The sequence below is a fragment of the Brugia malayi genome, assembly GCF_000002995.4.
Source record: "Brugia malayi strain FR3 genome assembly, contig: Bm_v4_Chr3_scaffold_001, whole genome shotgun sequence".
In the NCBI taxonomy this organism is placed as follows: Eukaryota; Metazoa; Nematoda; class Chromadorea; order Rhabditida; family Onchocercidae; genus Brugia; species Brugia malayi.
In genome coordinates this window covers 396,101-468,189 of record NW_025062477.1, presented here as the reverse complement: position 1 = coordinate 468,189, position 72,089 = coordinate 396,101, and the positions used below count along the sequence as shown (strand labels likewise).

General features: G+C 31.6%; 7 protein-coding genes across 9 annotated transcripts in view; 3 read left to right on the top strand and 4 right to left on the bottom strand.

The window, feature by feature from the left end:
* Positions 1 to 19,414: 19,414 nt before the first annotated feature.
* Positions 19,415 to 24,285, bottom strand: Bma-ubql-1 (Ubiquitin family protein; the record flags this gene model as incomplete). Its single annotated transcript, XM_043079583.1, has 15 exons — positions 19,415 to 19,485; positions 20,110 to 20,203; positions 20,490 to 20,616; positions 20,783 to 20,833; positions 20,933 to 21,054; positions 21,343 to 21,420; positions 21,501 to 21,637; positions 22,171 to 22,314; positions 22,443 to 22,572; positions 22,713 to 22,841; positions 22,975 to 23,154; positions 23,311 to 23,352; positions 23,449 to 23,498; positions 23,759 to 23,861; positions 24,175 to 24,285. 15 exons carry the CDS (start codon positions 24,283 to 24,285, stop codon positions 19,415 to 19,417), a joined length of 1,569 nt encoding a protein of 522 aa, XP_042935517.1.
* Positions 24,286 to 26,378: 2,093 nt separating this feature from the next.
* Bma-chd-1 lies at positions 26,379 to 41,810 on the bottom strand (the record flags this gene model as incomplete). 2 transcript variants are annotated; one of them, XM_043079581.1, is made up of 31 exons in its annotated part: positions 26,379 to 26,767; positions 27,013 to 27,284; positions 27,820 to 28,121; positions 28,322 to 28,454; positions 29,039 to 29,178; positions 29,684 to 29,785; positions 29,963 to 30,067; positions 30,300 to 30,470; positions 30,604 to 30,876; positions 31,037 to 31,202; positions 31,319 to 31,533; positions 31,946 to 32,182; positions 32,335 to 32,538; positions 32,660 to 32,755; positions 32,899 to 33,120; positions 33,575 to 33,727; positions 34,188 to 34,400; positions 34,654 to 34,789; positions 35,288 to 35,478; positions 35,693 to 35,782; positions 36,163 to 36,379; positions 36,838 to 36,971; positions 37,359 to 37,562; positions 37,923 to 38,004; positions 38,215 to 38,380; positions 38,746 to 38,941; positions 39,479 to 39,707; positions 39,812 to 39,921; positions 40,181 to 40,311; positions 40,471 to 40,611; positions 41,681 to 41,810. In XM_043079581.1, 31 exons carry the CDS (start codon positions 41,808 to 41,810, stop codon positions 26,379 to 26,381), a joined length of 5,550 nt encoding a protein of 1,849 aa, XP_042935515.1. The 2 variants fall into 2 exon arrangements, with proteins under 2 accessions (XP_042935515.1, XP_042935516.1); XM_043079582.1 differs by lacking the exon at positions 41,681 to 41,810 and having other exon boundaries at positions 40,471 to 40,543.
* A 3,592-nt stretch (positions 41,811 to 45,402) lies between these two features.
* On the bottom strand, positions 45,403 to 50,963 carry Bma-pdi-3 (transglutaminase, putative; the record flags this gene model as incomplete). The annotated part of the gene is made up of 11 exons (XM_001897197.1): positions 45,403 to 45,571; positions 46,768 to 46,976; positions 47,682 to 47,781; positions 48,126 to 48,223; positions 48,477 to 48,571; positions 48,684 to 48,787; positions 49,031 to 49,144; positions 49,224 to 49,347; positions 49,568 to 49,793; positions 50,461 to 50,548; positions 50,797 to 50,963. The coding sequence occupies 11 exons, from the start codon at positions 50,961 to 50,963 to the stop codon at positions 45,403 to 45,405; spliced, it is 1,494 nt and encodes a 497-aa protein (XP_001897232.1).
* Positions 50,964 to 54,166: 3,203 nt separating this feature from the next.
* On the top strand, positions 54,167 to 57,908 carry Bma-twk-47 (T-cell receptor beta chain ANA 11, putative; the record flags this gene model as incomplete). Its single annotated transcript, XM_001897199.2, has 11 exons — positions 54,167 to 54,208; positions 54,435 to 54,517; positions 54,783 to 54,935; positions 55,172 to 55,292; positions 55,380 to 55,532; positions 55,762 to 55,871; positions 56,068 to 56,207; positions 56,454 to 56,585; positions 56,980 to 57,110; positions 57,338 to 57,427; positions 57,735 to 57,908. 11 exons carry the CDS (start codon positions 54,167 to 54,169, stop codon positions 57,906 to 57,908), a joined length of 1,329 nt encoding a protein of 442 aa, XP_001897234.2.
* A 620-nt stretch (positions 57,909 to 58,528) lies between these two features.
* On the bottom strand, positions 58,529 to 62,875 carry Bma-let-391 (Zinc finger, C2H2 type family protein; the record flags this gene model as incomplete). Its single annotated transcript, XM_001897201.2, has 11 exons — positions 58,529 to 58,819; positions 59,197 to 59,316; positions 59,548 to 59,608; positions 59,798 to 59,980; positions 60,090 to 60,189; positions 60,656 to 60,878; positions 61,103 to 61,271; positions 61,410 to 61,556; positions 61,685 to 61,797; positions 62,078 to 62,164; positions 62,642 to 62,875. 11 exons carry the CDS (start codon positions 62,873 to 62,875, stop codon positions 58,529 to 58,531), a joined length of 1,728 nt encoding a protein of 575 aa, XP_001897236.2.
* Positions 62,876 to 65,092: 2,217 nt separating this feature from the next.
* On the top strand, positions 65,093 to 66,864 carry Bm5037 (the record flags this gene model as incomplete). 2 transcript variants are annotated; one of them, XM_001897202.1, is made up of 3 exons in its annotated part: positions 65,093 to 65,257; positions 65,712 to 66,200; positions 66,466 to 66,864. In XM_001897202.1, the coding sequence occupies 3 exons, from the start codon at positions 65,093 to 65,095 to the stop codon at positions 66,862 to 66,864; spliced, it is 1,053 nt and encodes a 350-aa protein (XP_001897237.1). The 2 variants fall into 2 exon arrangements, with proteins under 2 accessions (XP_001897237.1, XP_042935514.1); XM_043079580.1 differs by lacking the exon at positions 65,712 to 66,200.
* Positions 66,865 to 71,997: 5,133 nt separating this feature from the next.
* The window catches only part of Bma-egl-30 (visual iGq-alpha protein, putative), a gene marked incomplete at both ends in the record, with an annotated part of 13,720 nt that continues 13,628 nt past the window's right edge, over positions 71,998 to 72,089 (top strand). The window contains one exon of the mRNA XM_043079579.1: positions 71,998 to 72,089. This exon is cut by the window's right edge and continues 26 nt beyond it. Within this exon, the coding sequence (XP_042935513.1) occupies positions 71,998 to 72,089 (92 nt within the window).

Here is a 72,089-nt window from a genome sequence, read left to right as displayed (position 1 = left end):
TTTTTTATTATTGAAACTGATTCTTCCATTTATTAATTGTCACTAGCCAATATTTCTCTTTTCTTCACGTTTTTTATGTTTTCTTTTTCAATTAAAATTGCTTTTTTTTAAAAAACGATTTTTTTATAAAAATGAACCCAGCCTGTTTTTTCTATGCCATGACCACTGACCATATAACAAAACTAAAAGTCATAGCAATTAGATAGAGGATAATTAGATCTGATTGTTTAATTAACCATCGTTGTGGATAGAATATTCGACATTCGATAAAATCAGCAAATTAAAATTAACTCTTTTATGGATAGATAAAATAGCAATGAATAATGCACATTTAATTAGCCTTATTTGTTATCTCTGATTATGATGATAAAGGAATGGACTGAAATTTAATTGTAAATTTAACAGATGATACAAAATAACAGTTCTTTCAATGGAACTTTTTTTTTTGTTAGTATCTATGATAATATTATCCCATTTATTAATAAACAATCATTGAAGTATCGGAATTTTCAATGAGGTATCAAAATAATAATATTGTAATTAGTTTAGATATTGACTAATTGTTAAGATGTTATTGAATTTCCATCTAAGCTGATATTGTCATATTTTTCATTGCGTTATTAGTATGTTATTACTTTCTCGATTGACTTTTCATTAGCTCTGCAAAATAAATATGTAAGTTCATTTAACCCTCAACCAAAAAAAAAAAAAAATGAAAAAAAAAATGAAAGAAATAAATATAAACAAAAAAGAAAAGATTAAGATGGCAAAGAAAGGAATGTGAACGATTGGTAAAGGTTTCAAAAGAAAAATTTTTTTTTATGAGTTCAATGAGAAATTGCTAAAAAAAAAAAGTGTTATTCGTTTTGAAAAAAATTTGGAACGCAACAATTGGCATCTAACAAAATAGAAATAATTTGTGCGCATAAAAGATAAAAGATGGGAAGGAAAAAAAAATCGTAACTTTCGAATTATTCGTTCGTTATCAGAAAATGTAATAAAATTTTATATGGGCAATTGAAATTACATAACATTAGTTAGTTCTCCGAAATATCAAATTTAAAACATTTAAAATTACAGTATAAGGAATTGTTGGATGAAGAAATGAGAAAAGGATAGCAACCGAATTACTGTAACGGTCATTCCGGTTTTCCCATTATATTCCACGTTTCGTGGATTGATTAAATAAAAAATGCTTGCATATGTTCAGTTAGATATGTACTGATATTATTTGGGATATTATTGAACTTTTGAAATAATTCAGTAGGAATGACCGGATTATACCGTATGTATTCAGGGTACGGTAAATATCGAAATCAGTTAAATGAAAGTGAAATTAATGCAAAAAAATTGTGGAAGAGATAGTAAATGAATTACAATTTATCTGTAAATTATAAAAAATAAGTTTTGTTATGAATCATAGACACTGATATGGTATCATAATTAACAATTTTTTTCTAGTGAGTGTTTATGAGTAAAAAAAAAGAAGGTGAAAAAGGTAGAACTGATGTTGATAAGTAAATGTAATTGAACTTAGCCGAGAGAGGAAGCTATTACACAAATAAAAAGAATTCTACAAAGATAATCGAAAGATAAAATTTCGTTCTTCCATAATGAATTTTCAATTAAAAATAAATTTACATGAAATTGCTAAAATCGATCAGATGTTGTGCTAAACCATACTTACATTTTAACAATTTTATAGCTCGTTTTTATCAATTCTCTCTGAATGAATAATAGAAGAGACCCGAATAAAATACAATCATTTATTAATTAAGATCGATTGTTTTCAATGAATTGCATTATTATTACGCCTAAAATCTAGTTCGAAGTGGTTTTTCCCTAATTTTTTTTTTCCAAATTAGAAACTTTTTGTAAGAATATTTCTTTGTTTCCTTATTCAAAAGACAAAAAGCAAAGGAAAAAGTTGAAGTTGAAGATCTTATCAAAAATCTCATACATAAACAAATAGATCATCATTATTACCATAAATGAATTGTAGAAAGGAAAAGACGAGAATGGGACGATAAGGAGATTAGAATGGAAATATGCAAATACATGGATAATCATATCAAAAAATGATAAATATGAAATGAAAGAGATTAGTTGTAACAGTTTTATTTTAATGATAAATGAGCAGTGTTCAGTCTCGAACCATTAATATTGTCATTTGCGCATCATTTTTTTTTTTTATTAAACGATTTTTGCATGTGTACAATTATACTTACTTTATGTATAATTATTTGCCGCTTTGTTTTGGAAGTTTAGCAAAAAAAAAAAAAAAAGGATGTAGAAGAAGTATGCATATATAATAAGCTTACATTATTTGAAATACTCCTTTGTTGAGTTAACAAAAAAAAAAAAAAAAAAAGAAAATTTTTAGTCAGAAAATTTCATTTTTTATGATATAAAAAATTACAAATTTCCAAATAAAGTTTACACATAATTTTTAATTATTACTAATGAACAACTTGTTGCAGTGATTTCAATGACTTTGTGGAGACATTTAAGGCCTCTAAAGAAATAGTCCTGCATGTCGAAATAATAGGCGAAAAGCGGTATGACATTACATATGAGTTTTGCTTGTTGATGTTTGAAAATGATGTATGTGTGCATGTTTGTATGTGTTTATCTTCAAGTATATATGTGTGTATGTGTCTACGGTCATTAATAATACCAAACAGCCATAGGCCACACTCTTTATGAATCAGAAAGTTTTGATAGATATATTGCAAAGTTATGGATAATCAAACGATGAAACGTTGGATGCATCTATTGCAAGGTAGTTTATCAACCTGCTTATTTCACCTGTGTATGTCAATAATAAATTAAATGACTGAAGTCAGAATCTGATAAGTTATTAGCTAGCTGTATACATACATACATACATATATCACTACTTTACTATTATTGCTAATATTACTACTTCCACTACTACCACCACCTATTGAACAAAATGAGCAGATATCAAGATTAATGGTTTACAAGCTGCTCTCATAATTCACCGAATTGATGTCAGTGATATATTTATGTGTTAGCTATCATATGTTTGCCTGCTAACACACACAACTTTTACAGATTACGATGATAGCTGATAGGATAAGAATGAGAAAAATCACTGATAGAACACTGATAACTGTTAATAAAAGCAAGCTATTTTCCAATATTATCATAGACACCTCAGGTATAATCACTTTTTGCATAATAATTATTATATAATATCAGAATAATAACAATGATATAAATAATTAATAATAATAATAATAGTGATAATAATAATACGGAATAATATTTTTGCAATTGTTCCACCCTTAAACGGTCAATTTCATTATTGAGCGTTCATAGTGTACCCAGCTTATTTTGAAAAAAAAAGAAGATTTGATATGAGTAAATTTATAAAATCGAATTTCAACTAAATTGATTAATTTCGCCTGCTTTCGTAAATTTATGAAATGGTTCTCATATAATTTATACCCTACTATTATAAAAATTAATTTTACCTTACGAATGGTTTAGGAAAGAAAAATCAAGAACAGATGCGTATTTTTTAGAAGCCAAATAAAAAATAACCTGTTATCAAAATGATGAATATGATACGGTAACCTTATGATTCTTTCTCTCTCTTATTCCAACCTATTTCTCTTCCTATATAAATGAACATTTAAATGAAATAAACTTGAATGAATTTAAAAACTAATAGTTAAAAAAAAATTATAGCTTAGGATGGGTTTATAATTCTTTTCAAATTTTACAAGAGTTTTAAAATTTATTTTTCTTTTCATCACAAATATTACTACTTCTAGCTAAGAAATACTGTAGCAAGAGATGATAATTGCATTTAATGAGTAAATAAATCATAGCAATAATTTTGTTTAATTTAAGAGAAACAATAAACGAAAAAAAAAAAGGTACCGAAAACTTGAAAAGAGCGGCAAAAAAAAAAAGACATAGTAAGTTTAGATAGTGAACAAATAATCACTAAAAGGATAATAAATTTTTACGAGTGACGGAATAAATGAATTAAAAAATTTAGGATCCTTTGTTGATTTGTTTAATCTATTTCCAACTAATCATCTCATCTCATCTCATATCATCTCTTATCATATCATATCATATCTCATTCTATCCTGTCCATCCGTCCGTCTGTCCTCATCCATATCTGTCTCCCTGTTTCGTGTTATTGAAAATGATTGGAAAAGCAATAAAAACGTGAAATTTATGCTCATTGTTTGCAAGTTATTGGTTATAAATTTGTTTGAAATTTTTCTTTTTGTTTGGAAGAGAATATACAAGAGCAGGAGGAGAGAGAGAGAGAGTGAGAAAGAGAGAAAGAAAGAAAACAAAAGTGAGAAAGGAATTTGAAGATAATACAGCTGAAATGAATTTAAAATAAAAATGAAATTTTTCTCAACCAAAAAAAAAAAAGCGACAGAATTTTTTCCTTTGTTTATTATCTAAATCGTAACTCATTTTGTTCCAAAACGCTTTTTTATATGCTTTTCATATGAAATGTATTGAACGAAGAATGGAGGATATGCATGAATATTGATTTGTATTGCATATGATAAGTTAACTTTGGAAGAATAAGTTACAATCGATGATTTGGTACTTTTGAAGTAAACGGACAAACAAACAGGCATATTAAACAAATTAGATATACAAATCGATGAATATGAGAAGTTAAATTTTATACAAATAGACATATCTTATTTTATTATTTTCCCGAACTTTTTCCACCTTCTCAAAATTCATTGTCACCCTCATCACAATTTTTATTGGTCCACATTAAAATGTGTACATATCATTAATATATGTATATGTATGTATGTATGTATGTATGTATGTATGTGTATGTATGTATGTATGTGTATGTATAGATGGCAGTGTATGTTATATGGTGTGTGTAAAAATTTTTGCGAAATATAATCATTTTCAAATGGCTGGTTGCTGATTTAATGACTTTTACGATGTTTCCTAACAGCATCAATAGCAAAAGAGGAGAGGTTCGATTTTTAGGGGTAAAGAAATAAAATTTTAAAATGGGAAAGGAAAAAAAAGGGGTTTGAATTAGTAGTTTCATAAATAATTGTTGCAACATTATATTTTCAGAATTTAGTCAATTTTTGATTTTTATTATATATAAATATATATTAGAATTATGAAAAGTTTTTCAAAATTTACATTGATATGAATGGTCAAAAATGACTGGTCATTTGTCATGTTTTTTTTTTTTTATTTTCTTTCTGGAAAATCGTAAATCAAAATCTAGAAAGTAACGATCATCTTCGCCACCAAATATTACATTCTTCTATTATTTTGTAAATAATCGTATTCATTAAGGTTTTATAATGTATCAATCCTACATTAAAGTCCTACCTTTTCATTACTTTCATAATCACAATAATGAACAGGTAAAGAAGTTGAACTTACAATTTTCTTCCCAATAAATTATTTTTTTTTTTTGTTACTCTGCTTTATATTTTCAATTTCTATTAATGAAAATAAGAAAATAATTACAAATTCTCAAAATCATTAAAGCAATGTCACTCTTCACATTTTCTCTCTTCTTTCATACATATATATTTGCATCAATTCACTCTCACGTCGATGCTATTTTAATCTATAACTCTTATCAGTAGTATATCACTCACATAATATTTTTTTAATTTGTATTCTCATATTCTGTCCTTTTCATTTCTCATTTTTTTTTTGTCAACCCCTTTAAAAAAGAATAAAGTTTATGATGAAGAGAATGAAAAAGAAAATTTAATAATTATAAATGGATGAAATATATATATGAATGGATAGCTATGCCTAAATCTATGTCCATTAACATGCACATATGCTTCATTTCAGAAATTAATGCGCTTTTCCGGAACGCATGCAAACAAATAAAATCATTCCGGATGTCATTTGTAAATCTTTCAAACTATCAATGCTTTCCGAGTGAGCTGATCATGCAGAGAGTTATAGAAAGTATATTGTTGAGACAACAAATTAAAACTCAATTGATTCAATAGTATCATAATTGATTATTCTTCTTATACAGTGACGACTTAATTATACACATTTCACACTAACTAAATAGTAAATATAACTATTAGTATTGACGGATAGCTGTTTATTTTTAGACTTAAATCCAAATTAAAATATAACATTTGTAGCAATAATGTTGAAATAAACATATATCAAAAAATAACCGCGCATGTAATATTGTTGCTGAATATACACTAATCATTTAAATATGATTATCCATTGCTTGTATTGTAATAGTTAATGAAAAATGCAAAATAGGAATAACTAATGATATCCCAAAGGGAGACAAAACAATAATTTTTTAAGCGAGCAATTTGCTATGAAAAGAAATGCTTCATGCTAGAGCTAACTTTTATTGGAATATTCGGTAACTCTCGAAATAATAAATAATATTATCATCTCATCATCATCATTATCTATTTTTAACTAACGTATGCTTGAAATTTAATTAATTTTCGAAAATTACAATCTAGCAAGGAAAAAAATTAATTTTTACCCTATTTATCGAGAGTGTTACTTTAGAAATCATTACCCGTTGGGATTAATAATTGGATTTAAGAGTTAACGAATGATCTATTAAACACCACTACCACTTAATGCTTAACACTGCTGAATCAAAGCTATGATGGGTTGCTTGCTTAAATGAATAATGAAATACCCGAAGGAGATACGATTATGAGTGAGAGATTGCCCGTCGATTTGCTTAGTTTATAAGAAATGATCCCGAGCTTCACCAATTATTTCACCAACAGCTGTCACATACACACACACACACACACACACACACACACACACATACATACATACAAACACATACACAGAAGCATAATACATTTCTGTCCGCTTCCAATCATAATTCTTTCATCGGAGAAGTGTAAGCACTACTGGCTCTTTCAATAAGGATGTATGACGAGATTACGGTAATATGCGCCATTCATACATGTCATATTTGTGTTTGCACTACTGTAATCTGAACCAATAGAATTTTGAGAAATTTATTATTTCTTGAACGAGAAAAAAATTTCAATTATTAAGTGCTTTATTTGCTTTCTCTTTTTTCTTTTTTTTTTTTCTCTCTCTCTCTCTCTCTGTTCTCTTCAGACAAGTACTTATCATTTTTCCATTAATCACAAAGCATATAGAATAAGACTGAAAGGAGTAGTAAAATTGTTAAATTACATTAAAAAAATCTTCAGGGTATCATCTGAAATGAAAGAAAATAAAATTTGAAGGGATGAAAAATTTATTTCTCATTAAAATGTTCATGCACATATGCACACATATACATACTGACAATATATATGTGTGTGATTATTTAGAATTAAATTCTTAATTGATCAAATATTAACAGATTGCTATGTTTACTAGACTTCGTTTGTCTTCATTTTGTGGTGTTGCTGAAGTGAGAATTTGAAAAATGACTGATTAATTTCCAGGCTAACACCTAAAGAGATGGGAAAAGCGAAAGATAGGTAGAGAGCGATGAGTGATGAAAATTTATGAAAACAATATTTTTTGATAAGAATACTTGCTTAATATGCAAGCAATAACAGTTCTCTGTTGTTGTCACAATCCATGATGACAAAATCATTTGTTTCTGTTATTGAATTATTGTCACACTTAACATTTCTTTTGTCATCATCTTCATGTCACTTATATAATAGCTAAATTGCTATTGTCTAGAATTAAAATGAAGTGGAAATTTTGAAAAAGATAGAATAGAAGGAGAAGAAAATGGAATAAATTAAAATGGAAAAGAACACGAGATGATCCACCTATCATCAGAATGCATTATTATAAATAGGTCAAAACAATATAATGCAAACGGATGAAAGAAAGGACCGAAATAATGTAAAAACTGAAAGATTGGAAAAGAAAAGATACAATATTATAAAATTTTATGAACAAAACACTAAATGAAATTAATAAGTAAAAAAAAATTTAATCAGTCAAAGAGTATTAAAACATTTAATAGTGTTACTTTATTGAATTACAATGGAATTCTGATTATTTAAATTCATATATATATACATATATATGAATTTAAAATTGGTTTATATAATTTGAACAACAATCACTCACGCATGCATTAGAGAGATAAACGACGATAACAAAAGGGGGAAAGAAAAGCAAGAGGAGAGAGAGAGAGAGAGAGAGAAAAGGAAAGAGGAAGATAAATTTATTTTCAACGCACTTATTGAATTAAATGTCAACTTTAATATGAAAAACATTTCAAGATTTTGCTATTAAAGCAAAATTTGCAAATATGATTTTTCTGAAATTTGATAGAAACCTTTCATACCTGTAATACACTCATCCAAAACTTCAAATGCTTATTCAATTTTTGGAATCAATAATGGTGTATTCTTTTTGATTGCTATTTGCTTTTTTTGCCGGACTTTTTTCTTCATCATTCAAAGAACTTAGTTTTTCTTTTTTTTTTTTAATCGCATCTGCATGGCATTACTTCTATGATAACACTATATCTTATCATATCAGGTGGATGATTATTCATGCCTAACATTCATTGGGATTAAAAGCTTTTCATTTTTTCATTAATCACTTATTTTCTGTCATCTTTAGCACATTCTCGTTTACTTACGCCAAATACTTACGTGTACACAATGAATATGAAACGTGTTCCTATTATATACCTATTATACGCATTCCATCTTAAAACACGATATTATTGCATGAGAAAGTAGGCAGTTATTAGTGGCGCATTGTTAATGAATAGGACTTTTTCCGCTCATCTAGCTGCTAATATATCCTCTTGAAGAATAACGAATCAACAGCGCCTTGCTCGGTCATGATTCATTTTGAGGAAGCTCATCAGCGATTCAAACTTCCGCTTATACCAAATGAGTATGCGCATGCATGTGCAAGCATAGATGAGCTCACATTCACGCATACACACACATACACATGCACACATACACACACACACACATCTTTTCTAGTTAGATGATTGAAAGCTGTGATTTACATTTTCTAATTAAATACACAACCACATTCTACTCACACACAAATCATACTGTTCAAATATTACCCAGTAATTTTGACATTATGATGACAAAAGTCACTTCAGTTGAAAAGTACAGCAATATGGGTAAGGTATCATTTGAATGTCACCAAGAAAAGAATGCTACGATTAATGCAATACTTACAACCTATATTTCTATCATCAGAAACAGTTTAATTCTGAAAAAAAAAAAAAAAAAAAGAAAGCGAAAAAGTAAATAAAATCTAAAAATATTACAAATATCATAGATAAAGATGTGATAGAATTAAAACAAAACACATAAATAAATGCTTCAATTGGAAGAAGCAAGAATTGCTCAATACTAAAATTGAATAAATTCCTCAATACTAAAATTGAATTATTATTCCCAAGAAATACCCAAGAAATGAAACAAGAACACAAGCACAGCAAAAGTTATTCACATTATTTCATTCAGTTACCGAAGCAATCTAATTGATCATTTATCGGCTAAGACTTTATTTATTAATGAGGAATAGATCAAATTTTTGTACAAATAATAAATCTTTTCGTTACAAAGATCCAAAGGATAATTTGAAAATGGATTTCGATTAAGATTAATTAATAAATTGAATAAAATTAACAAATATAAATAAGGTAAATGGAAAGGGAATAAAAAAAACGCTTTATCAAAGATAACAAATTATAATATCCTTGACCACCAACTACTACTATTATCAACCATTTGCACCATTAGTTAGCTTAATGATGGTATAAACTATGTGAGCTCTTTGTGATTCAAGTAATAAATTGGATTCTAAGGTAGCTTTGGATATATGGATCGATAGCCATTCAGATTGAAATTTACGATCGTTTCTCTTTCTTTCTGTCTCTCTCTCTCTCTCCACGACTTTTTACTATTAATTTCGTTGAGAAGTACAGGAAGGGTCAGTCCAGGCAGATAAATGGACAGGCGAACTGACAAAACATACACAATATGCGTAAATTATGGCAACAACAATTGGGAAAGGTTCAGGATGGGTTAAGGGTCAATCAGCTCGTTTAGCTTCCATTGATGAAACAGGAAATAGTAAAAATAAAAGGAAGGAGGAGGGATTCATTCTGTCCTTTCTCTTCTTAAACCATTCACTTTAATAATATCATTCTTTTCCAATTGCAAAACTGTATAATACTCTTTTATTTTGCTCATTTAATCCTTGGATTACAGAACAATTAGTTGCTACTGTAACTGTCATTGTCATAAAATCTTATTTTTACAATCTTTTTTAATGGCTTAATTCACCATATGTTACTTCATTTTCATCCTTTCTTTACTTCTTAATGTATTCAAAAAAAATTTGCAACTTTAAAGTTCATTTTGTGTTATCTATAAAAACAATAATGGCTTATATCATGTAATGAACTATAATAAACTGTAATGAAATTATTGCAATTTGTTGATCCAACAATTTGATATTGGATTGAATTTGCAAAAATGAATCCAGAATCTTATGAATGAAACGAGAAAATGTTAAGGCTGAATTTTTCAGTGATGTTATCGAAGTATGTCTGATTAATCGAATATTAATTTGTTTATTTGTCCTTTTTTCTTTAGTTTTTTTCTGAATTTAATTGTTGAAAATTTACGAAAAAATTCTAAAATAATTTAAAATATATATGTATATGTATTACTCTTTGGTAATTACATATTCCTGGAGGCGAAAAAGGATGCTGTTTATTATTCATTTCGAGTTTAAGAGACTAAATGATTTTGTTAAAGGTTTTGTAGAATACTTGTTTGTATTAATTTAATTGCATTTTTTAAATGAAGTTCTTGGAAATTACTGCAACATTTAAAATTTTCAAATTTCAAACCTTTCAAAAAGTACTGCTTGAGCCTTTTTTTTTTCCTCTGCTAAAAATTCATTCAAATTTCTTGGTAGTTTAGGATAATTTAATTGCAAATGAAAATTTTTCTCTTAAAAAATATCAATTATTTCGATAGGAAAAAATTTAATTGTTTTCCATTTCAACAAACGATGAAAATAAGAGAAGGAAAAAATAAAAAAGAAAAAAGAAAAGGCAAATCTCAAATTGCAACAAAATAGTTGTTGCCAAATGAATGGTTAAAATATAACTTTGATCGGCGATTGTAAAAAGACGACAGAAAAAATTTTCATTTTTATATTCAATTTGTTGTTTTAAAACCTTAAAAAAAAGGCGAGGAAGAGAGAGAGAGAGAGAGAGAGGTAATTTAGAAAAGAAAATTGGCGCAAATATTTCATTGCTATGTTTTACTTCGCATCTTTTTCATCCATTGGAACATATATAACAAATTTAACTATTTCCAGCCATATTTATTTCATATTTTAACTAACTCATCCAATTTTCCTTATCTTTTTATCTTATAACAAACTGCTATTAAATGATATTACAACTAGAAATACTGTTGCTGTTTCCAATCTTCACTAATCACTTTTTATTACTTTCTTTTTTCTCTCCTTTTTATTCCTTGCCCTCTACTTTTATTCTTTGTCAACATTTCCATAAGATATATATGTGTATGTGTGTATGTGTGTGTATGTTCGTATGTATGTTCGTCTGTATGTATGTATGTTTCGTTTTTAGGCGTAAAATTTCAAAAAGAAAAATAAAATATATTTCTGTTTTAACTGCAACAACCGACACATTAAAACTGCGTTGGAATTTTGTTGGCTATAATTGACTTTAACTGATTTATTGCTTATTATTTGTCTCTCTATTCCTTCTTTTTCTTCACCAAATTTTTTTTCTTTTAAATTTTGACTTCAAAATTAGAATTTTTCATTTTATTGTTGCTATTGTTATTAGTTTGTCATACGATAATATAGGTCTAAATTGAAAGATTATTGTAAACTAATGACTAATCAAGATTGCTATAATTTTAATCCATCATTTGATGCATATCTCCGATGGAGAAACATATTAGAAACATAGTTTTACTTCACCCACTACTTAACTCTTTCAGTTAAACTTCATACCCTTCTCTTATATCATTGTAATGAAGTAATGAAGTGATCAGGCCAGGTGTTATTACCTATATTATCATTACGGCCATTGCGGACAGTGATAAAAACAGCAAATCAAATTGGAAAAACTCAAAATATTTAAAAAGAATAATACGAAAAAAATTAGGAATGCTCAAATTTTTTGAAATTTAATATTATAAGGCAATAAATTTTGTAATAAAGGGATATTTCATCTTAAAGCAAAAGCTGGAAGTTCACTGACTTGCTCATATACTAATAATGAAGTTATAATGATAATAATAATGATAAGGAAATAACAGGTAGGGGAGAACGACCGGAAGATAGAACTGATATAGGACACAGGATTGATCTCGAAATAGGAAAGCAAAAGGCGGACCTACTCCTGTCATCTTTAATTTTGAAATATAACCAATGACTGTGCTTGTCAAGCCATCATCTCCATGTAAAGTGTACATGTCACATGGAACAAATAACCCCTCTCTTAACGTATATTATATTTGTGTCATTGTTGTCCGTCATTTATGCGTCACTCACTTCCGCTGTCCGTCTATACGTCTCTTCCTTTAAGAGAATTTGCTGAATGATAGTCCAGAAATTTCAACTATGGTTCACGTTGAAAAGGATGACAGAAATTGCACCTTACAAGTAAGCAAAGGATATTTGATGCAAAATATATTGTGGAAAGAAGGCTTTCGATTTGAATGTTATAGTACCAATGGTGTCATCAAGGTAGCTGAGGTAGGTGTCAACTTCATGAAGAAGAAGATACCGTCATGTCATACAAATTGTTTGTAGTAATTAACCGACTAAATTCACTTGTCGCCTTTAGGCTGGAGTTTTGGCATCTATAATTTTCGATGATTTATTTCCAAACTTTTAAACCACGGACGGATACACATCGATAAATAAAAATTCGAAATTTTTTTGATTTGTTTCTTTTTCCTTTTAAAATGTTCACTCTGAGATTTACTTTGTATTAAAATAAATCATTAATTCTATCCTGAGCATTCTCAGAGTTACACTCATTGTTCAGTATAATACACTGTCTAATGATAATGCATGAACCGATTCCTTTTAAGTCATCGAATTCTCGAGGAAATGTCATATGCTGATCAATTAAACAGACCATTATTCATCTTTGCTTTAGCAGCCGGTATTATTTGGTTAAAATTCAGATAAATATTACTGTTATCTTTCAAATTTCCTCATTTTTCACAGTGCAGCTCAGGATTCAGGATTCAGGATTCAGCAATGTTCAGGTTGCATATTCCGGTAGTCCCTTGTATACATCCTTTTCAGCCATAATGTTGCAGTATAAAAGTCAAGATGATATTAGGGAACAAAGAAAATCATATTATTCTCTTCCTTTCTCCTTCACTCTTATCTATAAATGTATAATTAAAAATGGCAAGCTCATATAATTGGATTTATTTTATCTGTCCATCCGTCCATTCGTTTGTTTGTCTCACTTATTTGTCTGTTTATGGTATAACTGCTCAAAATAATAAGATAAAACGACTGATTGTGATAATTAGAATGACGAGAAAATGCGATAATTGAGATGAGAGATCTACGTAATAATACTTTGAAATTGAAACAAAAAGCGAAAGAGAGATGACAGTTATGTTAAATTAATATGAGTGCTTCACAGAATAATACCATACATATGCTCTAATAAATATAAACAGAATTAATAGTTATGTCGTATGCGAAATTCTGTAAATGAAAGTACTATAACACTGTAAAACTAATTATTTTTTTAATATAACTGTGACACGGCGACATTATAATAATGATATGCTGTTGAAACCCTAACAGTAATATGTCGAAATGCAATGATGTGATAAAAGTGAAATAATAACAGATATATTATCACAATGACATCACATAATCTTTAAGCTATCAATTAATGTGATAATAATATTTGCTACAGTATAAGATAATCTCTAAATGATTTGTGAAATGCATAGTAGAAGAACTGAAACATTTAGTATTTTAATTATTGAGACAAATTATATCTCTCAAACTGCTTCATATAATGACTATCTTTTATTCTTCATTTTGAAATATTTAAAAAGAAAGAAAAACTAAAATAAATGATATCATAAATGACACTCGAGCCGTAATTAAGCCGTTAAAAATTTTACAATCTTTGCTAACTGTTTCTTCTTTTCTCTTATTCCGTTTGCACAGTGACATACGGTGACTATTACCAGAAAATATTCGAATAATATTTCTATTTTTGATTTCTGTTCAAAATAATTTCACATTTTTGGTACAAGATTTTTTTTTTTTTTCCTTTAATCCAAAATTCCGCCTCTACAGCATAAAAATGATCTTTTAGTTTCGTATCTCATATTTTCTCCGATTGCAAAATGATGGAAGAAGCAATCATTGTCTCAAATTTCATAAATTGTTTCTCTTTTTCTTTCCCAAATCTGAATATTTTTTCATTTTTTTTTTTTTGAAAAGAAGGAAAAAAATGCTTAATGGAAAATAATATTCTCTAAGAATTTTATCTCATAATATCTACATCGATCGTTATTAAATCCATCATTGTTTAATTTTGAAATTACCTCAGCCTATTACTCCTCTTCCCTCTCATTTTTTTTTTCTCTCTCTCTTTCCTTCCATTCGTAATTTCATGTTTTTATATTGATTTGTTGAACTGAGAGCATCGAAAAATTGAAATTGAATGAAATTAAATAGATTTGAGCTGAATGAAACTCATAAAATTTCAAGTGTAATTAGAATTTACCGAATGTTTAATCGATTACATTCTACTGATAGCAAAATGACTGCTGGATTGTTTTACGAAAAATGATGATAAATATATTGCCGGAGAAAGAACGAGCTGTACTGTATTTCCGGACGACGATATGGTGATACGGCAAGCCGGAAATTTTCAGCATTCGATATGTGTTAAAAAATGATGGGTAATCAACATTTTAGATGAAGTTTTTTTTTCCATGTAAATCATTTTAATTGTTCAAATTTGTCGAATTAATTGTAAGAGATGGAATAATTAAATGAAAAATGAAATGATTTAATAAATGTGTGAAATTTATACTATAATTGCTCATTCAATAATTACAATACTTTTAAGAACAATTAATTATAAGAAATTGTAGTAAATAATTATCATTTCACAATTTTATTTCACATATTAAAATTTATTGGAAATCTCCCAAAAAAAAAAGAAAATATTTAAATGAAAAAAATAAAATGAATTGAAGGAAGGAAAAGAGTCATCAAAAAGATAAGTTAATTAAGCAATAATTAAAGGATCATATTTCAATAGCATATGCTGAGAAAGTTACACATAAATAAAAAGAATAATTAGCAAATTTTGCTGAATTATTGCAGAAGATGCCATCATTTCTAATTCGATAAGATTGATCTAAATTAATGAATGAATTAATTTGAATTATTTGATGTCGTATTACTGTCAGATGAAAATGTTGATTTCATAAGTAATTCGTTTTATAAATCATTCATGCTAAACATAGGTAATTCATGAAATGTATCATGATGTTGATGCAATCTTTATAGTAAATGATTTATTTCACTTATTACTAATAATCTTTTTCTGACAGATCAATTTTGTTTTTGCTGTAGGGAAAGAAAGATTTATCTGATAGTTTAATTATTCAGTTCATCATTGATTTCTGTCTAGTTTGGTCATTTTGTCATTTTCCTTTTGTATTTGTTAGCTTTGTTTCATCAAAATTTATAATGTCAAATAAAAAGAATTATAAATGAAAGATTAGGACAGTCACACGGCGATAAATGATATGTCAACCTTGCCATCACTTGATTATCATTACTGCTACTATCATTATTATCACTGTTATGAATTTTTTCTATTCATTACTTCAATCATAACTATTGATAACTTTGTGATATGCAAAACCATAGTTACTACCATAACTACCACAGCTGTTTTTGATTAAATATATGTATTACTATTATGCTTTTATCGCTTTCATTCATCATTTTGATTTCAAATTTCAAAATCCTCTAATCATAAAGAAATATCCTTTACTAGAAATTTTAATTTTACAAAAATGGAAAATACCATCATCATAAGAGCAGTAACAAATAGTATCAATAATGAGCACGAAACTCTAGATATACTTTGAGCGGTACACATCAAAATATTATTATTACCATTTACTACTAATCAATCAACTGACCGCCATCTTTCCAATGCTTAACAATTTAGTATTTAACGTAGCGGCAAATGCTCCACAAATAAGCCAATTGTTAAGATCGTAAATATTACGAACTGACATTTCCAAACGACAGAAAGAACTAAATTGAACCATCCATAAAGTCTTTCCATAGAGGTTGCTGAGAATAAGCGTCCATTCATCCTAATTCGAGATAAAATTTCTACGCCTTCAACTACTGAATTTATTAATTATTACTACTACTTTTTTGAGTCTTAAAAAAGTGCTTAAAATACTACGAGTTTTTTTTTTTCAAAAGCAATTTAGATATTTGAACACTAAATTGTTGTTGCGTTAAAGAAACTAGAAATCTTACCTTAAATATTTTACTCTGAAATTTTAGAACTTAAATTACATTCAGCTTTAAACTTTATTTCGGTTTTTTTTCTTTTTTTTTTTCATTTTAATATTAAAGAAAGTATAAAAACATTGCGTAACAAATCCTTTCATCAGTTTCTGAAGTTTCAGATTTTATTTTAGAAAATCCGGAAAATTGTGGACCATTTTCATGACATATGCATTATCTGGCTATTTTAGGACAATTTTTATGTCCATGTTTGTCACATAGCAGAATATATAATAATCCATAAAGACAGCAAGCAATTAGTTGATTTTGCTTTCGAGCCTTCTAATGATAATGTTGTATACATACAATCAACTCCTTTTATGTCTATCAGATTTCATTATGCCTTCCAAATTGGAACAAAAGCAATTTCAGCTTCTTAATTCAAAATAGCTAATTTTTTGATCGAATTTAGGAAATAAAACTGAATCGAAAGTTTCAAAACAACACATTTACATTCATCGTTGATTACCATAGGTTGAACAAATTTAAAAAGTAACAGAAATTAAATGCTGTCACCAAATAAATGAATTATTAAAGAAAAGTAGAGTATGCAAGTATGCATAACACATATTGTATCATCTAAAGTTTTGTTTGACAACAGTAAGCAAAAAAAATTGTAATGAAAAGATGAGACTGTTGTAAAATTTATACATATGGATGAATGAAATATGCAGATGGCATTATTTGCTTAACAAACAAGACAAATGGTAACGAACAAACAAGTAATTAAGCGAACAACAAAAACCAAATGAATAGTCAAAGTAATTAGTTGAAATAAATAAAATATGAAGATGCGGCAAACAAGTAAATGGATCAAGTATTTAAACAATAATTAATTTTTATTAATTAAAAATTAATTATTTAAGTAATCATATGATGGGAAAACCAAATAACAAATTTCACAGAAGTAACAAAGTAAAACAAATCGATTAAAACTTCTATGAATTTATTATTTTCCTTTATTAAACAGCATTTGCATTAAATAATATCAATAAATACTTTATTCCATCACTAAATTTATATTTAATTTGAAGAAAATAATCTGTAAAAGGAATACTTTATTGTCGTTTGTTTCTCGATCACTGAATAGAAAGAAACTATTTTTAAAGAGAGAAAAAAAAAAGCAAAAAAGATAAAAGGAAAAGAATACATTGGATGGATGATGGATTAGTTTCATAAATAACACTGAAGATCATAACCAATCCTACAAATATTTAATCCTTGGAATTAGCGACAGAAAGGAAAAATGATGCTTTTAAAATAAGAAATGATTTATGTTGTCGTCATTTGGTAAGATGGCAACAATAATGATTGTATAACAATGACAAAATCAAAAATAACTCCATGGATAAAATAATTATATTTACTTACTCACTATATGCTTGATAAAATACATTATCTGTTGTAAAATACTTTTCCATTTTATTGAGAATGTATTTAAGCTAATTTTCTAGGCAAATTTTGAAAACTTTTCTCAAGATGAAAGCTAATTATGTTTGTGCTATCCATATTTGATAATAGATATCAAAGCATAACACCGCGCAACTCTCAATTTAGATACTACATCATTCAAGTAACAACGATCTCCTTATCGTACTTGATATTAAATTTATTTCACCACTCGAACCGGGTAAGAAATTCCAACACTTTTTTGACAGATTACCTGGTTTACATAAATTTCAGACCGATATCTCGGCACTCTATTCAATTATTAGACCATCCCTTTACAACTTCATCTCTAAGCCTTCTCTCTTATGTCATATCGACATCACATAATTAAAATGATGCAGAATTAATGGACTAATTCCCAAGGCAAAACCTGAATTATAAGGTGGGTAATATCAGCGCCCCAAACATGTTCAGACATTACGCATTAGCTGCGAACCGAATCAGAAAAAAAAAATTTATTTCAGAACTACGGGAGTACCATGACCAATCTGTAAAAAACTTTTAGCGCAAAATCAACATTTCAGCTATTTATCACATTCGAGAGGCTAAATTTGCAACGAAGCAGATGAGAAAAATGAATAACGAAATTCGTGTCAATTATGCAAACTCACGTATTTGCCATTCAATGGATAAAATATAAAAATTGAATTTCGGCAGGAAAAACTGCTCACAAAAAAACGGGAGAAAGAAATTTGGAGAGGAATTTAGTAAAACCATATTTCAATGAGAAGCTAGAATCTCAAGATTAAAATCAAGGGTGTATGTTTTAATAGGCAAGCTTCGTTGTTTCTTGAGTGCAAAATTTTCTCTATAATGAAACCAATGCTAGTAAAAGTCCTGCAAAAACAAAAACAAGAAACCAGGTAAGATTTTCGCAAAGTTAATTCATCCGAATATCCGGACGATAATTATTGTTAATTGATGGAATGGAAGAGATATTTTATGAAAAGCATCACAATTTTTGTCTCAATAAAAGTCTAATAGAATTATTGAAACTTCAATAAATCCCAAATTCAGAGCCACAAAATGAGGTTGCTTTTGCATGTAAACAATAACTTATTGATAGTTTTAATGATGGAATCAAATTTTGCTCATTTCATGTGTATCTTACTGCATATGAAGTATCTGCCTCACATCAATTTACGTATAATCAAGAACGAGTTCGCGACTTATACAAATAGCAGAACGTTAATAAGACATAAGACAGATATAATTTTACTTCATTTGAAAGGTTCAAGCTTATGAAAGAAGTGAATTTCATTTGCAGTCGCATTTAAATTTACAATAAAATCTCGACAGAATAACCAATAAGAAGCGGCGAATGATTTTTACGTGGTGTACATCACTGCTGTCCCGCACCACTCAGAAGTCGATCGATAGCGGCATTTACATCACCAAACGTTGCCAGTAATGCTATAAAACAATTATTACAGCTTACTAGAAAACTACCCTTATGGTGTTTTGGCAGCAGATTTTTCATATACTTGAACAATAAAACATAAACACTATGAGAAAGATAAAAAATAAAAAAATAACTGACTGAAATACCGGAAGATATTAATAAGCTTATATGACTGAAAAAATGGCTACCTATAAATAATACGACCATTGCAAATAAGGAAATGATTTTTGCAACCATAGGTTTCCGTCTTCCTTTTCCTTCATTATATCATTTAATAACTACTTTAAAACTTGTTCATTATGGGTTACAACGAAATGCTTACTCTTCCATACAATCTCCGCTTCATAATTTAATACTGGTTATTATCTTAAGTAGCAAAAAAATTTCAACCTAAATACACCGTTTCACAAGCCTGAAGCAAGCCGAGATGCAACTATGTCATCCTTAGCCTGAACAACATATAAAAATTCTGATTAGGCTATGCAATCAGGAAGGTAAATCTGACGTTGGAGAGGATGATGCGGTTATAATTAGTAGAAAAGAGAATATTAAAGACAAAAAGCCGAGAACATTTTATAGTCAACTGATTCTAAAAGCTCTTCCTAGATCTGAGAACCGTTAAATGTTAAGATTACCTTGAATATTCGCTTCTTGATTACTGAATCCCATACTTGTCAATTGCTCTAACTGACTACGATAACGCTCTTCTGGTGGTTGTGTTGACCCACCCTGAAAACCTTGTCTTCAGAAAAAAGGAAAAAAATCCTAAGAAAGATACAACGAGTTTCACTCCACATCATGGGTATTTCAAAAATCTGAGATAATACTTTGATCTGGATGAGTAAAGAACGGCATCATAAAACGTGGATTGCAATTTTAATCATGTATCCAATAACCAAACTACTTATAGCATTGAATGACCATGGAAAAATGCAAAATTTCAGGTCTATGTTAGTGTTCTGGAACGATTACTACTGTTTTGACTTCCAAATGATCAAGAACAAAGCAAACTTACAAGAGTAGCGCCAGTCATTTGTCTAATTAAATTAAGCATCATCATTGCTTGTTCGGTAGTCGGAGCGGAGGAAGTCGTTGTTGCCGTTGTTCCCGTACCTTGTGCTGTGCCAGTTGTAGTTGAATCACTTAAAAAAAACAAAAGTTTTTAAATACCTTATCTTTACATTATTATTAGTATGTATTTTTTTTTAATCAATCGATCGATGATCATTTTACACTTCGCTCTTCCGGTTTTCAGGCAAAAAAAATTTGTAACTTTGATATCATAAAAGAAATGAAAAAACGGGAAACCTAGCATTTGTACTGGGTGTCGTCGTAGTCGCTGCTGCAGCGGTTGAAAAACTGAAAAGTCAATGTTGCAAAACGACAGGAAAAAATCTTATATTTTATAAGTTCCTACTACTTTTATGTGAATACTAGGAAACAAAAAAATCTACTTACAATCCAGGAGGTAGAAGCTGTGGAGCTTCACGACGTAAAGTATCCATGCCAGTGTGAATTTGATGGAATGCTTCGAGCACTCTCGGATTAGAAATTGTTCGCAACATTTCTGGATTTTGCATCTGAAAATTCAATAAACAAATGCCAAAACTGACCTTAAATTCCTATTAATTCAAGATGAATTTCTTGTTCTAAAATCAGGATAATATACCGTTCATAGCTTGTTAATGTAAATAAAATAAATTCCAGATCTAGAAGCGTTAATACAAAATTTCAAAAACTGAAATTAGCACAAATTTGGATGATAGTTACGATGTTTGCTGTTAAGGATAATTCGACAGAAAAAGTAGTTTTTTCGACCACCTATCTTAAATTTAGATTTCATTTTAAAAAAATATATAAAGTCTTACGGTATTTCGAAAATGTGGCATAGCATTCCGTATGTACTGCTCCATAGTCGATGAAACTGCGGGGCCTGATGCTAGCATCTGAAATTATGAGCAACATATTTTTCATGCTTTTCAAACATAAATACAAGAAATTAAATTAAAAAAGGAAAACTGTAAACCTGTGATAACAACGATGGATTCTGTCGAATCATATTCATAGTATTAGTAAACGCCTCGCTATTGAGCAGTCGTGTATAAGCATTCGAGTCAGATAACATTGGTGGATTTTCCGGCATACCAAGGGTATTTGCAAGTTCTACAACGAAAATATTAAGAAATATAAAATAATTATACGTAAACGGCAATAGGTTCTATATATAAATAAATAAGCACGAATATATATATATAAATAAGTAAACAATTATATATGTATATATAATTCTGTGCAAACCTCCAAATTAATTCACTCCACTTCTATCAATGAATTTAACTTTTAACTTGGTTCTGATTACATTCTTTTTTTAGGGAGCGACGGGTGAGGTGCATAAAGAGGGAAGCTACAGGCAGTGAGATACAAGATTCTATCTATTATCTTTATTCAGCGATCAAAACTGGAAATCAAACCATTAATGACCAGATTATTCACTTCCTGAGATGGGAACACAATAAAATATATGAGAAATAGAGAGGAAAGAAGAGGAGAAAAAAAAAAAAACTTATCCAATGCACTATAGCACCAGAACTAGGCTATTTTGTGCATATTTTGCTTCATGGGGAATTAAACCATATAACTACTGGTGCTAGGAAAAATGCGAAAATGAAGACATTAAAGTAGTGAAAGCAACTTACCAGCCAGTAAATTTGCGGAAGATTGAGAAGCACCATTACCAAGGCCTGTACTAGCAGGAGTGGAACCAGATGTGTTGGTAGCATTACCCCAAGGATTTGGCAATGCTTCGGCATTTTCAACACCTGCATGTTGGCTACGTGATGCTAAATAATAGCTATATGACTGGAAATGTTTTGGCAGCGAACTGTTGATTGGTCAACATATAATATGATTCCTAATTCAAAAAAAGAATATCTTAATAAAAGATAATATAAGGCATAGAAAATCTAACCTGTATTATTGGAATTATCTGCTAAAGTTGCGAAAGGATTGTTAGCAAAAGTACTTGTTGCACTGTTCAACAGTGGTTCCTGTACATCCTGGTATAAACGTTGTAACGCTGCTTGTCCACCCGGAATACCCTGAAGTGACCATTCATTCAATCAATCAACTCTTAGGACCTAACATTACATTTAAATTGAAGAAAACTATAAATTGTAAATTTTGTAAGTTTTAATATTAGCTGCAAATCAGACGGTAATAAAACAGCATTAATTAAAACCTGAAGATTCCGTATTGCTTGGTCTCGGCTACGCATTAACTCTTGGAACATACTCGGATTTCTCACCATCTCGATCGTTTGTCGAATAACTTCCGGATCATTCAACAAATGGCCAAGCTCAGGATTTGACTTAAACAAACACTTGGAATTAATTGACCGATCAAAAGCGACCAATACGTAATTCAGGTTACAAATTCAGCAGCTCAGTAATTCTTATTATTCCTCAAGTTTTGTGATAAAAACAGAAAGGAGAAAGTATTACCTCAATAACTTGCTGAATTTGTGGATTATCAGCAATCAGTGACCGTATTATGTCTGGATTGTTCAACAATGATTGAACTATTGGGCTGTTCGTCATCTCGCGTATTGCATCCGGGTTTTGCATCATGTGCTGCGCCATTCCTAATGCACCACCCATCGGATTTCCTCCCAATGTTGCACTCTGTTTCAACAAATAACTTTGAGAAAAACTAAAGAGCAAGGAGAAAGAATGTGTTAAGAATATAAAGTTTAGGCGAAAGAAATATTTAATGCAAACATTTGAGTTATTACAACTGTGAATATAATTTTTGAAAATCAAAAGCAATAAGAAACTTACTGGAGTTGATCCAGTTCCAGAAGCAGTGCTAGCTGCAGCGGGCTGTAATACGTTAATAGTAGCCAATAAAATAGAAATAAAGTTAATCTTAAAAAAAAAAAAATCGAACGAATAAAAATTAAATGAAATTTTTCTTACCCGCTGTGAATTACGTATAACAAGATGAATCGCCATACCATCTCTAATCGCTGAAATTAATTTGTTTAAAAGATTTAAAACAGTAACGAAATATGATCACTATAAAATATAAAATATCCAATTCAAACCAAGCTATTATTCCCTTTAATGTGTCCTTATCAATCTCATATAAACTATTCCTGAATATTACTGGGAAAGAGATTAGGGATACAATGCCAGTAATAAATTGTCGCAATCATTATTAACTCTACTTATAAAGAAGAGTTTCCCAGAAAAGTACTACAGAAAGCCAAAGTAAAATTAAACTTACAAAGTTTATTGAGTGTCTCATGATCTTTCAGAATCTTCCCGGAAAATATGAGACAAAGTTTTTCAGGTGGTTGATTAATTTTTTCTGACAATACTGCCTTAACCTGGAATTTCAATCATTATAATAATATGGATCTCTAATTTTCGATCTTAATTTTCACTGGAATAAAAAAAAAATGTGATGAAAAGTACTTTCCCAGTCATGTTCCACCAGTGCTGTGATGGCATGCACAACCAAACAAAGAATAAAACAAACAGAGAATTTGTGGCCTATGGCACCTCCATATTTCATATAAGAAACGAATTTTAAAAGCAATTGTATGTGAACAGCATAATCAATAATGACAAAAAAAAAAAACAACATTCTAGATGTAAAATAGCAGAAACAAAAAGGTTATACAATGAAACAAACGCAACCTTTAAAACGGTAGCTTTTTCCGACACCATAACATCATAGCCTTCCGTAGTAGTCTTCACTTTCAGATTTATTTTGTTTTGAACCTCATCATCACTACCAGAATCCGTCATTATTGGTCTAAATTTTGGAAACTATTGAAAAGGATATAAAAGTTCAGCAAGATAATTAATTATGACAACTTCATGTCTAAGTTCGATAATAGTATTTCAATCAAAAAATTATGAAAACATGTATCTTTTCATTATTTCCTATCTTAAACCAGACAAAATTAGAAATTAAGATTTCAATTGTCCCACAATGACTCATCCCATTGTAATCATTCCCGCAATCCCATCCCGATATATACTTCATACCGAGTCTATTTCCACCCCGAATAGCAATCTCCCGCACCACCAAAAACACACGACCACCCCAAACCCTCAAACACACCAGCAATCACCCCGCGAAGCAGCGACCGGACAAAGACCTACTACACCCGTCGCAACAACAACTAATATGGCCGTAACGCGAGAGTAGTGGCCCGTTAAATGTAAGCACTACAAGTGATATTGGTGGTGATTGGTCCTACGTGGGGTGGTCACTTAATTCGTTTAGTGGTCACGCATGTCAAGTTCGCAAGAACAACTGACTTTTAACTCTAACTTAATTAAATATACGGACTTACGACTAGTTATGAGTGGAAAGAAATTGAGATGCACGCACTATGGCATAAACTAAGCACAGAATTTCATTTTTCGAATTCCTTTCTAGTCCTTCTAATTCTTTACTCTCCCCTCCTTCCTCAGTTACTAGATTTGCTTATGTTTTCAAAGAAAGTAAATGTACGTTCCGATAATTTGACTTGTCTTCGAGAGTCAGACCACGTATTATCTTTAATATGAAGCGATTGTTTCCACGCATTATTTTTAATATCAATGATAATGCGTAATCCACACTTCTTTATACATGAAGTGTGCCGTATCCTGGAATAATTCGTCATAGCTTAAATTTGAATTGACCCATACTTGTGTAATTCCAGTTCGGGCTTTATATTGTTAATTCGAATCATCCTACCCATAATTGCAAGAAGTTATAGCCTTGATATCCAATTACTTTATAGTTCCCAGTTATCCCTCACTCCTGAACTCCAATTATTACAACGATATATTACCCCAACAACCTCTTAACCAGCTGAATTCAATCTCTACCGAAGCCATTCCTGCTATCATCAAAGGTCGTTGTCCTATTGGTCACTCCATTTGATGTCTATTGATATCAGGGATTCACGGTGATATGAATGATTGCAGAAATAATTAAAACCGTGCATATCTACCAGTTATTGCATATGATCATAGTTTGAAAATATATGGTCAAATACACTCTACCATATATTATTTAATACAAATTAGGTGAAATAGGTAGTCAGAAACAATACATAAAGGAGCGGGAAGTAATGTAAATAGACAACGATTCAGAAATATGCAAAAATAGTACATGAATAGTTTGTTACGGCACGAAATATGGAAGAGAAAGTTTTAAAACAAAAAAAAAAGCGAGATTATCGCCACGTAAACTTTACATCATTGAGTTTGTACTAGCATGACTAACATCAGTTACCGCTTCACAAATAGATTTGATATGTCACTCGAATTCCACCGCATGTACCACCCAAATCTTAACAGTTAACCGAACCTCCAAGTTTTTGACATATTTAACTGTTCTGGTAATTAAATATGGAAGCTTATAGATTTCCTTACGTGGAAAAGACGAAAAACAAAGCTTTTTCTAAAATCCCACTTCCATTATTTAGTTCATTCCTATTATTAACATATTAACAATCACTTATAAATATGCACAAAACAGGCAAGCAATAGTAAATAATTTCAAAAAAGAAAAACTTCGGGTGCTAAACTGCTAATCACAATTTTAACTCAATATTTTAGGTACCATGCTTTCTTTAAACAATTCTCATACAAAAAAAGAGATTTCGGAAAATCATTAAAACAAGATGCGGAAAATTTCTGCAAAAATTCCATACAATGCAGAGTAGGGAACAATTTTTTGCAACTTCTTTCTTAAATTAAAGCAGTGACGAACTAAAATTTGCCTTTTAGCCTTTTATTGAAATTCTAAAATAAATGTACAAATCATGTGCATAGTTGCTTGACCCGTAATATTTTGAAAGGAAAGAGGAAAAACATAGAAAATGAAGTGAGTTTTAACACTACCTTCTTGGATCTCTGGTACTATCTATTTTACTGGTAGTGGGATCACTGGTTCCAAAACGATTGAGATGTGGTGGTATCGGTGGTGGTCGCATAAACGATGTATGGGATGTACTGGGTTCAGTGGCGACGGATGACAGAGGTTTGATTTCAAGCAGTCCAGGTGGAGGACATAATGAAGAACTAAAAGATGAAGCAGGACCGTTCAGGAGTGATGGAGCAGAATGAGATGATAAGCCGGCTGGTGTTCCAGACCACTGTGACGAACTGCTATTAGCACTAGAGCTAGATGGACCGGACGCATGACGGAATTCTTGCCGATAATCACGATCACCGTGATCACGATACAGATCTGTGTAACTTCGTTCCCAGTATGAAGTTCGATCACCTAAAAATTGTTATTACTTTTTACTGAGATGAATATATTCCTGCACTGTAATAAACTAAGCTTCACTTAGCAACAATCACTGCAGTTTAATCTGGAGAAAATAAGCTTGGAAATATTGCGTTTCTTAGGAAGTAGAATCAAATCAATAACAGGAGTCAAGTCATTGATCTTACAAATCCAATATAGTACAAAAGCACAAAGCGTACTAGTAATGAAAATCTTCATGTCAAAATATCCAAACATACCTTTGTCACGGTTGTAAATGTGCTCTCGTCGATGTTCCCTATAAGGATAGTGCTCATGTCGCCCACCTCTTGCTCTGTCTCGATAATTTGTGTGATTATAATGAGTACGATGGAAACTGCTTCCACTGCTGCCACTGTAATCCCCGCGGTATCGATACGACGAATCTTTATAGCTATCATTCTCATTATGGCTCGAATATAATAAACTGGGTTGTTGCAATTGCGACACAGATGGCTTATAAGTGTCAAAATCGTCGTTTGATATACCAGCTCTACATTAATTTTAAAGTTTATTAATTCCAGTCAAAATTATAAAAAACTACTTGAATTCAACCGAAAATTTTCTTCTCAAATCTTTATCTTCAATGCAATTTATGTTTAGAAAGTACTATATGTTCCATATATGTGTTTCTGATATAAAGACTGAGCACTTCTAATTAGTTTCTCCCACCACAATATAAAATTTGCCTCTTTCCTGTTCTAAACTGTCATCAGAAGACTTAATGACTTCAACACTCAAAAGAAATATTACTAAGTACAGATGATAAAAATCAAAACATTCACCTAAGGAGAGCAAAGCAAAAAATTCAATTATCTTAACAAACATAATGCTGAATGTATTCTAGTTGAAAACATTGAATTTCTTACAAGAAATCTATATGTTCTTATTTCAATTAAAAAGCATATCAGTAAACCAACAAAGTTGTGGCCGAACGTTTAACATGGAAAAGATTTGGAATAAACCAACTGTCACGAATTATAGTTCATGAATTCACATCAAAAATTCTCAAAGTTTTATCGACTAACCGATTGTCATCCTTGACTCCATGTCTTACGGAATGTTGTAGTTTTTGAATTTCTGGTCTACTCGAATGATGCCTCGTTAGTGGACACCCATCATTGCTTAAACGAATATATTTTGAATTCTTATTAATTCTTCGATCGCTTTCAATTGTAATCATATTACTGTCTTCTTTTCGTTCACCTATAGCAGTACCAATATCCATAACTTCATTTGTGTCAGCTGTTGGTTTATCATCTTGTTGACTTTTCTTAGCATTGTGATGATGATGGTGATGACGATGATGGTGATGCTTACGATGAGAATCCTAGAAAAAAACTACATTCCTTTACAGTTTAAACAAAAAATTTTCACAAAATCCTGTCAGAAATTTCAAATATAGAAAACTTTTAGTGGAAAAAACGTCAATTGTCGAGTACTTGAATTCATAAACTTTGGGATAACTAAAACGCCAAAATTGCTTAATTTTTTTGAAAATTTCAGGCAAATAACCAAATCAAATCATACAGTTTCATTATTACTAGCACGATCTTTTGCAGCAATACGATAGCGTTGGAGTAGGTCGCTGGGTTCTTGGCGAGTAAAACACGACAAAAAAATCCATAAATAAGAGTGCCATTTTTCCACAAGTTGTGATTTACTGTAATTAAGTATCAATTAAATTCGCAGACTGTAATTAGGAATTTAAAATAATTAGACTGCAATGAGCAGAAGGATTTAAAAAAAGCAATTAGATTAAACACAGTAAGATATCAAACATAGTTACATCAAGTGATTTCTTTATAAGGGTAATTTAATTACATGAACCCAAAACGAAATGTGAAATCTGAACACGTGCATTGAAATTGTAAAATGCAATTTGACTGTAAGGGTCATCCAAAAAGTGCTGAATAACATAAAGGGGATGTTAAAAAATAGACTTTCAAATAGCTGTATTTTAGAAAAAAGCGGGAATCCCCAATGAGCACGTTTTTTTTTTCTATCTTCTTTTTAGTTTTGTTCATTGATATAAGTGCAATTTTACAAAAGGCTTTTAATTTTTTAGGCTTAGGTATCTTGTTATAAAAACTTAGCATGTCAACATTACTGTATATTTTTCAATTATTTACAGTGTACCATTCCTAAAAATTGTAAAGTGATGTTTAGAAAGAAAAGAAATATAGAAATATTGGACTTCTTATAATGAAAATATAAATGTGAAACAAAGAAATCAATTCAAATTACGTTAAGCCAATTTTTCCAAGATGTCCATTGATATGATCACCAATTTTGAGTAAATGTCGCAGTGAATCAGTCGAGCTTAAGTCATCGCACTGTACCAGCTTTCGCATGTACTTTTGAGCAGGTCGCATGATTTTGACACACTGAAAAAATGCATTTCCTTTACAGACCTCGTAAATAAACACAGTTGATAAAACCACTTTATCAATTTATAAATTACGTTTTTAAAATTCACAAACTCCTTAATTTGTTTGATTACTGACTTTACATTATATTCATATTCTGTTAAGTTCTATGTCAAAACTACCAAATCTTCTAGCTTCATGATACAAAGCGCTAACGAAGATGACAACTAATGTAATTAAAGCACGAATATTTCAAAAAAATCTATAATTAGTTGGTGCAGTTACGTCATCAGTCAAATATCAAACATCATTTGTGAAGTAGTTCGTCTTTAGAGGATTCTAGAAACTATTCTGTCATTCAGTGCAATGTGCTCGCTAAAATACTGGTACATATCTGCATTATCTTCCCACAACATACCATAACATTCAATCTTTATCGATCACTTTCTTTAATCTCTTCTACTCAAACATCAAATGCAAAAGCTTATTTGCGACATCATATTTATTCTACACAAAGAGTAACCTCTGCAAACTGTGATGACTTCTTGTTCTCAACGTCTTTTTTGTACTTCGACTTGTTGATGGTCAAATGATCCAAACTAATCCCAATTCGCTCCTTTTTAAGCTGGAAAATAAATCTGTCGGGAATTTAAAATGGAAATCATAATAATTTATATTGATAATAGATATAGACTACTATCACTAGCTTCCATTACTCTGATATCTCATCTCAACTATAGTTGTAATTATGGTAAATATGTTAAAATCGAAAGGGTGGCACAGAAATAAAAACCACGAATACTTTTGATTCTCTTTTTTCAGCATCATCTCTTTCATCTCCATGTTCTCCTTTACATTTCTTTTCTTTCTTTTCCTCCTTAGGTGTTTTTCTTTCCTTTGGTTTATCCTGAATTAGCATTTATATCATTAAATGAAGCAACGTATCATATTCAAAAAACAAATATAGAAAATTTAGGACTAATGCGAAACAACAAAATTACCATGAATTTCCATGATATCTGCATTAATGGCGTGAAACATGTTAGAATTTAAACATTATAAGCCATCAATTTGTTGGATGAACTTAATGATCTAATTAAGTTAAAGGAATTCACCAAAGAAGAAAATTTCGTATTCACCGGTATTCCTAAAGTTGATGAAACCGAAGGATGGTTTTTTTTTAAAGGTTTCATTCTCGTTGAAGTGTTTTCTGTAGCCTTCGTACTACGGGCAAGATATTTCAAAAGATATTCTGCTCGTGCTTGAATATGCTTACTTTGCGGTTTCTTGCTTTTATCCTTCAACCAGATCTGAAGCAAAGAACAACCAATTTTATTTCTCGTACATGATTTCATTTCTATTTCGGGCGTTAAAGCCTTCCACCAATAATTTTGAATTAAGATTTTTTTTTTGAACAACACAAACCATAAAAGGTACACGAACTTTTTCGGCTAAACCATAACTGGGATCCATTTTGATTTCTTCCCAACTGCCGAGACCATATTGATAGATGCCTTTCAGCAGTGCTAAATCATCCGCGATATCCCATTCAACATCCCAACCTTTTTGTTCCTTCGGATAACCCGGAATTTGTAGCAATCTGATATCACCAACACTTTTGACAAGATTATGCAGCGGTATAAGATCTGACTGCATCTTCAATAGTGGTCGAACATAGACGTCAATATTTCCAAATTTAAAAATGGCTCCACGATCCTGAGAAATTGCAATTACATTTTTTATGAACTGTTCAAAAGAAAAATTGATTTGAATTATCATCAATCTTGAATTCCAATATCTGTTTCTTCATCTTCTGAATTTGAGGTAGAAAAATCAGCAAAAACTAAAACTTGAAGTTTTGTACTGAAAATCAAACCTGTCTTCTTTTACCATCTTCCATAGGCTTCTTCATTGCTTCTTTGATCTTTTCCTCATATTCAGCTTGAGCTTTCTGACAACCAGCTAACAATTCATTACCAAGCTGTTCCAGCTCATTTTTACTAAATTCTTCTAATTCTGCATCTTGCGCTATTGCTTCTAATCTGCAATGCAATTGACCCTTGTGCAAAAGACTTCAAATGTCTATATAAAAGGATTCTAAAAATTTCGTTTCAAAAATTTTCATGATAAACTGAATCAGTTACAATAAAACTCTCACCTTGTCAGTGGTTCTGCAAATTTGCGGAAACTCCGTATGAATCTCCTTACTTCTGATTCAGTGAAATTAAATAACAATTTCCTTCTTGCACGTTTCCGCTTATCCTCATCGGAACCTTCTTCTTCGCTTAATGGTGAATCTCGACCACGTTTCCGCCTTTTTTTCTTCTTCTCATCCTCGTCACTATCCCCAGCTTCCGCAGCTACCTCAGGAATCTGCAGAATACTCAAATTTAACTCTGCAATTTAAACTTAATTTATAAATAAGATAGTAAATGGATGAATCCGTACTGACAATGTATTCGCTTGAAGCGACTGAGCTTATATGTATACATACCACCCAAACACTTCTCCAATTATCAGATCTTATCAGCAACATCATTGAATATTGAGTCGCTTCTGTTTCTCAAGTCACTTAGGTTAATCATCACTTAATGAAGAAGTGCTATCAAGTCTGACCAAATAGATGGTGCGACATAAGGACATCACTATATGTCTTATACACTGTAGTATTACATTACTTCGAATCAGTTCGTTTCATTCATCCACTAACAAGGCAGTCAGTGAATGAATCGATGCAAGCTATAAAAGAATATTAAAAATTAAAGACGAAAAGTTAATCATGCACCTTTGTTCTTTGTCTTGGTCCAAGGAAAAGTTCTTTTTCGGCTCGTTCACGCTCTTCATCAGCAAATTTCTTGCGATCAACTTCTGGAATAATTTCATCCCACGACTTCGATGTGGTCAAATCTTTCTGGTTTATTTCCGTTTGAGCTGTTGTTACGTTCAACGATGGTACATCTTTATTCTCATCAAATGAAAAATCTGCATAACGAAATGCATTCAACAATTCGCTACCAGAATTCTGCAAATTTCGATTAATTCGTAGTTTATAAGCGCAATTTTGTGGATCCCATTGTACCAAAGCAAATTAATCCCACCGATATTCTTAAGAAGGATGTTGTCGATGAGTATTAAAATGAAAAAAATGACAGAAGAGAATTCTCTCCTGAATACCTGTTGATCACATTCCCGAGTTTCCGCACCTTGCAAAATATTATCAATATCAACTTCTGGTTCTTGTTCTTCACCTTCTTTTTCTTTAAAAAGCTCTTCGGCACCAAATTTCAGAATCATTGCCAAGTCTTGTTTGTCAAATGGCATTGTACCATTTGTTACGGTAGTTTTCGAAAGCACCGTTCGACCAGTTGTATCCATCCTCTGCAATTTCTCTAATTCTTGAACTTCAATATTTGAAAATCTAGATTTCCCTGAAAATTTTTAATTTGTTGGTTATTTCATCATAATCACTATCATAGAAGTAAAATTTAAGCAAGTGCACCTGAATAATAAGGTGATCCAAGACTAGCTTCCTCTTTGCTCTTTCTACAATTTCCTCCTCTACCGATGCCTTTGTCACCAAGCGATATATGTTTACCTTAACAAGCCAGGCAAATTATTTTCGTAATCGCCATAAATTAGCGAAGCCTTAAACTTCAAGCACAAAACAATAGCTACCTGATGGTTTGAGGAAACATAAATTTTCTTTTAATAAAGATCTGAAATTGTAATCTATATTACCTGCTTTTTTTGGCCAATTCTGTGCGCACGACTCATTGCTTGTAAGTCATTTTGTGGATTCCAATCTGAATCGAAAATAATAACTGTATCCGCTGTGGCCAGATTTATTCCAAGGCCACCAGCTCGGGTTGAGAGTAAGAAACAAAAATCAGGAGAATTTGGAGCATTGAAATGATCTAACGCTGCCTTCCGAAGATCTGAACGCATTGATCCATCCAATCTCTGAAATTTAAATTTATGTGTAATATAATTACACTAATTAACGAATAATTAAATCCATAAAACATAGTATTGATGGATTTTGATATCTCAATGTCTTAAAATTTCAACGTAATACACTCAGACCACTATGACTAATGGATTAGCTGAATATCAGATGATAAGTAAAGAAATGTTAAATCAATTATTTATTATATGTACATCCACCCAGATTTTATATCAATTATTTATTATATGTACATTACGACATCTACCTAGAAATCAACTGTTTGTTCGACCACTTGGCATTCAACAAGATGTTTCAATAATTCCCCAACTTATTTTGAGCTTCTGACATGTTTACTTTATCGTCTTTCAAGAAAATATATTTCACATCATTTTACTCCAATACGCCTTCTGCACAAGTTTTGAAAAAAGCAAACAACTTAATTTAGAAAGAATTCGATTGAATATCTACCTGTGAAGGGAAACGTCGAAGCTGAAGATATTCCTGCATAATATCAAGCATCATCACCATCTGTGAAAAAATTAGCACCCGATGTCCAGTTTCTTGCAAACGACATAATAATTTGTCCAATAAAATCAATTTCCCAGAAGATTTCAATAGTTGCTGAAGTATTCTTACTTCAGTTTGAAAAAAAAAAGTGACAACTTGAAATTCGAAGAGAATGAAATCCAAATCCGATATAAAATTTAATTAAGCTATCCAAATAAACGAATAAACGAAATATTCGAATAAATGAAAATCAAAACAAACGAAATACTACATCAATATTTAAAACAAAAGGTTAAACCGACTTCGGAGATGAAAATTCAGTCGAACTAAACTGGTGGTTTCATAAAATTATTAACTACGTCGATAACAAAGTTAAGATCAGGTTTTTATCGATCTACATTCTGTCATACTCAGTCCGACGACTGATATGACAGAATGAGAAAAATTGTTCTACGGCAGAATATCAGAAGATTATTTTTATATTCTTCCCAAAGTTCTTAGAATTCACAATGATTTAGGGATTTTCTGTCAGTTTCAAACATGTTGAAATTTCGATTTCATCATAAAGACACACCTGTAGTCGGGCATCCGCACCTTCCTCAGCTTGATCGTATGACCGAACAAGTGAAGAATGATTGCAACATTTCTTCAGTTCCATAACCAAGTTCACAAATCCGTTAATAGATCCTTTCACACCTTTTGATAACTCTTTGTAGTTTTTCGTTAAAATCCATTTGTAATATTGTTTTTGCTGGGCAGTCATATCTACACGTAGAATTTGCTCAACCTGAAAGAACGTTAAACTGCTGAGATCCTAACCGAAATAGTAAATGGAAGGATCTAAGGAATATTGGTCTGTTCCGCAGATACATACAATGCCTATATTTAAAGCGTCGATTCTTTCGTCGTAGGAAACAAAGAACGGACTGTCGAACTAAGTAAATTTCAAAAATTGACTTCGAAATTTCTTAAAAATTCATGTAAACAACAATGATAAATGCAACCTTAGACAATAATACAATGACAATGATAAATGCAACCTTAGCTGGCAATGATTTTTCCACGTCCTTTTTTACACGTCTTAGCAAAAATGGCTGAAGTTTTCGATGTAAAGATGCAATTGTCTTATGATCCGAGTCATGATGCTCCGCTTCAAATTCTGACCAACTATCAAATCTATAAGAAAATAATTAAAAAGCAGTTAGTGTTTGAGACCTAAACAGAACAAATAACTTTTTTCTTTTCTGATGATCTAAGTATTCTTAAATGTCATCCTACTATTTCATCTTTTCATCTTTTGCACAGTGAAAAAAAATTGGACATTAAACCACAAATGTGACAGCGCTAGCCAATAGTAGAAACATTAAATTTACTGCGCTCCTTTATCGCAATAAATTTATTGTGATAAAGAAGAATGTACAATAAATAAATTTCACTTTTATAGAATGACCTTTCTAAATTTATGGCTTCGTCTTTCTTTTTTTATGAAGTACAAATCATGTGACAAGACATTTATTAAGGTAGATGATATCAACAGTTTATTACACGCTTTACATCTAAAACTTAATGTTATGTTTCAAGCTAACGTATCTCGGGAACATAAAGCATTAATATACTAAAGGATCCTCAAGCCTATTTTCAAAAAGCAGAAAATTCAACTCTCTGAATGCTTACTTTTCAGGCATAATGAAATGAAGCAAGGCCCAAAGTTCTTTTAATGAATTTTGAAGTGGCGTTCCGGTTACTAGTAACCGATGATTTGTTGTAAACTCGAACAACGAACGATACAGCAGTGACTCATCATTTTTTAAACGATGTGCTTCATCAACAGCTAACACAGCCCACTCAAATGAACCAAGGAAAGACTAAAATAATGTAAAAATTAATTTATTTAAGACATCGTCGAAAAAAAAATTTACAAAGATTACTTTATAAGCCTTCAGCCATCCTGGAGTTGAACGGATCTACGGATAATATACACAGTAATTCATATAACAAAATTCATACCAGTACACGAAGGATAATATTATTTTGGATCTCTTATTAACTTCCTGCAATTATCAATAATGCAAAACTTGCCTTATCTTTCAGAAGGATTTCGTAGGTAGTCAAGACGACATTCATTTTCAGACGTTTTGTGCTCTGTACATATATTTCGAACTGCCTTATCTGTAAAGCAATTCTTTTTAATTTCTACTTTATATGAGCAACCGAATCAAATTATCTTATTATACGCAATTATAAGGTGCACTTCTGCTGTTGGATTATGCAACTGGATTTTGTAAGTAATTAAATATACCACAATAACAAGTTAAAAAATTACTATACTGACCGTAAAAACTATAAAGTATCAACAAGCTAATTATTTCACTGAGCATTTCAGCTATTATGAAATTATCCATTACTTATATTTGCGGAAGGCAATACTTCTATTGCTTCCGTTTTAAGTAATAGTTCATAAATTTAAAAGATTATAGTTAAAGCGTATGCTAACTTATAGTTAAGAAAAAAATACGAATATATAAATACATAAGGAAAAAATTAATGACCAGATCACGGCTTGTAACATCACCAACATAGGTGACAACATTAAGATCTGGTGCCCAAGTCTCGAATTCATGTTGCCAAGAAGCCATCGTACTTAATGGCACTACGACCAGAAATGTCCCATACAACTGGTATTTATGATACAGTACCGAAAGAAAACTAATACTTTGAATCGTTTTACCCAATCCCATTTCATCCGCAAGTATACAACTATTTTCCCTGAAAAAAATTAAAAAATCATTTAAATATCAAGAACTTAAAACAAGTTTTAGAAACGACTGACCGTCTGTCTCCACCCAACACAGGTCCGTTTCTCAACAAAATATATTGTGTCGAGGCTACTTTTATTCAAATCACGACAAATTTAGTCAAATATATTTATCCGACCACATTCATATCTCTTTTTTTACTGATGAAACCCTTCAAAATTACTGTCAAACTGTATTTCTTCATTTATTCTAATGTAAGTCCGATTTGTGTTAGACTGATACTGTCCACCATATACGCATCTTTTTTTATTATTTTTGAATTTTACGTTCTGTCATATACGAATATAAACCAATCACTAACGGAAATAAATCCATGAAATGACATTAATGTTCTAAACCATAGCCCCCAACTTTTATTAGTAATCAAGCAATTTTGAATTTTAATCATATTAAAATTCCAAAACAAACTTTGTCCAAGCATGTAACATCCAATTCACTCCTTCCAATTGATAATCGCGTAACTCATGCTCTGGATCATCCTTTCGCTGAAGGAAACTAGGGATATTATTCAGCTTTTCAAATTTTGGTCGTCTTCTTAAAGCCTGCAAAAATGTCGATGACCAGATCAGTTTTAAAAAATAAAAGTTTGAGAAAAAGATAAATTAAATTGGAAACTGGAGAAAGAGATGTTGATGAGAAGAAAATAATACTAAGACTTATTCTATGTGTGCCGGTAGCCTATCTCTATAAAGAAGGATAAGAGAGCTTACCACAGAAAGAGACGCTATAAAGATATCACAAATTTATTATGTAGAGAAAGATATGTAAACTTAATGTATTTTAAACTAAAATACGCTTAAATGGTAATATAGTAAGTAAAAGGATATACACTGTGTATCAAACTTGGGAAATCCTAATTTAACATTTTCACATCGCAATATATTATTATACATGCTTTTCAAGCAGAATAAAAAATTTTGAAAACAAACCGGACAGTGTTTATTCGGTATTTTTCCATTATCACGTCGATCATAATATGCATCAATTTTATCCTGAAATTGTCGTTTGATCAAATGTTCCTCTTCCCATGTGCATTCGGAATATGGTAAGCCGCACCATTTCACAAAATATTCTGTTCCTTCGCTTTCACCTTGACTACGTGATATCTGATGAGCTATTACTCGTTCAATAACCTGAAAGAATTTATTCGAGAACCGTATGGATTTATTTGTGACTAGTTATGTGCTAAATGAAGAAGATTTAACTACACCAACTATACTCTTATACATTTAACTACATATTAATTCCTCTCCAACTTGAAACTCATTCCATTTTTATCGAGAATTTCAGCATTAAATGAATGATTGGAATGCTTTTACTTCCAACGATAAATTTAAAACCCACAGAATGATTGAAATCATTCTTACAAAGTTGTGAAATATGAAAACAATTATTAGCTGAAATCTAAAGAAAATTAAGTTGTCCCAATCTCAATCTCTTCTGTCCGTCTCTCTCTATCTATCATTTCTATCTCATATATTAGTGTGTATTACCTTATACTGTTCATTAAGTTCGTCATTCATCTGCTGTTCACAATCAAAAAATTCGATATATTCTTTATCTGCAGTAAGTTTCCTGGAACTATGCAACTATACAAACTGTATTGATTATGAAAAAAAAAATTATGAAAAAATTTCGAATTTCTATCTGAGTTATAAAAAAACTCTGAATTTCCATCTCATTTCTCTCTCAGCTCTTAATCCACCCTTCTGTTGAAACTAACATTCTTAATCTCTTCATTTTTTCAAATCAAATTCCAAATGCACTTCAACTGGTAAAACTAACCATTCTTCGATATCTCTTAAACGTTTCATATAATTATCGATTTTCTTCAATCCCTTTGCATTACACAGCTTTAAGCTATTTTCCGACTCCCATGTATTATGAAGATGTGACCAGCCTAACCATTTGATTAAATACTGGCGTTCCAATTCCAATTCAGTGCCATTTTCTGCAAACATAATCTTTTCTTTTTTATTAGTACTCAGGACAGAACAATTTTGTCAGCAATGCCTTGCCTCATATAGTCATGCACAGATTAGATATGGTGAAATCAGATTTACAACATTGCAAACTAGGAAAATGTTCTCGGATAACTTCAAAGATTTAGAACTAAAACACTTCACACAATTGAATTTTATTGTAATATTGTTTAAAATTTAATTTGCAGGCTATTATTCTGATCTATGAGTGATCTTGGAAAGACGAAATTAATGAAACAACATTAGCATAAGCTTGTAGAAAATCATTCATTGTTCATTTATTTCCTCATGCTATTACTACGGATGTAAAATGAAATTTTTTGACAATTAGTACCTGCCAATTTAACATTCGGGTCACCTTTATCCTCCACATTGTAGCACGTTGTCGATGCTCCGGTTGCACCTGGATATCCTGCTCGATGGCGCAATACCTTTTCGATCGTTTCACTACACGAAGTATTATGATCTGTTGAACCAGCACCTTCTACCTTATCACCTTCATCCCATTCTAACACATCATCAGAATTGATCTGAAAGTGAAGATAGAATACTACAAGAGAACTAAATATGACCAAATACGTTTGCATTGTCTGTGTAAACCTCTATGCATCATTAAATAATCTATTAGCATCTGAATGCGCATTAAATACTGCAAATAATAACTTAAGCTAATCATAGATTCATATCATTTAATTTCCCAAAATGGTCGCGACATTATGGTAGAAAGATGCGATAGAGATATTTATGTAAATCTATGATATGGTGAGTAATTTTGATCAAAAATCAGATAGAAGATATTAAATCGCTTACAAGAGAGAGAGCGCATAAAGACAACAATGTTTGTGCAGTTTAGGTAAATCTTTGTTTCTAATTACCAACCACTCTATCATAAATTAAATTTTTTTCATTCTGAATTTTAGAAGCATTTAGTTATTTTTACCTGCATGTCTCTCGCATTGATAAAACCTTATGGCACTCTAAATTTGCGTTATTGCTATTGTAAATACATTACTTAAATTATAAACTTAGTAACAGTCTTTATTGCAAGAAAAATAGTATGATAAGACCTCTTCATCCGAACTAATATCTCGATAATTGATGCGATTTTTATCACCAACAACTTTGCTCCTACGTGTGGGACGCATTCCACCCGAATCATCGGAACTTAAACCGCGTTTTCGGAGCCGCTTCCTTTCTTTCAGTTTCTTTGGTTTTTGACGCACATTTTCTGGCAGTGCAATTTCCGACGATGATTCACTGCCAGTTGTTTCATCTTCCTCGGACTGTGGAAAATCCCTGTAAGAGAAAAGAAGATTTAAGTTTTTAGCTTGAAAAAGATTACTTTAGAGGAAATGAAACTCCTGCATTATCAACACAATTATAATAAAAAAAAATGATGCCTTTTATCGGATTTTTTTGCTGTTTTTTCTGTTCCCTTCTCCGTATTTAGAGTGACTGTTTCCTTACGTTGCCTTGAAGATCGCCGTAATATATTCTCATCTTCCAGAAACTTAATAAAATATAACTGTCAATAATGTGAACAGCAGTAATATCAATAACATGAATGAGTCAGTTGACTTCTGGTTGGTCATCTTTAATTTATGATATCTTGGACTTATTATGAGCTACGTCATTTCATCCCATAATCTTACTTTTCACAAGTAAAACTGCTTCGAATTTAACAAGCAACCTTCTCAAATTAAGCACTAAATTGATATAATTTTGAGTTCACAGATTAATTCTTACAGAGAAAATTTTTTCAACCATACCTTTCTTGTTTCATCAGTAATTTTGACACCACGTTTCTTTTTTATCGTAGCAACCTCTCCATCACCACTTTCAGCACTGAACACTGAATCACTTTTTCGTTCATTAACACCACATTCACCATTTTCGCTCTCTATAAATATGCACATAGGTTATGTATTGATTTCCATAACGATTGGTTTCCGTCTTTCAATTACTCAATTAAAGAAAAAGAAAAGTTATGGAGTAAAATTATTTCTTCCAAGTAATATAGAGAGCTGAAAAAGAAATCTCTGCTAACACTTATTCTTACTTTTCGAACCGGAAGCATCACTTTCACCGTCTTTCGTATCCGAGTCACTTCTTGAACTTCCAAAAGATGACATTTCTTCATCTTTGCCTTCCTCAAATTTTTTCCCCGCTGTATTGATTCCATTATCTTTTGTCGGTGATTCTAAAAGAAGAAAGGCATTTTTTAATTTCAAGGAATTTTATTTTATAGAATGTGATGCAAAATACTTTCCCCATCTAACTTAAGTACTACACTATTAAACAGAAGAATTATCGACTTCTTCTGTTAAGATTTTCATTCTCATATCTTTCGAAGAAAGTATTTGTGTATCTGTCAACAGTTTCCCACCAACAACTTCCCTCATGTTTTCTCACGAAGTGGGATTTTCCCATTTTCAAATATGTTACAAAACAATTCGCGTTGAAAGCCCTATGTCCAGTGGAAATTTCATCTTCTTTCAAGATTCTGTTTTTTTTAAGAGGAAATCACGAAATCAAAGAATGCACAAATTGATGATTGAAGAGAAGAGTTTTAAGTGATACTTTATTTTGACGATTTTATTAAACTGCAGGAATAGCGTAAGAAAGAAAGAGAGGATAAGAGAAATTTTTTCTATTTTTGCAATTAGCTCCTTCTGGATAAGTGACCTGTTCACAACCATGTCCTATAAGCTCATTGGTTAAATATGAAAGGAACAAATATCTTTCTAGACAATTAAACTAATTTTTCTCTTTAAAGAAATTTAGTCACATCCTTTGAAATTTAGAAAAGATTTTTAAATTCTTCAGAATAATGCAATTTGTAATTTTTGAATTTGGAAGCATAAGAAATCAACAACTTGCTAATATTTTCCGTTTTTCCTTAAATCATAATCAAATCGAATGTTTCAATGGAAAAAAAAAAAAATTTACATGTTCCTTTTTTTGGAAAAATTTTCTTCAATCATTGCAACTTTCTAAAACTCACTTCTTCATATCTGGAGTGAGCAAGGATCAAAAAGTGAATTACTAGATGGACTCAGAAGAATAATCAATGCAGTTGTCAGGTGTCATTGTGAGAAAGTGGATATAAAAGGAATCTTTTTTTATTTCAACTTAAACTCTGTCACGAAAGCCTTTTTATATCAATTCAAATTTCAGCGTAAAAAATGTTTAAATAGATAAAATCTATTATATTCGAATTTTAACTTTCACCATAATTGAATGAAATAAGGGACAATGAAAAAACACACCTTGTCGAATGGTTAGATCAGTTGTAGCAGTTTCTTGATGATCTGACAAACTTTCATTTCCACTACTTTCTGCCGTAAACTCTGAATCTGAACTTGTGGAGGATGATGACATCCTTCCAGAAAGTGACATCAGTAATCGTATACAAATATAGTATATAATAATAATGAAATGAAGAACAGCAGTTTACAGGGCAAACCGTTACTTTTATCCTTCAAATCATCGATAAAAGGTATAGGAATTTCCAATCTGAAACTTATTATACTTCCTTCATCAAAATTTATATAACTATTTTTGTGATACTGAAAACATGCATTCATGTAAACTTGTCTACTATGAAGTTGATATAGTAAGTCTTTTCCCGACGATAACTATACAACAATTTTGGTAGACAGACCAAACTAGGTGATTAGTGGAAAGGAAAACATTTGTACAAATGATGTCCCACTTTTCTGATAAGAGAAAAAAGACGATAAATTCATATCTGCTTCACCTAGTATCGAATGTCATTAATGTGATGTAACAGATCAGTGTACCCAGATTTATACCCAGATTTATATCACTTTTAATTTAATTAATTTGACTATTATAATATTGCTCATATGTTCGGTAGAAGTTCATCATAAAGGTAATAAATAAATATGGAAAAAAAGCAAATTCTCTTTTGCATATAGTTATAATGAAAAACAGGGGCATTGTGCTGATGACAATGTGGACAATTACTGACTAAAGAATAGCTTTTTGAATAAAATGAGTGGAACCGAAAATTTTTGGAGGTCATCACTGATAAAAAATGAAAAAGAAAGACCTAGGAGAGTCTTATTATTCTGAAAAATTGTCATGAATACCCTATTTCGTACAAACAGTTCGAAATATCAAAACGTTCATAAAAAAAATTCAATGATTTTGGAACCTTTAGTCCGCCAAATAGTTATGAAGAAAGATAACATTTAACCAGTTCTTTATTTGTGATGTGTGTTTTGAAAAATAAATAAATAACATTCTATCCAAAAATTAACATTAATTTAAAAAAAAATGCATGCAACATCCAATCGATTTATGACGGCGATCAATTCAAATTTGAAAGTTGTTTTCAACAAAATCAATTTAATTAATGAATGCTTAATCATGCAACCGAGAAAGTGTGTTTCTTTTCGATTTTTTCTCCTTAGTCTGTTTGGATGTTTTTACATTCAGAAGGGCTAGTATCCATCCCGGACCAATTAGCAAAACAGAAATTCTGCCTAAAGCTGATAGAGACAGCCAATATCAGAAGATATTTTATTTTCTATTCTCTCTTCGGTATTCCCCTTCAGCTGATGAGGGTACAAATGTTATCATTGTTAGTGCAAAAAGTTAGTTTTGACTGAATTAGAAGCGGTTCATTTCTATTCTACAAAAATAATTCGCTCCTTATCCATCACATTATTCTTCGAACGATAGAGAGAGGAATAGTATCACAAACTTTATTTTAAATAAAGTATTGGGCTTTTTGTTCTTCTTGAAGGACTTTCAAAACTTTTAAGCTATTACCATCCCTTACATAAGCTTGCATTTACAAAACAATCATCATTACATAGAAATACCAAAAAATGGTATTGCTGTTTTCCAGGTTATAGTGCTGCAATGTCTGTTACTCGTTGTAGCACAAAATTCAGTAAGTCTAATTCGATTGCGGAGGTCGTTTCACGGCGGGTTTTCACGTTCGAGATTACGTTAGGAAAGGTGATTGGCATGTGGAAATGTGCCATTTGAGATTTAATTCTAATTTAGCAAACGAAAAGCACAGGAACAACACATAGAAAGGACTTGGAAGAGTTCCAAGATTGTTGACAAAGTTTGGAGAATTACTCGTGAAGAGTAGTGGTGCTTGAATTGGATGAAGCGAGTTGGGATGAAGCAGTGATAAGGAGTGCAGACTAATTTGTTTACAACTGATAAGCTAACAGGATTGATAAGCTAACAGAATCCGAGATGCGACTTCAATTTATTCCACTGATCCATTAAGGAGCGCTGAGAGTTCCCAGGCTGTTGGTAATATCAAAGCGTATTGTCTGTTAGAAAAAAACATAAAACTCTACATTAGAATAAAGCTAGGAATACGATCTGTACTTGTCACAACATAAGGCACTCAATTGAAGATATATATATCAGATGCAGGCGTTATTGATTTCCCCAAATCTCTTGAACGCAAAATGCCTGTATTATAACCCAGGGAAATAAAAGCATTCATATCGTATCTTTCCAGAAAATCTCGAAAAACATATCACATATGCCACCATAGAACCATATGAAATACACGCACACACACACACACACACACACACATACATACATAAATACAGACACGTACACATGCCGATCACACATAAATTTTCGATGTGCAGAATTAGCGATCAATAAACAGTTACTACGTCAATAAGAAGCAAGAATAACGTAGAACTTAGCGGGAGAAATATCCCACACCTGGAGAAGCTATCGGAGTGGAAGTAGTACTGAGGGAAGTTCCGACCCACGAAGACCATTCTCGATCGCCTCAAAAACCCTGGTAAACTTCGTCGCCGACTTCGGGATCACCATAACTTGCACCACTATCATCATCATCATCATCACCATCACTGCAGAAGGAAAAAGACGCAGCACGCGAGTCGCGACGCAACACAAAACCCAAACGTTATTGAAGTGGGAGAAGCAAGATATTCCAAACGGGACACTCTCAGCTACAAAATGAATAAGCGGAATTTCAAATTTGTCGAATTCCTTCTCCCTCTCTTCCACAAATTACCTTGGGAAGTTTCTCAATCCTTTGATTTTCTCCTGTACTATTTAATACACAAAAATGCAAGAATTTTGACTTTTCAAAAAATTTATTTAAAATTTAAAAACAGACGAAGTTGAGAAAGGATACGACAATAACAACAATAATATATAGGTTAAAAAGAAGCCTAAGCTAAAGAAACGAACATTGATAAAACAACCTAACTGATGAAGCAGCCTAAGGCACTGGAAAAAAATTACTTTATGTGAAATTATCAAAGTGAACCAAAAGAAAAGCAAAAATTCACATCACAGCTCCATGGAATGATTTATCTATCCAGCACAAGCAACCGAGGTTCGTCGGATTCCACATAAAATGTGAATTCATCACCTGTTACGGATGGTTTACCGATAACTGATGTTAATAAATATGAATGTTAGAAATCAAAAAAAAAAAAAAAGAAACAACAGCAACAGTGTATGATATTTCAGGGAGTGGAAACAGAAAGAAAATCAAGAAGCCAAAGAGCTAGCCTATGACTTAACCATTCAGTTTTTGGAAAATAAATGGCCGAAAGGCAATGCATTAGATAACGAGATAGTTTACGGCAAAATTGGAATAAAACAAGAAACTGTGTTATCAACAGATAAAATCTACCTAACCATAAAAAAGGATTATGAATTAGAAAATAGCCCCACCTCTCCTCCTTCCAATTTAATTTAAATCAGAATTTAAAATTTAAATGCAAGAAATTCAGAATTAAATGCAAATAAGGCTTTAAATTTAAATAAATAAATATATATATATATATACTCAATAAATTAAATAACAATTAACATTAACCGACAATGGATGAAATGAAACGGGTTGCTATAATAAGTCCGCAATAAGCGAACTTACATTCCAACATTCTTCATTTTACGACCGTAGATTCTTCAGTTTCAGTTTACCAGTAACTCAAACCGTTTATAATTCTTCCTTCTTCTTCTTCGGCTTTCCATCTCTTTTGTATCCTTTCAATTCTTCCGTTGCATGCTTAGCAATGTATTTGATAAAATCATCTACTTCCCGACCGCCAGAGTATGGTTCCGGTTTATCCTTCCTATTCTTCGGTACCCAATAAAGGGTTGGAAACCTGTAATTTAAAAACAAAAATCAAAGCAATATAATAGGAGGTTTCAACCACTCCGGTACAAAGCCTAATTCTAAAAGAACTGGTGGTGAAAGCCTTATCAAATACCATACATGTCACTTCATCAATATCATCATTACAGCCTATGACTTAATGAACTATTAAGGACAAAAGAATACACCTGAAAGAAATCGGAAAATGATGTACAGGAAACGGAAGTGAGTGAAAATCCAAGAACTTTCATGGAGAAGACTACAAATCTGAGCGAAACCTTCAGACAAAACGACAGAGAAAAAATACTTGCAAAGGATTTTATGCAAAGAATAACGATAAAAATGAGTGTCATCATTTATGTTTCACCATATCGATAAAAATGAGGTAGAATCATCATTTGTTTTACAAACTTATGCTTTATATTAATCCCAAATTTCAAGCTTGCAGAAAGTAACGAAGAAAGTTCAAGAGCCCAGAATCATTAATTTGTGGTGCGGAAAACAGATCACGAGGAGCAATAGTTGTCGTAATGGTATAAAGAAATAAGTTTTAAAGATATAATGATGAAATAAGAATAAAAAATAAGCTCGGCCAGGAATGACACTCAGTAATCAACTGTATAGTTGAATCTCATTCAGTGTGCGGCAAGTAGCTATAAGTATATACATGATGAAAAGAGAGTTATGGTATGACATAACGACATTCTTTGTTTGATAGAATGGTGGAGAACAGTCATTGAATCAGGTAAAAGAATCGAAGCATCTGATTCAAAAGAAAAAGTTTTCCACTGTAGGTAAGGATTGCTAATTCAACTGTGATAAGGAAAATTTTGTATGCAGGTTAATTCTCTCTCAAAGAATGCAAAATTATTATGACCGTTTACGGATTTCTACATCTGCGATGCAGAAGAGGAATATATTTAGACTGCATAATAAAATCTAACCTAATTACAATATAATGGAATACACTGGTAACGACTAAGCAGTGCTGAAATACAGCAAACTGAAAACAATTATAGGTATATCGAACTCTATTATTTGGTCAAGCTAGGCACTTAAATAAACCAAATCCTGATTATATTAGCATGTATTTACACAATCACCACCGAATGTTTACAATATACAATACTTCATACTTCCATAATTTTCTTTTTAAATTAATAAAAATAATGTAATTAAAGCAACATAAAAATAGTTAAAGCTTACCCTTGCACTTGGAAAGGTGGCGGTACATCATTAGCCGTTGCATCCATTTTTGCAATAACAACACCTGGTTCGCCGGATAATTTCTGGCCTAATTCATCATATTTAGGTGCTAGTGCCTTGCAATGTCCACACCATGGAGCATAGAATTCGATCAGGACATCCTTTTCCACATCAACAACCATCTCTTGGAATGTTTTAGCAACAACAACCTAAAATATTTGAAATAATCACAAGGGCATCCACGACAGAAACGATATTCGACTACCATTTATCAAGATACTGCTTTCCTAATTTCATCGCCTGAGAATAATAAGTGGAACAACTTTTCGGAATATAAAAAAAATAATAAACGCGGAAATTAACCTGACTCAAGTTCAAAGAATTTAGGTTTGGTTTAGTATTTTAACAGTCGATAACCGGCAAAAGAGCAAATAATAATAAAAAAAAAAAAAAAAAGAAAACAAAGGAATTTATGACTATGCATAGTTTTCTTTATCTCAGGAGTTTTTGAAACCTAACTGAATAAGAATGTAGGAAATAGAAATTTAATGTCAAATTAATCTAATGAAAATACGCCTAAACATTTTCAGTCAAAAGATGATATCAATGCTTACTGAGTTCAAGGAAATTTCATTTACAACCAAGTTCTAATATTCCTCATTGTGATGAAAAGTTCATATTGTAACCGAAACGAAACAAAATTACCACAATGAAAATGACCGACTATTTGTGCTAAAGAGGAGATAATTCCATTATGCTAAGGAAGTGAGCTAGAGTATCAGTGGTTAGATAATATAAAATGCACTTAACTTCCTTTTTAATGTTGAAAAATGGAGAGAACATTAACGTTTGTGATATTGCTTACAGCTAATTTTTAAAGGATTTGAAAGTTTAACCGGATTACGGGAACAGACCTTAACATCGCCCTGTTCTTCCGGTGGTTCCTCGCTTTTCATATGTGGTTCTAATCTATCATTTATAACGTCTTCGACAAATTTTCTCAAATTTTCCACGCTGAAATTATTCATTTTTGATCACCAATAAAATTGTGTAAAATGAATCAAGGTCTCAAAATTATTCCTACTATATTTTTTTATTGTTAACTATAAGTTGAGTACTTTCTTCAAGCACTTGTTATCACCTAATTACACTCAATTTATCACGGGTGATGATTACAAACCTTACATGTTCATGTAGATAACATGTCAGGAAAACTAATCACATGCCAATTTTTGAAGCTTTAATTGGTCGTCGCTGGCAGAGATAGCCATATTCAAGCTACTTTATTTTTGGCAGCTTCAATAAAAAATGAGAAAAAGCATGAAAAAATACACATTTGCAGTAATCAAAGCAATTACCTGAACTCTTCTTTCATGAAGAATTTGCCTTTCTTACTACGAGCTGCAACAAGCGGTTTAGTATCTTTACGACCAGCTAAGCCAAATTCATCAAGGTCCTGAAATCAAGACACACCTCAATAACGCAATCGCCTGAAAAGATTCCAGACTGACCACAACTGAATAACCGCTGGGCTGAATTGTACCTAACGAATCCATTAAATTGGACAGGGGTGTCTTTTAACCGAATAACTTGTCATCGACTTGAAAAATCAACAATGAAATACGAAGAAAAAGACTGGCATGAACAAAATTTCTCATATGAAAGGAAAAGAACTGATTAAATTGAAAATATAATAACCGTATACTTACAAATGAGAAATCGTCCTTATTACTTATAGCAAAATATGCTTTTCTTCTGTAATCCTTTGCAACTGTAAGAACACGATTTCTCCAATAATTGGACCCTAAAAAGAATAATGGTAACTACTATAATAAATCCAATTTTACGAGATGTCGTAACATTTTAGAAGCGCAAAAAAGTTCGCATCTGAAAAAAAAAAAAAAAAACTAAACGACCTTTTGGATCCAATTCATAGTCAATCTTGCTGTACACAACAAACATTGGGAGCAGATCAAACTGATAGCGATTTTCAGAGGTTCGTATACCAACAAGCCCATTCCTACAAATCTTATGTTCAGATAAAAATTGTTTGGAAAATCAAACAAAAATAAAAGCACAATGGCCTTTTTACGAGAATTCCTATGAAGTTCCATACAAATTTAGACAAATCATTTGTCCCATCTCAAGCATAATCGACTTTCCAAGCAATTAGACCAGCTACTCTTACATTTTCTTACACTTTAATTTTAAGCTACGATTAGAAGACGGAGGGAAAGGGTGGACTAAAAATAAATTACCGTACGTTTCGTGTAAAAGGAATTCTTTAATCTTGTCTGTGTCGTAATTCCCATCGTATTTGAATCCACTCGGTTCAAATTTATTGTGAAACTTCTTTGGTTGGTATGCAACAATATCACTGAAAGCCACCAGAACTAATCAATAATAACATGTAGCAAATAAGATTTAAACGATATAAGGAATAAAATAACGCCAACTCGTTGTATCCTTTTGATTCCAGAATTTGCTTATTTGAAGTCCATACAAACTTGAAACGATCTCTTTCTGTGTCTGCAACTTTTAAAAACGAATCCTTCAACTTGCTGTCTCCTTCGAAAAATCCTGAAAATACGTTAAAATAAAATCAAATTCCCAGGTAATACTAAACGTAAACCTCATTAAATGGTTTTTGATACTTCACAGTTTTATGATGACCAGCTGCCGTATGCAGGAAAAAAAAAAAAAAAACAAGATCACTTCATCTAATTATTTGACGGTTCTGCAGGGCTAACTCAGAGACTAAATTTTAGATCTTGACTCTAAAATATAGCAAAGAATTCACCGCAAATAGTAATATCGTCGGCTCCCAACATCTTCTCAAATTCTTGTGGTGTCCTAATCTCTGTAGCCGATGGACCAGCTTGCCCTCGCATATATTTAACAATACCTTCTGCAACTCGTGGGCCATCATAATCCTGAGCCAGTTCACCCTTACGGAAAATTTTTAAAGTCGGAAAACCACTAACACTGAATTCATCGCAAATTTTCTTTTCCTCTGTGCAATCGACCTAAAAAAAATATTTCTGCTTTAAAATAAAACCTGTAACTTGCAATTTTCGTAGAATAACATTTGCAATTATTTTAATCAAAAATAGAGATGAGAAGCTAAGTTTGAATCCAAAAAATCAAATTATATCTATCTCAGGTAAACTAATATAAGCCGTCAGGATTGCTTTCTTAAACAAACTATTGGTTGAACTACACATTTTACAATCCATTTTTTCTCATTTGATACGACAGTATTTGCATGAATAACTAAAAGTTTCATGTATATCCATCTCTACGCTGCCACACCATTACCACTATTTTACCATGATTAGATATCAATGCTTAGTTTTCCAAAAGCTTAGAAGCAGGCAACATTAAATCCCAACTTTGTAGTCCACCCCATACATTTTTATTTTCCTTCAAATTCCTTTAATAATTATTTCTGTTAAAATGTAATAGTAACTATTAACGCCTGGTCATCAATGCCGACCATCCATCACTGTGTTGTTTTTTACTAATTCAACGAACTAATCAAGATTCGGTTTTCCGCCTCATCACAGCCATGAATCTCAATTATCTATTTAGCTCGTCTGATTTAATTTCGGAAAACTAATACCCTACAACTTATTGGCTTAAGGATCCTTCATGAAATGTGACATCTATTTGAGTCAAAAGAGAAAAAATCACATCTGCTAAATGAATAGGTGGATCATTTTGTAAAAGTTTTGTTGCTGCCTTCTCAAATTCTGGGGCCAGTTTCTTGCAGTGCCCACACCTAAAAAACCATAAATGCAGTTTAAACTCGTATCAAAGTTACAGATAAGTTTTCATCTACAAAATGCAAGAGTAAATTGCCTAATAAAAAAGGAAACTTCATGGAGCAACCCGCCAAGAAAAAGAAATCGGATCCGAAACACAAGACTGCAATTTTGCAAACAAGTGGAAAAACCACACCAGAAATTAAATCATTCAGACATAAAAGGACAAAGCAAAGGATCGCATAATTAATTGCTATACTCTCACCATGGTGCATAAAATTTCACAAGTAATACATCATATGATTTGATTCCTTCCTTAAAATCAGCATCTGTGAATTTCATCACATCACCATCGCCATTTGCTACCGGCAATACCAGTAATAAGAATAAATTCAAAACCGAAGCATGATTAAACAGCCTCAACTGCGCCATCCTGAAAATTCACAAAATAGCTAGGAATACCCAAATTCTGCAATACCTATTCAAAGAATTCGGAGATAAATAAATATGGAAATAGTGCTACTGTATGATACATGAAGAAAGCTAACAAGATGCTACGTTGAATTGCTTTCGCGCACCAAATCTCATTTCGCTTTGCCTTTTTCAATTTTTTTCCTCTTCCTCCTATGTAAGCCAAATAAAAAAATTCTCATTTCATACCCATTACGAATTTAAGCAAAATGTTGCCAACAAACAGATCAAATAGCTTTTATTTTATCTAAAACCCGTTTACTATACGAAGTACCCATATCAACGTTCTACGTTCTGGATGATTTAGGAAATGTGACATTAATAAATTTAAATATTGAAACTTTAAGAATTGCTGAAACCTTAGGCTTAAATTTGTTTTATTTTTCTAACCTTTTTTGTTTTTTTGTTTTTTTTTTCTTTTTTTGCAGGAAACAAAACCTCATTATTTTTAAGTTTTAGTTCTTTAAATTATGCAGTCGCCTTTTTTTTATACTTCATTTCGCCTATCAATCATAGATTTAAAAATTAACCTGCAAAATCTAAAACTCAAAAAAAGCGAAACAAAAAAAAGTCAAATATTCATACGCATTTAAGCGAATGTAAAAAACTTAAGTATGATGCTAAATCGATTTGGAGTATCATCGGAACAAAAAACGTATCCAGACAAAAAGGCCAAAATGTGAATGAGAGTTTTTTTAGAACTGCCGCTTGACATATTGATTTCCCAATCGACAACGTCAGTAAAAAAAAAAAAAAAAACGTGTCAAGTGTGCACTACGCTGACAGAAGTACACAATTAGATTGACGTGAAAATCACATACATATACAAATACGTGGCCATGGATAGAGACCACAGAAAACCTGTCCTAAGATATAATAATTCCCACACTACATAATCAAGAGAAGATAAGTTATTACTGATATGGCATTTCACTGAACCAAAATGTTCCACTCACTCATCTCTTGGAACACTGTGTACTTTTCCAGATGATGTGACACCCGATATTTCAATCAATTACTACAACTACTTACACGAAACAGAAATATTCCACGGAATTATATAACAAGCAGTCCTTTCACCCACACACATACCTTAAATCGTCGTTTAAGAGTATATGTCTAACATTTGGGCCTTCTTTACCTATATTTAGGTCTAGCAATGGAAAACATAAAATTTGGAAATACTTAAAGTATATATACTCAATGTATGGGAACAAAAATGTACAACTTACACTGCACTACTTCGTATTTCAAAGAAAATACTAATAATTCTACCCATCACCACCTATACCTGTTTTCATAAGGTCGGGACCCGTGAAATTCCAAGACAACACAATTATGAGACATCTCACAACTCTGATAAGCTACCCCAGCAATTCCGGAAGTATGCCTATAATCTTACTTCATCCTTTACTTTTCTTCAATTCTTTCTTCCTCTTCTAGTTTTCCTCGAATTTGCCCGCTGAATCGTCACGAAAACATCACACAACACACTTGCTGTAAATGGCAAATTTCTCACGAATTAAATGCACAACTTCTGTTTAAAATCAATATGAAAAAAAGCAAACAATCATCTACGATTAATATTTCCAATTCTGAAAGCTTAAACTACACAAAAACCCCGAAAAGATACAATTTCACATTCAATGCTTTCCCGAGAAATCACAAAGGAAAAAAAAAAAACGAAGAACTGATATTCTAGAGAATAAACTTACGAGAATATAAATCTAACCACACAAGTACCCAGCCACCTCGTCGTCACCTCTCCTCACAAATGGTCGATCGGACCGCGTCGCACCACTCAGCGTTAGCGTCAAGCGTCCGTCTTGTGTTGCTCTCTCATTGGTTGCCTTCCTTATTGCTACGTCATTGTTCCACGTCCAACCAAATTGTTGTAAAACGATGTTCAAACATGCGCATCAATCCGACCATTTGCGCTCATTTTTGAATTTGGTAAATTGAAATATTAAAAATTGAAAATTAATTAAGCATTCTTTCTCGAAAACTTCATACTATTATTTGAATAAGAAATGGCATGATGAAATTACTTAGCAAATTAAAATAAAAATGTTTTAAACAGTTCACGAAATAATTACATCTTGCAAATAAAAGTGTCATTTTAAATTTAACTTTAAAATAACTGTTGAAGTTATGTTTTTATATGATAAATTTACCCAACAAATAAAAACTTAATTTGTGGTTTGAAAATGGCTAAAAAGAAAAAATTTCATAGCTAAATCACTATGAGTGCGATATTTTATTGGAAAATGATTTATTAAAGGCATTATTTGCTGATGAAGCAGTGATATGCTTCTCGATAATTCCTTCTCGAGAATTATTGGTAGCATTTCAAGATTAATTTTCTCTTAGAAACTAACATTTCAAGATGATTTGTGCGATAACACTTTAGATTTAAACTGTTGTCAATCTTTCTGCGCTGATAACGGTTCTGATAACAATTCAAAAAAGCTATTGGTAAAATACATGCGTAAAATTTTTGTTAAAATTGCTCAAAAATTTTGCAAATAAAAAGAGCAAAAAAAAAAAAAAAAAAGAGAGAGAGAGAGAGAAATTGAATGATTTAAGAAAGCGAAGCAATTTTCTGATTTGATAGAATGTACTTTCTCGTTTCGGTCTATTCAGGAATTAAATTTTAAAAATGACTTTTTCACAGAAGTCATTTGGTATTTCCCCTATGGAATAAAAATTTGAATTTATTTCGATTCTAATTTATCACTTCTTGTGAAATCTTCCTCTCTTCATTTTAATATCTGCAAAATATTCTATCAGTTTTTTTTTTTTTTCAGAAATTTCACAAGGAAGCAGTAGGGGAATATAATGGATTAATTTGTTTTGATTCAACAAATTTGAGCTTTTATTTCAATTCCAATTTGAGCAAAATTTCCTTCACAGTTATTCCCTCCCTCTCATTTCAGTGCTTTGCTTTCATTTTCAAATCTTTTATTTACTCTTTTACAATGTTTTTTTTTTTTTTTTTTTTTTTCCACTATTTGACTAAAGTTAAAGCTTCAAGCTTGCTGATACATATCTTTGGCGATTAATTAAATTATTTAGTAATTAAATTATTTGGTGCAATATAATTTGCAGATGAGTAACGGATTGCTTTCATTTCATTATAATCAAAGTAATCGTCTAAAATAAAGATGTCGAATTTCTTCTGCTTCTCCAGACAAAAACTTGTGCAGGTTGTTAATTTTCAGATTTAATTCTAAATTTTATAATTCTCCAAGGTTTTTTTTTTTCTCAAGACCAATGAATCAAATCATAACAACAGTTGAAAAGGAAAAAAAAAAAACATTTTGTTTTGACTTTTGACGATTTTTGACATCTTTTGTCATCTTAAAATTTATTTCAATCGTCAAATATGACTGTCATTTTCTCGTATTATTCATTTTCCCATTCAAATTTCAGTTTACAAAGATGGCTTTGCCACATTGTGGCTTATACTTCTTCATTTTTTTGTATCTAATGGCTGGAGCATGGACATTTGCGACGTTTGTTGAATTTGAAATTTGTCTTTTCAGCCAGTTAATTTACGATCTCAGTAGTGTTCTTACAGTTAATTTAAATTGTTGGTTTGATGATAAAATTTAATTTGTGTGAAATTTTTCTAAAATAAATTATTCGTTAATGTAATCGAAATTATTTTAAATAATTGCACATGAAGAAATTCACTAAAATTTTAAAAATGTTTGAAATTTTAAATTAAATTAAATTTAATTCTTGTTGAAGAATTAAAATCTAAATTTAATCCTAAAGTGTGGAAGATAATGCGGATCGTGAGCAACAACTTATCAAACTATCCAACATTCGTGATGTGTATCAGAAAATTGCTGAAATTTCAAGTGAAGAATGCTCAATTGCATCGAAAAGATCACATTTTAGACAGCATTTATTTCAAACACTCTCAAAGTAAATGTATTCAATTTATTCTCTCAAAATATTTCTAAAATAAAATAAAAAAAAAAAAAAACAATAAATAATAATTGAAAAGAATTATATTAACTTCTTTCCTTCCTAATAAAGATTTAATTCAAACAAATTCATTTTCTTTTTTCTTTTCTCCCTCTCTCTCTTTCCTTTTTTCATACTTGCTAGTTTAATAAAAATGTTTACCGAAAAAAAAAGAAAGACATATTTGTTAGCAGGTTATCATCCTTTATGGAAGCACGCGATTTCCTGCTTAATCCCGATATTAATCAACTTGAAGAATTGGTTTTACCAAAATGGACAGCAGTACCATCAATTTTATATGCTTTGTCAATTTTGGTATATGCTTAAAACTTCATTTCATATTTCATTTTTAATTGCATCCAATGTTTATCCACACAAATAGCTATATTTTATTTATTTTAGACAACAACGGGTTATTTATCAGCAGTACCGATGACAAAATTTGGACAGTTTATTGCTATAGTTTATGGATTAGTGGGTATTCCATTGATGGTACTAGCAGCGGTTGATATCGGACGTTTCTTATCTGATATCGTTTTACGACTTTATCGAAAAGTAATATATCATTCATGCAAATTTCGAATTATTATTAAAAATAAGCAATATTTACTGCTTTGAAATGAAGTTCCTTTTTGGAAAAGTTCCTCCCTTCAAATTCAAAAAAGAAAAGAATACTTTTCTCTTCTTTTTTTGTTTTTTTTTTTTCTTTTTATTGCTTGACATAATAATTGTCATTCATTTTTGTTCAGAAATAGGATTAAGAGTGCTCTTTGAAATATTGCAGTATTGCGTGATGAAGCATAAAATTGCAAAAGCATGCGGTTGTTCAGAGAAGAAGCAACTTATTATGGAACTAATGGAAACGAAGGGTATTCCTCATGTATCCAAAATTCGGTTATTGAAATTCATAATTTCAAATAAGAAAAAAATATTCGCTATTTGAGCATGAAGGAAAAATCAATGCTTATAGTATTTCTACTAAGAGAATAATTTCAAATAGTTGATTGTTTGGTAACAACATTGCTAGTTTTAAAAGTTTCCTGGAATTATCAGCTAATTATCAGCATAACACTTATCTTATCTGATACAGGAAACGAAAAAGAAAAGGTAAAGAAATGATGGTGACAATAAAGGAAGACAATGATGAAGTAAACCGTTTACCGTTATCCGTCAATGCATCTATCTTACTTGTCTTTTGCATGCTTGGCGGTGTTTGTTATACTGTCGCTGGTAAGACGATGTCATCAAATATCGCTTAAATTAATTGCTAGTATTTAAATGTAAAATTAAATAATACATGAAATAAGTTCTAAACCTAAAGGTTAATTTATGAATTTAATACAATTTCAAATACATTAGGATTTGGATAATAACATTAAGGGATACGTTTTCAGTGTTGTTAAAATTGACTGAACTAAAATTATTAGAGGTAAAGCTATAGTTTTAGAATTACTCATAATTTTTGCCCTTTTTCAGGTGGTCAAAAAAGTTTCTTAGAAGCATTTTTCGTTACATTCAATTTGGTAGCCAATTTAACAATGGCTGAAATGCCTAACGATCTGAATAATATTTTGACATTTTTCTACATCTTAATCTTTGTCACATTTGGTAAATAAAACTTTTTTTTTTTTCAATTTAATAAAAATTGATGCTAATATTTGTTAAGCAATTTATAATAATTGATACTCTTTCTATAATTATTCTAGACAGGAAAATATTTAACGTTGAGAATTTATAAACAAGAATTTTCATATATTTAAATCTCGATTGAAAATTTTAAATAATAATGATAATAAGATGTTCCAGATGTGATAGTAGTTATCGCAGCTTTATTTATCTGAAATAATTTGTGTTATTTTCCAGACGAAATTATTTTTTAAAATTGGAACTCAGTGAATTATCTGGACAAACTATTAAAAATCCAACATAACTGAGTAAACACTAGAATGACACAGAAATTCCGGATTGGACGAGAGGAAAATATGAATGCTGATTATTTTAGGTCTGGCGGTATTGTCCATGTGCGGTAATTTGGCAGCTTCAGAACTGAGAGCTGTTTTCATGAAAATTCATTATTTTGGCCGAAAAATTTCCTGGCGTAGACAACAAATGTCGAAAGAAAAACAACGTGGTGTAAGCAGTTTTTGACAACTATTATTGATTTAGGTCAAATAGATCCCATCTTTAAACTATAAATGTGAAGAGAAAAAAAAAAATTGCTCTTTTATTGACAACAAAAAATTAGCGCCAAATAATTGCATGAAATCAACAATTTAGTACCACAACTTAGCAGACAGTTTGTTGTCAACTTAGAACTTCAATTTGAAGTTATCATACTGAACATCACTTAGTTTTTTAAGATAGAACTTACCGAAATGTTGAAAATTATTATTGCAATCCGTGAATTACATCCCGAGAAAGACAATATAACTTCGGAAGATATTATGGGGGTTTGTTCTTTTCATTCTTTTTTTTTGGTTTTGTATTTATGGAATATTATCGACAAATGTTGGACAATAACTAGCAAACTTAACTGTCGAGTAGACTAAAGTACATCTCTTCCAGATCATAACTTTAATCAAGAGGATATCACCACCTATCGCAAAAGTGACATTAGATATTTGCGCATTATCTTTAGGACAAACAAATAGCACTGTTGTGAAGATAACGTCCCATCCACTGAAACATTGTCTCTCCTAAAAATACTGTTTGATAAACGAATAAGTGCACTCGTAATGCCAAAAATATTTGCTGCAGATTTTGAATGAAGTGCGATACAATCCATTGTGCTTTGATTTTTGCAATCAAAAAAAACGACGTGACACAATCGCATTCACACCACAAAGCTTCGAAGCATTGCGATTTGCTGATGAGCTTGATGTAGATGATACAGTGCATCGAACTTTCTCCCGAAATCATTTGTTTTCATGAACTTTTCGTAAATGGTATAACGATTCCGCATTCCTTTCTATGATACACCGATAAAGATACTTTCAAAAAGTCTTGCAGTCAAAGATTCCTTCCAGATAGAAATAACATGCATAATCTGAATTACACTTATTTTCACATCTCAATTTTGCAAAGAACTATCCGCAATTTTGAGTTTGTGATTTTTGCGTTTAGCACTATAAATCAGTTAACTACTGTATGAAAGATATTTATTTGTTGCTGCAGATTTCAAAGACACTTGGTAAGGTAAACAAAATGAATATATTAAGTTGAATATTTTACTGGAATAGGCTTACATAACCATTCCTCAAAAGTAGTACAGTTCACTGTTATTAAACCTACAATATAAAATCTTAAATATCAAAAATTCCTATACATAAAATATAATAAGAATCAAAAAAAAAAAAACTCACAATTCTAACGAACACCAAAACTTAATATTTAAGAAAAAATTCCAACAGAACTTCCTTTTCAATTCGTTACATTCAGTGAGCCATTACTTGTTTATTTAGAGTACAAAGTCAATTACAATGCAAATACTTACAACAAAAAAATCAGCTGTCGTTTAAACAAATAACGATCCAGACTTAGTGCTGTGATCTTCAACCTATTTTCGTCACTGGTTTAATAATTCGAACTCGACCATATTTAGGCAAAACTGTGGTACTTTCCTCGCAAACTGAATAAACATCCCTATCTATTGCTCTTACACAGATATCAGGAGAAACGATAGACGACTCTGTCTCATTTACAAATTGACGATCATCAGACAGCTGTTGGTGCTCCTGTTTGCCATACTCTAACCTAATTCCATTACGATAATATATTTCATTTGCTTCCACAAAATAATTCCTTTCCAGCGCAACATCCTCATCTGTTTCATCAATTATCACCTTAAAATAAATCATAAACATTTTCGAAAAACAGAAGTGTGAGAAGAGAAAAGCAGTTGCATATGATTCTTCCAGAAGAATTGAACAGTGAATTACATTTTAAACAGACAAAATAGCATTTCTCGTTTCCACAATCTTATGGATATTTTGGGTCGATTGTATCTCACAAACTGTTAAAATAAGATACGACCGTTAAAATAACCTAACATCTTGTACATCCATGTCCTCCTCTTCTAAGAAATGTATATCATAAAGTTATATTTAAACGACTGGAAAGTTTATTTCCTCCAAGACTGAGTCACAATGATCTCCAAATATGTCTCCTTTTTGTTCGACACCAAAATTCAGTATGGATAAAATAAAGACAATGAAACAACCTGTCGACAGCTTTCATCATTCAACAAATCATTTTCCTCTTCTTTTGCAACTGTAACGCTGGCACATTCAAGCAAAGCATTGCCATTTTGATCATCAATATTAAGATATTGTTCTTCAACCTGATGAAATTGAATATCAGAACCATGTGAATGTTCAATACAGTGCATTTCTGTCTGTAGTGTACAATTTGCATACAAACAAGCTCTCCGGAAAAACTTATGATGTTAGTCATTTAATCCGTTAATCCGCTGTTAGATTTTGAAAAAGCAAATTTGCTCAATAATTATGTAAATGTATAAAAAGAACCATAATTTATATAAAAAGATGAAATGAAAGTAATGACAACAGACCTGTTCCCCAGTTAAAACTCTCTCTTCGATCCAAATTTTCTCTATACTACCGTTATCTGGTCTGCAATATGAATTTCCTTTAACAGATAAAGTATTTTACAAATGCGAAGAAATCATTTGCTGTTCAACCGCTAATGAAAATCAAATTCGGAAATTCGAAACTTGATACAAGAATTTTGAAACTTTAAAATACTTGTTTTTCCGGAATTTATAGCCTCACAATTTAACATAATTCACTTCCAAAGCTCACATTTCAGAAGACCACATTGTGTTCGCCTTGGTTTCTTCTCTGTCCTGTTTTACCATGTCCAGGACAGACTGGATAGCGTTATCAGCTTGTTGCGTAACATCCTTGTGTTCTTTTGCTTGATGCATTATCAAATAACGACGCCGTGTAAACAAACGGTGACAATTATTGATTGAACAACGATATCTGAAAAAGTGATGTCTTTTAGCTAAGTCAAGAGAATCAACTTTAACGCCTTATCGCCCTTGTATTCCTCTCTCGATTTTAATGAATAAAATTTCCAAAGCATCTGTACCTTTTGATGCCTGCATGTACGATTCGTTCATGTTCATTACGGGCTGATACTGAAACAAAACGTCGTCCACACTCCCATGTGCATTCAAATGGCTTCTCACCTAAAATTACTTTCATATAGACAACAAACCGAAATTTTATTTGTTTCAACATAATTTCATTAAATTTGTTATATCAAAAACCCAATATCTATTAGCACTAAATAATATATCTTACGCATAGTGATACGTAATGTTCAAAATAACTTCATGTTCTTCTCTTTTTTTTTCATGAAATTGGATCCTGTTTTTTTTGTAACTTCTTCAAATCAAGAGATAATAACTACTGTTGCAAAAAGACACAATACTTTAACAAGTAAATCATATTACGGGTATGAACATATGGCCTAAATTATACAAAGCTTTACTGCCATTTATAAAATGACGTAATACTAACTTGTCTTAGTATCGCATATATTGATCAAACAACTATAACAGAGTCAACGCTGAAGAATAACCACGAACTGACGATAAAAAGGGATTTTTTCTTTTCAAGAAAAGAAGAGAAAAAGCTAGCCTGTATGTGCACGACGAAAGTGTACCCTCAATGGATTAGCAGTTGCAAATCGCATCCCACATAAAGCACATTCGAATGGACGTTCACCGGTATGTGTTCGCATGTGTGCTTGAATCTTGGAAGGATGTTTCAGAAGTAAACCACATTCCTGACATCGAGCAATCAATGCTCTTTTTCGGTGTGTTTTAATTTTTTGTTCGGCTGGGAAATTCGAAATAACAACCTTTTCGGCTATCTACAATACTAGGAAAAATAAATTTCCGTGTAATCAAGAAAATTAATCAAAAATTTTCAGAAATTGTAATAAATAATTAAGAGAGATTAAATTGAATTAAAAGTTTTTAAAGCAGCTAAAAGTTTAAACACTCATTAGGTAAATTTTAATAAAATATTTTAATTTACCATCATATATCCCAGAAAAAAATTTTTCTTAAAAGAAAAAAATATCATTTGATATACCTCATTCAGTTGCCTATTCTCAATATCCGAGTTCAGTGATATTTGTTCATTCGAACGTGCATGACAATCAGAAACGTTAGCAATCCCTTCATTATTATCAGTTTTTTCAATTACATTCATCGGCATAGAACATCTTGGTGGCTTAAGATGAGGCCGAGGTGGACCACGTCTAAAAATCAAAAATAGCAATTGAATTACGACCAGATACATTAGCTGATATTTTTTATTTTATTCGTTGAATTCATTCATGCCGTAGATCATTACTTTGAATTCGAAATTCAGTATTATTTTACAAATTCACGCCAACCTTTTGGCTCCCATATGACTTTTCAGTTCATGCGCATTCTTTAGTGCATTTGAAACGAAACGTTTACCACATCCCCATGAACACACATAAGGCATTAGGCCCATATGACGTCGTACATGCATTCGCATCGGTGTACGTTGTGTAAACCTGCAACAATAACATAAATCTACATCTTTCAAAAAAAAAAAAAAAATGAAATTGTCGAAAAAGATTATATATATATACTTCAAGAAGTATGTATCTATTTGAAGAAGTTCAAAAAGAGAGATATAGACCTTGAACCACAAATCTGACATTGAAATGGCTTTTCGCCAGTATGTGTCCGCCGGTGCGCTTCAATTTTCGAAGGATGTTTAAGAACAATGCCACAATATTCACAAGTAACAATCTAAATAGAAGAATGAAAATTTTAAATTATGAAGATTTTCAATTTGTCGGATTAAGGAGTAGTTCTGATATTTTCCTACGAAAGAGTGCATTAGCTAAATTAATTAGCTTTCGATAAAAAAAAAGATAGAACTTGAGCGATGTTGAATTTCACTTAACACTTTGAAATGTCCAAGCACATAAAATATATCATGGAAAAAATAAATGGAAAAAAATCTTAATTTTGAGTAATATTTTAATGGAAAAAGTCTTAATTCTGAACAATATATTAATCAACATACAGTAGCTTTTTTCCTGGAAAATGGCGTTATCGATAGCCATTTTTGCTGAATAATACTGCTGTTCAACGATGCTAAACTTGGAGAACCCTAAATTATTATCCAATCTTTGCAAAATTTCCAACTTTAAACGGAACAATTTTAGGCGGAACATAGGAATAAATAATTCCAGTTTTTCGAAATTTCAAACTTAGTTTTATCAGTTTTAGTTTATTCCTGGCCTATAATTTTTTAATCCAATAGTAATTATAATTATTTCGCTACCGCTACAACAATTTCACTTGTACATGAATTACAATCATATTAATTAGGTCCGACTAATTAATATAGCATTCTCCTGATAGTTACCGAAAAAAGTCAATAATTTTAATAATCCAAAAGCACTGGCAAAATATCCCCGTTACGTACTCCGACTCCTAATAATTCAATAATCTGTAAAAAATTCCAATACTTCATCTAGTAAAACTAGTCCGCGATCCAAACTCATCCATACTGTTCCAAATGTAAAACTTTATATCAAAAACCCTAAATTCTATCCAGCAATTTTACAGAACAGAACAAACTCACATCATTCGGTCCAACACCGATCTGAGATAAATCGGCAGTGGCGACATCATCGATGATAGCAGTAAGCCGTGCGTCAGCATCAAAAGTTTTTGCCAGTGAACTGGTAAGCATCGGGTCACTGGTGGATAAGTAATCATGTTCTAGTAATGGCCTTCCCAAGATTAAATCAAAGCACACATCGTCTTCCACATGTGAATGAGTCATTTCACATGGCTCATTTGCATCTTCCAACATCTTAAATTAAAAAAAAAAAATTAATAAAGTAAAATTAGTTATTCAATCTACGGTAAATCATCATAAAGACATGGAATTTCCAATTGTGGTTAGTCATAAACCACTTCTTCCTTTCTTTCTCATTAAAGAAATTCATCATAAAAAAGGATCAAGTACATTCATTAATCAATGCAGGTTAAATTACTAATTATTGGTGAAACGTGTTAATTTGGCACATATAAGTAGTAATTAAGTACATTGTTTATTTATATGCATTTTGTTGTCAGACACAACAACAATCTTTATTACCAAAATAAAACGTCAGGATATTTGGCGAATAAAATCCTAACCTTCCAAAGCAACAAATAATTTGTTTACCCATTGTACTATACTACTTTATTACTAATATATTATTTTGCTCCTATATAAGCAGAACATATCCATAAAACAATACCATTAAGAAGGAAAAAGAAAAATATACATTAATAAAAATAAATTGCACAAAAGGATCAAGTAACTCAACACATAAAAAATATATATATTAATATAAATTGCAATATATTAATTAATTAACGTAGTCTATTACCAAACATTGATGTAAATGTTATTTATTTACATGTACATATAATCTTGTTGTCGAACATAACACTTATTATGTTAACTTATTAGGTTAACGGTCAATTTAACAATCAAAGATAAAGCCAGAAATTTAAATATTTGGTATTTGATAGCTAAGTTATCTATTCTTACCAATTACACCACGAAGTTATTGCCGGAGATTACTGGCTCAGATATATTACAAATTATAAGTTATCTGTAAGCAGTTTATTAGAGATGGCAATACAAAATCAATACACTACTAATACGTGATCATATTATCGATTTATTAACAGTCGCTTTACTAATATCGAGTTTTCCATGAACTGCGTAAACTTCAAATCATTTCTGGGAATCAACTCAAAAAGTTTTTCAAAACCTGTTCCATTTGTCTTTCCTCTGAGTTGACTTCCCAAAATATTAGTCATACATTGTTGAAAAAGTGAGAGGTTTCATTATTAGTTGAAAAACTATTCTTTTCCAGCTAAAAAATTTGGATTAATTCCGAACAGAGCTTATATAAGATAAGAGCAAATTATATCAGCTATACTAACCAATTAAATCCATGATAGCAATGAATCAACCATACCAGAAACAAGGATTTGTCAATTATGATAAGAATATGAGATAACTAACTATTTTGAAAGAGAGGTAAAATTCATCCAATGATGAATTACTCTTAAATTTGGCTAATTATTCACCAATCAATTATTGAGTTTATGAGCACTATGGAATAGGAAATTACTTTATGCTCACTAACATTAAGTTTTTGAAGTCTTAATCTTATAATCTATTTTTAATACGACATATACATTCCAATAATAAATTGCAACACATTTCTACCCCAAACTTTGACTCAACTTCTAAAATTTAATCCTGAAATTATTCGAAGGCTCTGCCCTCAGTTACTGTCACAACCCAACCGCTTACTCAAACAACTCAATTAGATCCGGATGGTAGTGAGCCGCGAAATACTCGGTCCGAGCCGCATTGTGTCTTACGCGCAATATCCTGTAGCGCTTAAAATAACTTTAAAGTGAGGACTTGCTGGATGCTTGTGAGGTGGGGAAGTGGTTCCTGGTTCCTTCTTCCACCGGATCCGGAATTCGGGATGTTACTCTCGGAGTAAGGCCGGTGTATGGTTGTTTGTTGGTTAGCGTAATAATTAGGAATTGTCAGTGAGTTGTAGTTGTGCAGCATGTATTACAACGTATATATATGTATGACTGATGACATTCTTACATGCTGTCGTGTGATATATGCTGACTAGATGTTTATTCTCTGTTAGCTTATTCACTTTTAGATTCTTAAATTTTGCTTTGAATGCTAAACGAAAATTTTGAGATTTAAGTAACCACTAACTGCGCTGCTCTCTGAACTTAACTTCCATGTTTGTTAATTGCCATATCCTTGGTCACGATATTTCTTTGAAAATCTTAAATTTTTTAGTAATGAAACGGAAATAATATATGAATGAAACATAAGTGATGTACTTCGTCTTTGTACTTGTCCTCTTGTTTTCCCTTTCCTTTTTTTCACTTCTCCTTATTTCACTGTTTTCAATATATTTTGGTTTTGGTTTGTATCACTTTTGTATATTTTCTTTTTCGAGCAGGATCAAGTTCTTTCTTTCTGATCAGAATGGTGGATATAGATCAGCTTACCAATGAAGAGATCCGAGAACAGCTTATGACACATGGTTGTGATCCCGGCCCTGTCGTCGGAAGTACTAGAAACGTCTATGCAAATAAGTTACGGCGGTTGTTAGAAGATGGATTAGAATCGGATGTCGTGGCACCACCTGAGGTGCGTTATTAAACCAATGAAATTTTTTTGAAAGTTTTTTGATAATTCAAAACTGTGGTTATCCATCGAGCACAGTACTGTTATGATTTGTTCGACTTCTGCATTTTGGTGGCTATTTTTCCTTCTCTTTTCGTTGTAACTGCATATTCGCCATAACTTGTGTCAGTCTTTATGAATGTAACATTTTGCGGTAAGTCTAGTGAAACTGATCGTTTCTCGCAATGACACAACAATTTTTGAAGTGGAGGAAATTAAATCCATCAATTACAGTGCAAAGATATGGGGTAAATTATAAGGACCAGGATACAAGGTAGATAGATTATTACTGAACGTCGCCATAACTCAAAAATTGCTGGTTAAGCTGAATGATTTTTTTGATGGTATTTAACTGGAGTTAATTTGGAGTTAATATTAGTTTAAACAAATAATTTTAAATAAGTGATAAACTTTACAGAAAGTAACATCTGACGCTATAGGAGCTGACAGTCTTAAATCTTCACCAAAAAAGAACATATCACACAGTTCACAAATATCGCAGTCACCAAGACGTATTACTCGTTCTTCTGCCCAAGAAGTAACTGGTTTATCAAAGATTCAAAGTATACCGTTAAATTCTAAAATATCTCGTGCGTTGCCGAAAACTGCTGGTTTTTCTCCAGCAAAGTCACGCATATTTTCCGATTTCATAGAGTCATCACCCAAATCACATGTTGTCCAATCAGCTGTTCCCATCCCTCCAAAATCGCATGCAGATACCGAATTCGAAATTCATTCGGAAGTAAGCACAGATGGAGAATCTCACGGTTTGCTATCAAAGTCAAGCGTAACTTCTGAATCCGCATCTCTGGATGTTACATCTTCCAAAATATCCAAACCTTATCCGTTTGAAACAATACCAGAAGCTTACCGTACTACACCTACAACACGTTTCACATCTTTACGAGTAAGTATGTGCCGTTGAGTAACTTAAGGTTTTTTTCTTTTTGATTTCAGGAAAGGATTTCTGTCTTTTTTGGTTAATAGTAATGAGATAGACCTATTTTGACCTGAACCTTGGAGATTGGGTGCCGGAAAATTTTATGATCCTAAAATTAATTCATTCTGCATATCAGATCTGAAGTGGTGAAATGATGGTAATAAATTATGTAAAGTTGCACAATTAGAGCTGTGACATGCTTGAATTGCAAGTGCAAGAAAAACAATTTTAGGATAATCGGGGAAATGGGATAGTTAACGATGGTTCCGATGATGATTTACGTGGCGAAGAAAGTTCACGTATTTTGTTGCCTACTTGGAAAGAAGATCATGCGTATTCGGCTGAATATGATTCAAAACAAGATCTGATGGCACGATGTCGTCTGGATGCAAATTCGGCAACTCAGTATAATCAAACATCACGTTATAATTCAGGTGTAGCGTTTGAAAATTTCTACAGTGGTCACGGAAATAGATGTAACAGTTTGGTGAATAAACAAAAGGCATCACGAAAGTATGGAAAAATCGGTCTTACTCTTCTTTTTATTATAACAGCAGTTATTTTTATGTTCTTCGTCGTGCAGAATTATGCCGAATTAGAACGCGGTGAAGGTAACAAAGAAGAATTTTGAAACTTTGAAGAAAAAATGTTTAGTTTTCATGGAATTTTTCTGAATATCGAACATATGGAACAAGTTTAGAAACATCTCTGTCTGTTTGACTTATAGAGGCTTTTAAACAACAATTTTGAAGATTTCAAATTTTTGTTTTTTAATTGTGAAACTTATTTTCCCAAGTATTGTTTTATTTCCATGTTCGATTTTTAATTTGTTTTAGTTTCAATTGTTAAATTTTAAATGTTCGTCATCTTTTGAGCCCCCCAAATTTATGAAGTAAAACTTATTCAAGTTTGCAAATATATTAATGTATTTTTCTGTAGGCAAGTTCTTTTTTTTCTAAAATACTTAAAATTTGTTTCGGTTCAGTTTTACATTTCGAACCAATATGTGTAAAATGCAAACACATGCTGAAATTCGTTTTTTTTTTTTTGCCTTTTGCAAGATTATTAATTTTGTCTCAGTAATGCATAGTGCGAATTTTTTTTTATTGCCTCACAATTTGATTTCTTTTCCGCATTCTGTGAGAATTTATTCAGGACTAATATGAACCAGTTGCTTTTTATCATTCGTTTTTCTGCATTCGACTGTTGAAGTATTTTGATCGAAAGTCGGAAACATCATTCATTCATTATTTTTATTGTCTGAATAAATGACGTTACGTAAATTTACTGTCTGTTGTTTCCATTTTGTTTTAGATACTTGGATATCATATGATATGTTGAATATATCTAATAAAGTATGTTTTCTGTTTCCTGTAGAAACACTCTGCGAATTTTCATGTGTTACAGTTATCGTTGCTGTGCTGTTTTAGTGTTGCCCAAAACAGAATTTCTATACAGATTTCATGGGCTCAATTATTTGGCACTTTTCTGGAATTTCTTGACAAAAACATTACTGTTATGATGGCATTGTTTTATCGCAAATGCCTGGAATTTTTTGTGCTGGGGGTTAGTATTTCCATCAGTTAATAAGTTACGTGACAGAGGGGAATGTTGGAACTTTTAAGTGCTTCTAAAATTAAGGTTTAAAAAAAAAAAAACCATTAGTTTTATAAGTTTTTTTTTTGTCTTAGGGAAAGAAATATAATAGTTCGAAGCTTCTTGTTCATATTATTACATAGGTTGTTAGGTTTAGGATGTTTTCCACAAGAATGATTTGACTATTTAAAGTAGAAGAATGAAGACTAATGTTAGATAGTGTGTTCCTTGCAATGAGTGCTTTTTAATTGCTTGGAATTGTGATTTTTGTGGACGGTTGATTGAAAAGACTAAATCCACTGAATTTGGCTATGATTGAGAGATGTAAATTTGACGAAGCTATGATTTCGTCTTTAAATTGATTGTTAATTAATATGACCTGGAACTGAATATAACAGTGCATAATAGTACACTATATCAATAATGAGATTCTGTCACTTTTAGAGATTTGAATAGTTTCTTTCAAGTAAACATTAATTTGAATTTCTTAATTTAGCAGTGGATTACAGATTGTAAAGTTTAAATACATTTGATGCATTTTATAGTAATAGCCGATAGTTCAGAGCGAAATTTGTAAATTTGAAATCGAAATGCATGAAAAATCTCTTCAGCACTATTGTTGATAATAACATTGTTGCATGACTGTTTTAAAATATGATTCATTATTCCGTTAATGTTAGAGGTAAAATTAAAAAGAGGTCATAGCGTAGCACACGTTTAAGCGGACATCGCTATTACGGAAAGTGATCGGAAATAAGTTGAAGATGAATAGCTTAATTGTATTAGGGTGTGTAACTCCATAATAAAGGCTAACTCGCTAATTAAAATAAAAAACGGTTTGTTTATGCAATTTTCCGGAATGCATAATAAAGATGGATGTTTCTCGATCTCTGTTAATAACTTATATATCACAAACATTTATCTTTGTTCTACCATTACAATTAGACATACCTACCCTACTGCACGAAATTCTTAAATCATTCGAAAACGTACGATCATATTAACTAGCAATTTCAGATATGATATGACAGGTAAATGTGACATTTAATTGTGACACGAAATATTTGTGGGTAAAATAGCAAACTAAGTAAGTTTTTCTAATTTGTCTTGGGATTTTTCACTAACAGTTGGTTTGAACGGCAATTTGCAGTGTTGAAAGTTCTCTGAGAGATGGAGAATACCTGACTGAAAAGGTCATCAACCACATAACACTACAGATCGAGATCGAGATCGAGACCGAGACCATCTCCAAGGTATCTTCTACCGCACTTCTCTATACACGCCTGCTGCTGCTACTACTGCTGTTTGCATGCATGCACGTATCTATGTATGTGTATGTATGTGTGTGTATGTGTTGTATGGGAATAGAATAATGTATGGGATAGCGCTGCGGTTTATACATGATATTATACACTTATACAATGGCTGAAGAAGCTACGGGTGCGGTGCGGGGCGGTAGTGGTATGGCGGTTAGGGACAAAAAGGCATGACTCAGTAGATTTTGAGCCTGAGCCTCAACTTTGTTAATGAGGCCAAGCATAAATTAGAGTGATATGGACTATCTACATTTTATCCGTTTCTCTTTCTTTGTTTTGTAGAAACATTGCAAACAAAATGTTGTGTTTACTTTTGAATTCCGTTCCTTTCCATATTTTTTTTCCCTTTCTTTCCTTGCCTTTCCTTTCTTCATCCTTGAAAATAATTCTTAAGTTCGAGTTAAACGAAGAGAGGGAGAGAGAGAGAAAGAGAAAGGGGTAGGAAAAGAGATATAGGAAATGGGTGATTGCATTCGAGAATGGCAAACTTATGCATCGTTAGCCGAGAAAAGTGCATGTGGTGCAAATAGCTTGCAGACATATAAGCGGGAGAGTAAGGGACGAGGAGAGAGGCTTGTTGTCTGTAACATTTCTTCATACACTGCGATATATCGCACTGCTATCTACTTCAAGCTTATTCCTAGCATGCCAGACATGCACGCATGCATGCACTTCTCTCGCAATAGTTTGCAAGAAATAGAATATCCACAGGCACACACACACACACACACACCTCCCTATATATATAATTTTACACATATATGATATTCGTATAGTCTCTGTGCGTGTATGCATTGTGTGCGTATGTTTGTTTCTATGTATGTATGTACGTGTGCGTGTCTGTGTATGTATGTATGTTGGTAAGTATGTGTGTGTATGTCTTTTGGAAGATGCGAAAAGGGAAGTGTGTGGTGAGGTGTGGGACGTTCGGTTGAGTGCGGGAGGGACACTTAGCAGTAGGCCACGTGTCCTGCGTGTCGTGTCATGTTTGTCCCTGTTTAAGGCATTCCCGACCCTTTCTCCATCTCTCCCAACTCCGTCTCTTCCTTACTTTCGACATTGTCTCACATACACATAGATGCACACATACACCAATTTTTCTATCAATGCCTGTTCATCATTGACGTCGTTGTGGGCGTCGTTGTCGCCGTCGCCGCCGTCGTCGTCGCTGTTGACATTATGACTAATAAGAAGACATAAGTTCAGGAAGACCGTCCGTGTTTATGTCTTATGTACGTGTATGTATTTGTGTCGATGTGTGTGGTGTGCATATTTTCCTTATATTGTTCTTTCGAGAATCCGTTCTATGTACCTTTCACGCTGGTGTTATTGTGTTTCTTCATATTAATATGTAATAATTACGTTTCTTGTTATTCCATATATAATGACACGTACTTATTACCCTGACTGATGCTTGTGGTAAATTTTCCTGAATTAATTTAGTCATGCCGAAGTTTGTAGGAGTTCATATAATATTACCTTCTTTTTTTTCCATAGAAATGTATTATAAGTTTCGTTAGGGCTTCGTTTGTGTTCGAAAATAATGAACAGATCGTTTGAAATTATTTGGAAACACTCATTTTCAGTGGACATGTAAGATATTTTGGCTTATTTCAAAATTGCATTGGGATTTTTAGAACTTTTAATGTGCTTTTAACCTGATAGGTATTCGGGTATGTGTTCGTTGTATATTTTTATGTTGCTAGCATTTTAATCATCGTGTCGAGAATACTGGTTTGCAAGTTGCTGCTGCAATTAATATTTTATTGTTCATTGCTGGTAGGTTGTAATATATAATTTTATTTCAGGCTCACGATTGATAGAGAGGTGCAATCTGTGATTGTGGAATTCACTGATATCTCCCCTTGTCTTCTTGGATGTGGACCGTCGGGCCATCATTCCTTCTAGTGGATTTTAGCGAAATTCTGGAAAACTGTTGCAACAACTAAGAGCTTGATTTTGCTATTATGCGCTGATTTGGTTTGTAGATTTCATTTACTTGTTAAATGAAAATTTAAGTTAAAGAGGTGGTATTTCGTTTGGGGGAAAAATCCAATTTTTAATTTCACGATGCAGAGAAGGGAAAATTTTTCACTTGTAAACTGTTAACATTCTTAACTGGTATGAGTACACCGTGAATATCACAAATAACTATAAACAAAAGTTGAATAGAAGAAAATTTATGCTGAAAATTTTGTCAAACTATATGCAGTTTGTTACGCTGACAACTGATTGTTTTTTATAGTTTTATGGTTTTATTTTTTTCCGAATCTTGCACTAAAAAGTAGTCGGAACGAAAAAGTGGTAGATAAAACTTCAATGTTATTTATGATATTTCGGACGCAAAATTTGATAAATACCGAGAATTCGCCAACATTTGATGTGCAGAACTTTGACTTTTCATGCATTGCTAGATCATCAAAAAGCGGTAGATAATACTTCAATGTTATGTTGTTTCGGACGCAAAATTTGGTAAACATCGAGAATTCGCCAGCACTTGATGTGCAGAAATTTGACTTTTCATCACATTACTGAATTATCCAAATTAGATTGAACATCCAGTTGTAAACTTTACCTTCTGATCAATGAAGATATTTCCTTTTTTAAGCTATCGATTTGCTGTTTTGCTGTTTGCGCTATTTTTTCTCGCTATTCCGTTTTCTTCTGCTATTTGCTCCACTTTTACTGCGATTTTGCCATTGTGTTAATTTCACTAATAATTTTACTATTTTTCTGATTGGCAACTTGCTGAGTGCACGTCACTGTAGCCGCACGTGATACTCGGTATTTCACGCGACGATTACGCAAAACCGGCAAAACTGTTCATTTTACGGGCAGCCAAAACGGCCCCGATGGCCTGCTGCCTTTCCGAGGAGGCAAGGGAGCAGAAACGTATAAATCAAGAAATTGAGAAGCAGTTACAACGTGATAAACGCAATGCTCG